At 37.8% G+C, this 60948-nt stretch overlaps 6 protein-coding genes and 3 long non-coding RNA genes across 16 annotated transcripts; 3 read left to right on the plus strand and 6 right to left on the minus strand.

Annotated features, from left to right (window-relative positions):
* Positions 1-7972: 7972 nt before the first annotated feature.
* LOC121769160 lies at positions 7973-9534 on the minus strand. 5 transcript variants are annotated; one of them, XM_042165871.1, is made up of 3 exons: positions 9226-9533; positions 9108-9149; positions 7973-8620 (listed from the first exon to the last, which is right to left on the minus strand). In XM_042165871.1, the coding sequence occupies exon 3, from the start codon at positions 8581-8583 to the stop codon at positions 8170-8172; it is 414 nt and encodes a 137-aa protein (XP_042021805.1). In that variant the 5' UTR covers positions 8584-8620; positions 9108-9149; positions 9226-9533; the 3' UTR covers positions 7973-8169. The 5 variants fall into 5 exon arrangements, with proteins under 5 accessions (XP_042021805.1, XP_042021808.1, XP_042021809.1 ...); XM_042165874.1 differs by having other exon boundaries at positions 9104-9149; XM_042165875.1 differs by lacking the exon at positions 9108-9149 and having other exon boundaries at positions 9226-9534.
* Positions 9535-20374: 10840 nt separating this feature from the next.
* LOC121768410 lies at positions 20375-20759 on the minus strand. The gene is made up of 3 exons (XR_006043367.1): positions 20725-20759; positions 20526-20641; positions 20375-20431 (listed from the first exon to the last, which is right to left on the minus strand). It is a non-coding gene; the product is annotated as an uncharacterized LOC121768410 (long non-coding RNA).
* A 604-nt stretch (positions 20760-21363) lies between these two features.
* LOC121766778 (serine/threonine-protein phosphatase 7 long form homolog) lies at positions 21364-22396 on the minus strand. Its single transcript, XM_042163027.1, has 4 exons — positions 22363-22396; positions 22200-22287; positions 21667-22113; positions 21364-21570 (listed from the first exon to the last, which is right to left on the minus strand). Exons 1-4 carry the CDS (start codon positions 22392-22394, stop codon positions 21364-21366), a joined length of 774 nt encoding a protein of 257 aa, XP_042018961.1. The 5' UTR covers positions 22395-22396.
* Positions 22397-29440: 7044 nt separating this feature from the next.
* Positions 29441-31515, minus strand: LOC121769194 (transcription termination factor MTEF18, mitochondrial-like). Its single transcript, XM_042165918.1, has 2 exons — positions 29880-31515; positions 29441-29791 (listed from the first exon to the last, which is right to left on the minus strand). The coding sequence occupies exons 1-2, from the start codon at positions 31380-31382 to the stop codon at positions 29777-29779; spliced, it is 1518 nt and encodes a 505-aa protein (XP_042021852.1). The 5' UTR covers positions 31383-31515; the 3' UTR covers positions 29441-29776.
* A 914-nt stretch (positions 31516-32429) lies between these two features.
* Positions 32430-34415, minus strand: LOC121767872 (myb family transcription factor PHL13-like). Of its 2 annotated transcripts, none has more exons than XM_042164204.1 (6): positions 33807-34415; positions 33563-33719; positions 33362-33438; positions 33185-33288; positions 33008-33077; positions 32430-32930 (listed from the first exon to the last, which is right to left on the minus strand). In XM_042164204.1, exons 1-6 carry the CDS (start codon positions 34191-34193, stop codon positions 32751-32753), a joined length of 975 nt encoding a protein of 324 aa, XP_042020138.1. In that variant the 5' UTR covers positions 34194-34415; the 3' UTR covers positions 32430-32750. The 2 variants fall into 2 exon arrangements, with proteins under 2 accessions (XP_042020138.1, XP_042020137.1); XM_042164203.1 differs by having other exon boundaries at positions 33563-33728.
* Positions 34416-37578: 3163 nt separating this feature from the next.
* On the minus strand, positions 37579-39554 carry LOC121768055. The gene is made up of 3 exons (XR_006043274.1): positions 39416-39554; positions 38344-38402; positions 37579-37821 (listed from the first exon to the last, which is right to left on the minus strand). It is a non-coding gene; the product is annotated as an uncharacterized LOC121768055 (long non-coding RNA).
* On the plus strand, positions 38758-39419 carry LOC121768054. Its single transcript, XR_006043273.1, has 2 exons — positions 38758-39027; positions 39123-39419. It is a non-coding gene; the product is annotated as an uncharacterized LOC121768054 (long non-coding RNA).
* Positions 39555-50893: 11339 nt separating the features above from the next.
* Positions 50894-51427, plus strand: LOC121766780. The gene has a single exon (XM_042163028.1). It carries the CDS (start codon positions 50894-50896, stop codon positions 51425-51427), a length of 534 nt encoding a protein of 177 aa, XP_042018962.1.
* A 3075-nt stretch (positions 51428-54502) lies between these two features.
* Positions 54503-58562, plus strand: LOC121767846 (protein EMSY-LIKE 1-like). Of its 3 annotated transcripts, none has more exons than XM_042164168.1 (9): positions 54503-54718; positions 55284-55423; positions 55535-55882; positions 55970-56158; positions 56720-56788; positions 57525-57725; positions 57803-57871; positions 57958-58015; positions 58185-58562. In XM_042164168.1, the coding sequence occupies exons 1-9, from the start codon at positions 54691-54693 to the stop codon at positions 58262-58264; spliced, it is 1182 nt and encodes a 393-aa protein (XP_042020102.1). In that variant the 5' UTR covers positions 54503-54690; the 3' UTR covers positions 58265-58562. The 3 variants fall into 3 exon arrangements, with proteins under 3 accessions (XP_042020102.1, XP_042020103.1, XP_042020104.1); XM_042164169.1 differs by having other exon boundaries at positions 58248-58562; XM_042164170.1 differs by lacking the exon at positions 54503-54718 and adding an exon at positions 54735-54921.
* Positions 58563-60948: the final 2386 nt, after the last annotated feature.

Genomic DNA, 60948 nt, shown 5'->3' on the forward strand with positions numbered 1-60948 from the left:
AATAATGTGAATTAGAATTAGTTAGTGAAATGTGAGGCTCACTACTAAAAATGATAAAAGTGAAATGTGACAAATTTTTAGGAACGAACGAAAATGAAAATAAGTGACAAATTTTCAGGGATGGAGGGAGTATTTGATTATACGTGTTTGGCTATATGTTTGTTAAGTAGATTTGAATTTAAGGGAGGGAGGGAGTATTTGATAGATTTGAATTTAAGGGAGGGAGGGAGTATTTGATTATATGTGCATACGTGTTTGGCTGTATGTTTGTTAGGCCATCCGCAATGGGGTGGACGATGGCACGCCCGATGGCGCGCATCGTCCGCCCCATTGCGGGTGCGTGACATAGGCCGCGGACGATCGTCGCGCCCTATACTAAGGGCGTGGAGTATAGCGCGGACGATGCCCATCGTCCGCCCCATTGCGGCCTACGCGGACGATGGCCGCGGACGATAGGCCATCGTCCTCGCCATCGTCCGGCCCACTGTGGGCTACGTGGACGATGGCACGCGGTTTCCTTTTTTTATAAATAGAGTTCATTTGTAATTTCATTTCACGATTTCACTTTCGAAACTTATTACACTTATATAATTACTACGAAATGGATTCAAGTCCCAATAGTCCTATGTTTAGCGGAGAGGCGCGTTGGCCGGGTACAGAACCCGGCGAATATCGTTCGTTCGACGGCGACACCCAGTACGATCCCGATTTTAGTACGGAATCGTACGGGTTGTCTGACATGGAGCCGTCTCCAAACCGACCAAGCATTCCCTCCCGCCGTGACGCCGCAACGGCCGATCCCGAACCCGCCGCGACTGCTTCCGCCCCAGCCAAAAAGAAGTGGAACCGGCAGCGGGCGCAGAAGTTGCCGCCTCCCGGAAATTGCGATGAGTACGCCCTCGGCCGTACGAACTACACCGACGACGAAACCCTCATTTTGGCCCGGTGTTGGGTAGATATATCGGAAGACCCGATTTTCGCGAACAACCAGAGGCAGGTCGCGTACTAGGAGCGCATCGCCGGCCTCTACAATGAGGCCAAGCCGCCGACCGCGTACAAGCGCAAACGTGAGCAACTCCGCAAGCACTGGGATCAAGTGAAGAAGCAAGTGAACTTGTACGCGGCGGAGTTCGAGAAGTTCACGCGGGCACAGGGGAGCGGCGAGAGCTTGAGCGACGTGCGTGCTAAAGCGCTGTTGTCGTACCGGTCGATGTACGCTGACTTCAAGCACGAGGCCATCTGGACGCTCTTGAGGGACAATCAGAAGTTCCAATGTGGAATTCTGCACACTGGTGCGCCGAAGAGGACGAAGACCACCGAAGCTGGTGATTACACTAGCAGCGGCAGCGGCAATCACCCGGTGGACCTCAACCGGATGTACGTGGATGAAGGGAGTTCCGGCACACCGGTGTCCTCCCGGCGTCAAGGCTGCGAAGGCCAAAGGGAAGGCGGCCGCGACCTCATCCTCGACCGCTGCTAACCCATCTCTGTTCCCGGAAACGCTCCCGACCCAGACGGCCACCGCGTTTGAGTCGTTGGCAACAGCGTCGATGGCGAGGACGTTATTGCAGACGCACAAGGCCCTCAAGAAGTGTACCGACCCCGACGAAGCCGAATATCTCCGGGTGTTAATCGATGAGCTGCGTCGGAAGTTGGGAATTGCACCGACTTAGTTGTTTTTTTTGTAAGTTGAATGGTGTAACTTTTTTTTATTAATGCGTCGCCATTTGTTATTTAGACGTTTTTTATTTACTCATTACTTGTTATTTGAAAACATTTAAATTAATTAAACAAAACAATAAAATGATGATGTGGCGCGCCTTAGGGCGCCCCACTCCAGGTGGGGGGGAAGGAGGATAAAACTGATGACGTGGCGTGCCTTAGGGCGCCCCACTGCTGATGTCCTTAAGTAGATTTGAATTTAAAATAAAGTAGACATAAAAGTGTTTTTATTTTTAGTAATTGGTCATTTTGGTTGGGACAAATCAAAAAGGGAAGTGGAGAATTTTTAATTAGACAGAGGGAGTATGTAAAAATGGTTACAATATTTATATTTGTTTGAATTTTAATGGTTGAAATATATTTCATATAGTATTTGACTATTTAAAATCTAATGATAAATTTATTACATGACGGTCGCAATATAATGCTAACTAGTAATTTTTAATACATAACTAAGAAATAATTCAATAAACTTATATCGTTGTTTTGATATTTTTAATACTCGTTCTTAGTTCTATATTGAAAATTAGTTATTTTTTTACCACATCCCTATTATAAGAACATCTAACCACAACAAAGTCCACATGTGCCACATCCCAACCACAGTTCGGCTCACGTGATGTGGGCTCTATAGTAAAAAAAAAAGTGAAAAATAAAAATAGAAATTAAGGAGAAAGAACAAACAAACTACGAAATTAAAAATTTCAACTTCTGAACAATTAAAAATTGTGCCAGAATGAAATGCGACTCCTAATGGTGGACGGATGGAGTATATTTTTATTGAATTAATATTGCTATTTTGATATTTTCATTTTGCCGATAATAAAGCGAAGTCAGTCACATGTGTCTCATCTAATAAATTTGAAATTACGATCCAACCTGTAATACTTTGAGAATCAATTATGGTTACATAACTTAACTTTTTTCATAATCACCGTTATTTTTTGTACTAACGTAATGATACACATAAATACAAAGCGAACATAAATACTCCCTTCATCAAAAGAAAATGCACTTTGTGTTCGCCAGTCGGCACAGATTTTAATGCAAAATTGATAAAGTAAGAGAGAGGTAGAAAGAAAAGTAATTAAAGTATTGTTAATGGAGAATGGATCCCACGTTATTAGGGATAAAAGAGTTTCCAAAGTTAGAAAGTGCATATTTTTGTGGGATGGACTAAAATGAAAAGAGTGCATATTCTTGTGGGACGGAGGGAGTATTTAATATTTTTCCACTTATTAAAATAAGATCACTAATGACTTCCATTCTTAATTCGTGCTTATTCGAATCCAAATGTATAATACTTCCTTCGTCCTATAAAAATAATGACACTTTACTTTTTCGTCAGTCTAATAAAAATAGTACTATCACATTTTCATTTATAGAAAGTTCTCCCAAACTCATTACTCATATGCATCAATATATTTACAACTTATAACACTAGGGCTCACAATTAAACACTAATAATAATGTGGGTCCCACAATCCAATAAATAATACTTTTAGGACCAATTACGGTTCCATAATTTAACTTTTAGCATAATCACCGTTATTTTTTGTACTAACGTAATGATATGCGTAAATACATAAACATTTAATACTTCTTTCCACTTATTAAAATAAGATCGCTAATGAATACCATTCTTATTTTGTGCTAGTTCGAATCCAAACATATAATACTCCCTCCGTCCTAAAAAAATAAGGACACTTCCTTTTTCGTCAGTCTTATAAAAATAGTACTATCACATTTTCATTTATAGAAAGTTCTCCCAAACTCATTACTCATATGTATCAATTTATTTGTAACTTATAACACTATGACCCACAATTAAACACTAATAATAATGTGGGTCCCATAATCCAACAAGTAATACTTTTCTAATCACCGTTATTTTTTGTACTAACGTAATGATATGCGTAAATACAAACACGAACATAAACATTTAATACTTCTTTCCACTTATTAAAATAAGATCGCTAATGACGTCCATTCTTATTTCGTGCTGATTCGAATTCAAACATATAATACTCCCTCCATCCTATAAAAATAAGGACACTTTTTATTTTCGCGAGTCCCATAAAAATACTCCACATTTCCATTTATAGAAAGTTCTCCCAAACTCATATATATATATATATATATATATATATATATATTAATTTATTTATAACTTATACCACTAGAGTCCACAATTAAACACTAATAATAATGTGCATGAGTCTCATTATCCACTAAGACTATTTTAACTATTATTTTCTTCATCTCTCTTACCTTACCAATTATTCATTAATTGCCATACTGTTGTATATGGCTTTATTTTTTTTGGGACAAAGAAAATAGTAAAAATGAAAATAAAAGGAACAGTTGGAAATGACAAAAGTGAACATTTGCTGAGATACATATTTTCTAGAAGTTTTATACATTGGCTAATAGTAAGATACATATTTCTATTAGTTTGAATTATGGTTTTATAAACTCTACTAGAACACTCTTTATTATTGCAAGGTGATAACTAATTCATTTTGCAATTATCAAATGAAATACTAAGAAATAAAATAATTTCACAGCAAAATATGTGTATTTATGTATATAAACTATTTATTCATATATGGGGGGACAATTGGGCCTTCTAAACATGGCAAGTTGAAAAGAAGATTTAAAATCTAAGTTGCACTCTATTGGAGTTGGTCATGTAGCAATCATTAATCAAGATCCTTCTTTATATTTCTTGGGTACAACTCCCTTTTGAAGTCTCAAATGTTGCCCATATTAGAAAAGAAATTTGTTATACTAATAATCAAGCTGATTGATAAAGTAAGCAATGAGAGAATTTATTTGGTATGCAGCATTTGGATACCTTAAAAGAAGAGAAAGTACTTTATTATTCTTAAAAACTTTTTTTCTTAGATAATCTGTAGTTTCAGATTCTAGATGCTGGAAAGATCAGAATGTGGCAAATATTACTAAATTAAAGGAGCTAAAAAGAGAAACAAATAATTACTGTACATAGTAAATAATTTGCAGACTGTAGGAAAAATATTAACTACTGTCAGATATAATTGATGTGGCCTTTAAGGTGAAAAAATTATACTGAAACCTCACTAGAATAACTGAGCTTCTCAAATATAATTATAGTAAATAATTTAATAATATAAAGCTAAGAAATAATACTAACAACATATCAGATATAATATTTCACGAAATTGTACTTTAAATAATATCCAATTTTTCGAACTTACAGGACTAAATTTGCATTTGACCATGTAAGTAGACCAAAATGTACCTAAAATAGCAAACATTGTAGAAATAATTGTTAAATATATACTCCCTAGGTCTCACAAGAATATGCACTCTTTTATTTTTAATTCGTCCCACAAGAATATGAATTTTCTAATTTTTAGAATCTTTTTTTTTATTATCTGTGAGGTGAGACTCATTCTCCACTAAGGGCGTGTTTGATTGGTACGATAGCCATAGATATAGCCTGCTATCTAGGTTCTATGTAGTTTTTGGTTGGTATGATATCTATATCTCTAAGCCCGAAAAAAGTGAAAAGCCCGTCTCGGCCCGGTGGACTATCCAGAAATTTGGTAATACACTATCTCACAAAAAAACCTCCGATAATAAGCTTTTTGTCCATGATAGTCTTAACTACCCTCCTTTCTCTCTCTGCAACATTCTTCTCTCACCCACTCTCACTTCCACTTTCTCTCTCTTCTGCAACTCAATTTACCATATCTCTCTTCTGTAATTCCCTCTTCCTCTCACCCTCTCTCTACCTTATCAAGAAGACCACAGTGCTTCCATCCAGTAGCGGAACCAGCTAAGGCCAAGCCCCTCCAGCAGGGGCTTAGCCGGTGCCGTCGACCATTTTCATAAAGAGGAGTCGAAGCGGTGGAGAATGGGCAGAACGAGAAAATGGGGCAAGAGAGAGGGAGGGAGGGAGAAAGAGAGAGTTAGGAGTGGGAAATGAGACAAATTGCATAATGGATTTTGGGTATACAGTATACTGTTGGAACTTGGGAATTGGGATTCATTTCATTAGATATTTAATACTCCTACTAAATATCGTGAGTCATTTAATTTTATGCAATTTTTGTAGTAATATTTTATTAAATATATTAAGATGTATATAAGTAAGCTTTAATTATGTGCCTTAAGAATAATCAAATCAATTTTGCTGTAATTAATAATAATATTTACCAATCAATCGTGAGTCATTTAATTTATTTAAATAATCAATTATATAATTAAAGTAATTAAAAAATAGATATTTAAGATGTATAAAAGAAATTGAATATAAAAGGGTAATTTTGTCCTTACAATTTTATATCTACAAAACTAATTTGTGTATCAAACAACATTTTAAAAAGACTATCTTGAGACTATCTTATTTTCGGCCCGAAAACACTATCTCTATCTAGTTTTCTTGCACTATACTCTCATACCAATCAATCGCACCCTAACAATACATAAATTATTTTTTCTTTCTACCTCTTTCTTACTTTATCAATTGTGTATTAAAATGGCCAACCAAAAATGCATACTCTTGTTGGACGGAGGGAGTATGTATTATGTTTATATTATTAAAAAATAATTTTGTACTTATGTTATTGTCTGAGATTGGAGAGATATTGGATTCTTGTATGATGCTACTCGTTTAAAGATTTTCTATCATTTTAGGAGAAAGCAAAGCGCTCAGTTTCAATTTAAAATAAAGAAATTGAGGAAAAGTAGTTATTATTGCATATTTTTTGCCACTATTGAAGGCTGTGTAGACAGATGTGTTATTTTTTCATGACTGTGAATTTGTATTAGTTTGTTGTTAATGACAGTATATGAAAAATATTTGACATATAATTGTCCATCTAAATGTAGCATAGCACAATCTTAGGAGGCATGAAGGATTTTCAAGTAATTAATAACCTAGGAAAATAGGGTCCCTCAATTATTAAATTTTCTTGTTATAAAGATGTGAGTCATGTGACCATATGACAGAGAGAGCTCCAAGTCCAAAGATGCCAAGTATTTATATCAATGTTCTAAAACATACAACATTGATGGGTTTGAACATGTATTTTTATTCAAATTCTATTAAGTTATACAACATATAATATTGATGGGTTTTAAGATATATTTTTAATCAAATTCTCAAGATCCATACTTCCAAAATGAATGTGTGGGTTGAGTATACAAAATTTAAAAAGTGAGTATGAAAAAGTGTAGAAAACTTATTAGGGATTGCCATTTTATTTTGCACCATAAACAATTTATGCTATATATCATTGAGCCTTTTCAACCATAATAATCGTACCAGTCAAAATCAATTCCCATCTTTGACAATTCTATTGTTGTTATTATTGTTCCTCGACTGGATGACTTGAGTTTAACGTAGAATTAATAAAATAGGAGAGAAAAAAATGATTAAAATATTGTTAATTTTAATGTGGATGAATAAGAGAGGGAAAAAACAGAAAAGAGAGTGGAGAAAAAAATAAAAAATGGTGAGTTACACTATAAAAAATAGAAAAAAGTATTGGTAAGTAACTCCATCGATTGTAAGATATTAACAATCACCCCTATCAAATAAAAATATTTATTAAAGCATTTAAAATATAAATATATTTTAAGTATTGTGATGTCCAAGATTGGGATTTCAGGCCATAATAAGAGCTTAAGTAGCCCAAATGTTTTGGATTGAGTTGAAATTTAAATTTAAATTCAAATGCACTCACAATATTTCATCTTATATCTCAACAATGCAAACCTCCCAAACCAATTAATCTTTCACAAATCCAACAATCAGAAAACTATCTTTACAACTTGATAAATTAGTCAATCTCCCTAGATGCAACCCTAGACTTATTTAGTTTACCAATAGATTTCAAATTCTAACAATTCATGACAACAAAAAAAAACATCTTTAGAAACTGGCCTAAAAATGAGTTATTCAAGTGCATATTAAAGCTTCACTATATCCATCACCAAGCATCAGCTCTGCTCATATGTCTAAACCAGCAAACAAACAAGCATAGAACGTGGCAAAATGAGCGGCAAATTTTGAATTTTACCTCAATCGTGATGCTCGCGTCCACTTGTTCATCAAATTTTGAATTTTACCTCAATCGTGATGCTCGCGTCCACTTGTTCATCGTTGTCTGAAAACACAAGTCACCTCCTGTGTCTCCATGACATACCTGACTGATATTTAAGCTGAAACCGCGGATATAATAGTATCATGAGAGCAAGATTAAATCAAAATGGGATCAAATATATCAAAATGGGATCAAATATAAACACAAAAATTGTTATATCTCTTTTGCATTAACAAAAACAATTGATTCCAAGGCATTAGCAAAACACATGAACTCAAAAACAAATATTGGGAAGGCCCTGTCATCCGAGAAAGAAGGCTCCATTCCACCTCTCGATATGCCAATACAAAATTTATTTGCATTCGACACCAACTTCAGCAGCCCGTCTAGGCTTGTTCTTCCTTCTGCTCCCGTGTTGTCTATAGCCAACGGGCTTGATTAGGACAGTATCATTACTTTTGGCTTCCTCCTCCTTTACTAATTCATCGCTTTCTTTAGTCTGTGAGGGCCTCTTCCTCTTCCTGCCATTCTCTATAGCAGCTTGGTTCTTGCTGCTTTTGCTCAACGCAAAAATTTTCGCCTCCTCACCATCTTCGTCTTCTTCCTCATTCTTCTCAACTTCGTCCACCTCCTCAAAGTCGTCTTTCATTGGTTTTTGCGGCCTCCCTCTTCTCCTCACGGGCAGCTTCTCATCCTCACCGCTGCCAGTGTCATCACGAGCAGCAAGTGCAGATTGTTTCTTCCCTTTTCCTCTCCCTCTACCCATTCTTGAAATCAGCAATTCGAGCAAAATTACGATAGTTCTGCAACAAATAAAATGGATACACATGACTTCAAAAGCACACCTTTTCATAGAAAACAAGATAAAGTTATCCAAGAAACAATCAAAAAAGTAAACAATTCTGCAGAGAAGTAAAGAAACAAAATAAATCTAGAGCTAGGTAAATTCAAATTAAATCTTTTCTATATCATCCACTGAGAAATTCAAGAAACCAGACCCATTAATCTTGCGTACAGATTTAGCATACATCACATATATCTACTTAGCACAAAATACAGCAAACAACAAAATGAGCTTCAAATCCCAGAAAAGTTTAAGCTTGCAAATAACCTTAGTGAATCCAATAAAAGCAAATCTAATTCATGTAAATACTACAACTTGGAAGCTCAAGAAACCACTTTTTTCTTGAAAACTAAACAGCAAAAATAGACACTGGATCATTGTATACAGAAGCAACAGACTATGATCAAAATCATTACTTTACATTAAAATTAAAGAGACTTACATACCAAATGAAGCTGTCTCAATAAGAAAGAATACCCATCTGCAACCTAAATAAAAGAAACAATTTTCAAGAAAAACAAACTGCACCAATTAGAAACCCAATAAAAAGATAAGATTTTGAACCTGCATGAATAGTTTCAACGGTAAAAGGGAAACAAAAAGATGAAGTCTTGGTATGCTGTGAGTGAGAATTAGATGAAAAACTGATCTGAAACAGGGAGAGAGAGAGAAAGCCCAGATCAAATAAACAGCAGAAACCGATTAGAGATTCACAAAATGGACTCAGATTTGGAAAAAAGATTGGATTTTTTTATCCAGATTTCAAAGGCTGAAGGTAGCAGCCAACAAGCTAAGGGAGGCCAAGAGACTCTGCTGAGAGAGAGAGAGAGAGAGAGAGAGTGAAGAAAATTTGTGTAGTTAAGTGGGAAGTGGGGAAAACATCAAAAGATATTTATTTAATTTGATGGGTTGTTTGGGAAGTTTGGGTAAATTATAATTGAAGGTCAAATAACTATTGCAGACGAAAAAATCGAAAATAAAACTAGTAATAGTAAATTCAAAAGAAATGCGAACGATCCCTCGAGAATTGCATGTTTGAATTGGATTGACTGTAATATTTTCTTCTCTACCCTATCTTATATCCAAAATAAAATGAAATAGAGAAAAAAAACTGTATAATGGAGTAGTATAAAAGATTGCGCAATTTTTTAAAAATGAGAAAAATAGAAAATTGAATGGCCATTATTTGTTTATGTCTCCTCTCCTGTACGACAAAATGTAGACATAGTCCACTTGTTACACGTATATACAGTTTTTAAAATTAGAGAGAGATCTATTAAAATATGGAGTAGTACAATATTCAGTTAAAAAAACCTAAATCATGTAAATATTTCACAAGTTGGGAATTCTCTCCCTCAAAAAAATTACACGTATAAATTAACAAACCAAAATCTGTCTATGTTTAATTTATAGCACTTAAAATTCTAAAGAATAGTACTTATTAAATGAACTCATTCGGTTAATTATTTTGGTTTAGAGTGTTGATTTGTTGAATAAACATTTGAAAATATTTGATTTTGCCATTAGTTTTCGTTTGATTTTGTGTTTTTAAGAATTTGTTAGAATAGTACATATTCACAGTTAAAATAGTTTAATACTGTCACAAGTAGTAGTAGTAGTACTAGAATTTAATACGTGTGACGTGTGGGTGCAACCGTGTCTGTAATTAGAGCGGACGTCCGGCTCGGACATCGGCGACGGGCGACCGGACGTCCGCCATTGTGGAAAATAAGGTCGGATACGCCCATGCAGGTAGGATGTCGCACGTCCTCGGATATCCGCGGGACGTCCGAGTCGACGGGCGCCATTGTGGGTGTAACATCCCGACTTTTTCTACCATTTTTATTTGTTCTCGAAAGGACGTCGTTTACGCATCTGAAAATTTTTGGCCTTTATTTCTTTTTATTTCTTCCAATCCTGCAGTCAAATCCTTAGTCAACATGAAATCCTTCTCCTAACCTTATTCTACACGGTTTATTCATCAATATCCATCTTCCCTAAAATCTCTCCAACCACCAAATCCATCAATATCTATCAGTTTTGCCTATATATATCCAATCAATCCCACAATCTTTCTACACATAAATTCAATAACAAGAAAACAAAGAGTTAGAGAAGAAAACCGAGAGAGTTAGAAAGGAGAGAAGCGGCGGCACTGATTGCTCCTGAGGTAGGAGGGAGAAGGCGAACGACGACGAGCCGGCGGGGAGGAGCAGCAAACTGTTCGGTAGTTCCGGGCGGCTTCGAATGGCAGCAACGGTGTTTCTGACGTCGGTGATTGCACCGCCGGCAGTCAACGAAAGAGAGAGAATAGGAGACGGTGGCGGATGCCACTACACGAGCGGCAGACAGCAGCGGCGCCGCGGCGAGGGGCTGGCGGATCAAAGAGAGAGAGCGAACAACGACGAACAGCGGCAGCTCCTGCTGCGTCGCGGCATTGGCGGCGGTGGGGCTGTGTTTTTGCCGGCGACAACCAGCGAAAGAGAGAGAGAAAGAAGAGAGGAAGAGGGATAAGATGAGCGACAGTGCTGCCTGAAAGGATATGTGCTAGATTAGATTAATATAGATTAAATAATTATAGTTGGGCTACAATTATAATTAGTCCATAAGCCCAACAATCATGAAACCCTAATGACTCTTTGTCTATATAATGGTTATTTATTCTCCATTGTGGAGGATGAGAAATATCGTAACATTAGAGAGAAAATACGTAAAGCTTTGTAGAGAATTCCTAGCTTTCTCTATAGAGCGATTGTACCGAGGAATTGTTCCTGCATCGGATCAGAATACACGTGGACCTCGATAGTAGTGGATTCAACTTGCAGGACACAACCGTAGAAGAAAACACAACAACAAGTAAGATTTAGTTTCGTTGTGTATTACGTGCTTAACTTGCAATATGATTATGAATCTAGATCTGTTATTCTTGTCTGCAATTTCCGCTGCGCTCATTAGATGAATACAAGAATGCCTAACAGTGGTATCAGAGCTCAGGGCTCGATTCATAATTAATTTTGTTGCTTAATTAATTTGTGGATGATTTTGGAAATCAAAATTCTGAAATTGGATTTCAAAATTCATTTACTCCTTCCACGACACCACCTTCTCCCCCAATAACAACAACTTTCACGCTCTCCGACTCTCAACAAATCGATTGTGGAGGAGTCGATGCGTCCTTCGCTTAACGTGCGCGATAATCGGTCTCGAAGGCGGCGATTTCGCGTTGGTTGGGGATCAGGAGAGAGCTATGGCGATGGATATGCAACCGTCCGCGATCGCCGACGGGGCTCCAAGATGGAGCGACAAGAGAGCTTGCTTGCCGTGGCAGCTCAATTCGCTTGAAACAATCGTGCCGGAGAATCTGCCGCTGCCGTCGGCGCGGCGGCGGTGGGAGGCCACTGGCTTCTCGGGGACGGCTCCGGCTGATCCGAAAAACAAATCGATACACGCAACAAATCGACCAATTTCTGCAAAACAAGCTCTCCTCCGTCTGCTGCTTCAATCTCTTCCCGAACTTCATCGCCGATCGCGATTGGTCGTGATTTTGAATCTGCAATGTCGAATTTTGAATCTAATCGTGTGTGTGTGAAGAAGGGAATTAGGTGGATTTATTGGGCTGGAACAGTAGCTTTTAATGCCTAATCTTTATGGCACCAGAAGGTAGCCCACGGATAGGAAGAGCAAAGAAGGTGCTGATCCATATATATTTAATATTGATTTGGAATTAATATTGAATATTTAATATATTAATTTAGAATTAATATGAATTGTTAGTCAACGTTTAATTTGTAATAAAATATTAATTGGATTAATATTTTATAATTTTATATTAATTTAGAATTAATATAAATAATTAAATTCACATTTAATTAGAGAGTAAAATTTGATTTTATTTGTTGAGCATTATTTGATATCTTATGTGATAAGCATGCTATTTGATTTATGCTTATTTATTTTAACTATAGTAGTTAGAGACCGTTTTATTGTCTGGGTAGGCGGCGCCCAGTATGTGTAGTCCGTGTTATACTATGTCTGGGTAGGCGGCGCCCAGTATTTGTAGTCCGTGTTATACTATGTCTGGGTAGGCGGCGCCCAGTAATTGTTTAAGATTTTAATATTAGATATTAAATTGACAATTAGTATCACAAAATTATTCCCCACAAAATATAAGTCTCGTTTTGAAACAAACGCGTCGTCCATCACAATTGTTTGATGCTCCTAGCCTTTTCGACCACGAGTTTTACGTCCTCGCGTTTACTCTAAATCTACAAGGTTTAGGCTCATTCATAGATGCATGGTTGGCATCGTGTGATGGGGTTAACTTGCTTAAATTATTTTGAGTAGCCCTCGCAACCAGAATAATTTATGGACGTATATTAATTAGATTAATAAACCAAGAATTGTAAAATTGTTGTTACAATTGGCTTGGAGGCCTACCTGGTGATATTATTGTAGTCATCAGCCCTCGCAGAGGCTGCAATAATATAGACTTGGATCTTGGACCACTAAAATTTATATTAGATATAAATTCGTATTTTATGTTTGGGGGACATAATATATGTTAAAATTAGTGGGAGCTAATCAATACAATAAACCCTTGTTTGATTAGTGATGCGACTGTGATCTTTGTATGCTTTTCTAATTTGCTTTTCGTTTTATTTTCTGTTCAGATAATATGTCAAACTTATCTTATGAGTGTATGATGGAAACAAACAAATTGACTAGGTCAAATTTCACGGAGTGGCAGAGAGACTGCCCAAAACTCAAGGCACAAGGTGCAATAAGTGGGAGCTCAGCTATGTTTGTCATTGAGATAAATATGTCTATGAATAACTCACAATCCTGGGTATTGGATACCACTTGTGGTTCACACATTTGTAATAATGTGCAAGGTTTAATTGACAGCAGGAAAGTGAGGCCGGGGGAAGTAGATCTACGTGTTGGAAATTGAGCAAAAGTTGCTGCCGAACGCGTGGGAACTTATAGATTAGATCTTCCCTCAGGACATAGACTAGATTTACATAATTGTTATTTCGTTCTAGTTATTTCAAAGAATATTATTTCCATTCCGATGTTGGACATCGAAGGTTTTTCCTTCCATTTTGCAAACAGCAGGTGCTCGTTTTCTAATAATGGATTGTTTTATGGAAATGCCTCTTTAGAGAATGGATTATATATGCTTGAATGCAAACGGGATAATCTCAATGTGCAAAATAAAAGACTTAAGCTATGTAATACGGATAATGCTACTTATCTTTGGCATTGTAGACTTTGTCATATCAATGAGAAAAGGATAGCGAGATTGAGAAAGTTAGACTATCTAAATTCATTTGATTTTGAATCATATGGTGCTTGTGAATTCTGTCTCAAAGGAAAGATGACTAATAAGCCACTTTCTGGGAAAGGGGTGTCTGCTAATGATGTGCTAGAGTTGATCCACACAGATGTGTGCGGACCGTTTCCAACTCAAGCAAAAGGTGGTTATTCGTACTTCATTACTTTCACTGATGATTTGACAAGGTATGGATATGTGTATCTTATGAAACACAAATCTGAGGCCTTTGAGAAATTTATAGAGTTTAAGTGTGAAGTTGAGAAACAACTTGGGAAAAGTATAAAAACTCTTCGATCAGATCGAGGAGGGGAATACTTGAGCCGAGAATTTCTTGATTACTTGAAATCGCATGGAATTCAGTCGGACTGGACACCTCCCGGTACACCACAAATGAATGGAGTATCTGAAAGGAGAAACCGAACATTATTAGATATGGTTCGATCCATGATGAGTTTAGCTAGTCTTCCTTTATTTCTCTGGGGTCATGCTTTATTGACTGCTATTTACATTCTGAATAGAGTTCCATCTAAATCAGTTGAGAAAACACCATATGAGTTATGGTATGGCAAAAAGCCTTGTCTTAACTATATGCGGACCTGGGGTTGTCCAGCTTTTGTTAAGAAACAAATGACTGATAAGTTGGAATCTAAAAGTGAGAAGTGTTACTTTGTGGGATATCCTAAACAAACTAGGGGATACGATTTCTACTGTCCTGAAAATCACAAGGTGATAACATCAAGGAATGTGACGTTCCTTGAAGACAGTTATGTCTGCAAGGAACAAGGTCAAAATACAGTAGATCTTGAAGAAATTCAAGAACCACAAGTTAACAATGAGGATGATGTATTGTCAAATGGTTTGAACAATAACTCAGTGGGAGTTTTTGATGATCTATTGGGAGGGGAAAATACTATTAGAGGAGACCTTAGAGGGACTCTCGAAGAACCTCCTCAAGACAATGAGATGCATCAAATACAAGATGATACAATAGTTGCATCACCTCTACCTCAAGAAGATCATAGTGATATTCCTGGGCCTACTCACAATCAGAATGAACAGCCCGAGCCAGAAGAAAACCAACTCAATAGGCCTAGAAGGATTCGTAGTGCACCTGAGAGACTGAATCTAATGGTTGAGAACCAAGATGATGAAGTTGATTTAGACGACGATGAGCCTAAGACCTATACCGAGGCGGTGTCAGGCACCGATCGAGAGAAGTGGCTTGAAGCCTTGATATCTGAAATGGACTCGATGTACTTCAACTTAGTCTGGGAACTAGTTGACTTGTCAGATGGGGTTTACCCCATAGGTTACAAATGGATCTTCAAAAAGAAGAGAGATGCAGATGGCAAAGTACAAACCTACAAGGCTAGGTTAGTGGCAAAGGGTTATAGTCAGCGCGAAGGCATTGACTATGAAGAAACCTTTTCGCCAATTGCTAAGATCAAGTCCATTAGGATATTATTTGCAATTGCTGCATACTACAATTTTGACATTTGGCAAATGGATGTCAAAACCGCATTTCTCAATGGAGAATTAGAAGGTGATGTCTATATGACGCAGCCTGAAGGTTTTGTATCGAAAGAAAGGCCGAATGCAGTGTGCAAGCTAAAGAAGTCTATCTATGGACTTAAGCAAGCTTCAAGGAGTTGGAATATTTGTTTTGACAGAACAATCAAATCGTTTGGTTTTGTCAGAAGCAAAGAGGACCCATGTGTTTATAGTAAACGCGAGAATGGAAACGTTGTCTTCCTCATCATATATGTTGATGACATCTTGATTATGGGAAGCGATCGTTTCATGATGCAATCCGTGAAAGAATGGTTGTCTAGTTCCTTTATGATGAAGGATCTGGGTGATGCTTCCTACATCCTTGGAATCAAGATCTATCGAGATAGACCGAATAGGATGTTGGGATTATCACAATCCACTTACATAGACAAGTTGCTAAGGCACTTCTCAATGGAGAATTCTAAGAAATGTTTTCTTCCTATGGGACATGGCATTGTATTGTCAAAGAAGGATTGTCTTTCTAATGACAAAGAAAGAGACAACATGAAAAGGATCACGTATGCTTCGGCGATAGGATCTATTATGTATGCCATGATTTCTACTAGGCCAGATGTGGCCTATGCGCTTAGCATGACAGGCAGATTTCAGCAAAATCCCGGTGAGGAACATTGGAAAACAGTTAAGACTATTCTTAAGTACCTTAGAAGGACTAAAGAATATTTCTTAATCTATTGTGGACAACCAGAGTTATCAGTTACTGGGTACACTGATGCTAGTTTCCAAACAGACCATGACGACTATAAGTCTCAGTCTGGATATGTTTTTGTCCTCAATGGTGGAGCAGTGAGTTGGAATAGTTCCAAACAAGGTACAACTGCCGATTCCACCACCGAAGCCGAGTATATTGCTGCATATGAAGCTGTCAAAGAAGCTGTTGCTTTGTTAGAGTTCGTTAAAGAACTGGGTGTCATTCCGAGTGCCAATAGTGCAATACCTTTGTATTGTGACAACACTGGTGTTGTTGCGCAAGCAAAAGAACCCAGAGCTACGAACAGGAACAAGCATGCTCCCAGAAGATATCATCTGATCAGAGAAATAATTGAAAGAGGCGACATAAAATTAGAAAGAGTACCCACTGATGATAACTTGGCTGATCCTTTCACCAAACCGTTATGTATAGCAAAACACAAAAAGCACTTTGAGAGCTTAGGTGTTATGCATGTTGGTAGATGGCTTTGAATCAGTGGGAGTTACAGTTTTATATGTCTTAGAAACATTTTGTGTTGAGACAATATTACTTGATCACATTATATGAAAATTTTATTTCCTATGGGTTTTGTGCACTTATTGGAATAATTATTTTAAATGTTTGATTTTATTCTAAATATTTGTTCCCTTGAATTGTGACTGTCGTTAATGGTGTGAGACATTAATGATATAGTATAATTCTAAAATAGCCCTAACCAATGATCATCAAGAATGGGATATTGATGATATGTTATAGGTTAGCATGGGGTTTGCATCACATTCTTCGAGAATGTAGTTGTTCTCACAACTATGAGATATTAGATACTCGTGATGGACACATGGTATACTTTGGAGAGTATTGGTATACCCTACTATTAAACTGTTTTGTTGAGTGTCTACAGTTTATTAGTACATGAAGTATGTAATAGTCCTTGGATCTGAGGTCATTACACATTTTGTTTGTTGAGTGGTGTGCTTTGACCTTGTACAACGATTTGCCTCCCCTCGGAGGATTAAGACACGGACTTGTGTTGGGTACATCATAAGATAAATGGAAATGGTAGTTGAACCAAGAATGAGATTCATTCCTCGATTAGAATTTCGAGAGAACACTCAAATTCTCTATATTACTTGACCATTAAGTCATTGGCCAATGCAAAGATATATTCAATTAAAGTAATTGAATATGATCGAATGGGTCATTTAATAAAGATGAGATAAAGTGATTGAGCTATTTGGATGACACATGACAAATCTTAGGCTCAATCGGGTGGTTCGTGAATGAAAGGATGTTACTATAAACTTTATGTAAAGGCTTGTTTACCGAATTCACGTAAACGTCCTTCATATATCGAGCTACGCAGCCAACGCAGTCTAGGAGTTTTGTGCCGACTTCGATTAGATCGTCGTCGATAATGAAGGCCTAAAGGGTCACACTATAAGTGTATTTTGATCCGCTCAAGGGTACAAAGTTGGAACTGCGTATTATATCTAATGCTAGTCCAAGTGGGAGATTGAAAGGATATGTGCTAGATTAGATTAATATGGATTAAATAATTATAGTTGGGCTACAATTATAATTAGTCCATAAGCCCAATAATCATGAAACCCTAATGACTCTTTGTCTATATAATGGTTATTTATTCTCCATTGTGGAGGATGAGAAATATCGTAACATTAGAGAGAAAATACGTAAAGCTTTGTAGAGAATTCCTAGCTTTCTCTATAGAGCGATTGTACCGAGGAATTGTTCCTGCATCGGATCAGAATACACGTGGACCTCGATAGTAGTGGATTCAACTTGCAGGACACAACCGTAGAAGAAAACACAACAACAAGTAAGATTTAGTTTCGTTGTGTATTACATGCTCAACTTGCAATATGATTATGAATCTAGATCTGTTATTCTTGTCTGCAATTTTTGCTGCGCTCATTAGATGAATACAAGAATGCCTAACACTGCCGCCGACGGAGGCGGCACTGCAAAATCCGGCTACCGGCAAGAGACAGAGAGGTGACAGCAGCGCCTTCCCGACAGAGATGGCCGAATCAGCAGCGGCGGGACCCTGACCGGTGGCAGCTGCTGCTCGAACGGGTCGATTGGTGCAGCCGACGGCGAGCAATACCGAAGAGCGAGGCAGCGACGGTAGCAGCGGCTGAACAGCGAAAACTCCTCCCCTCGACGATTAAATTGCCGAGGAACAGCAGTGGTAGGATGAAGAAAGTGAGGTCTCACTTCTGTTATGGGATTCAACTTTTATTAGGTTTTGAGCCGAGGAAGTATTGGGGATTTGGGGTGCTGGTTTAATTAGTTGGAGTAAATTTTTGTATGTGGCTGAAGTATGATTCTTTTGAATTGTTGGTGTACGGGAGTTTCAATATTATTCGGATTTGGGCATGAGATGGGTTTTTTTTATGCTTGGTGGGCCAAGATAAATAATTGGAGTTTTGGGTTGATGGAGAGAGCAAGCTCAGGCTGCTCCAATTAAATTTTAGGGATGCGGACGGCGAGAAATTTTAGAATTTTCCAAATAAGATTGAAGGAGAGATTCTTTTGCATGCTTTTCAAGAGCAGAAGGGAATTCAAGTTCAGTAAATTTAACTAACGAGGTGGGCTTTCGAACTAAAGTTTTATTGTGGGCTTTCTTTTTAAATAAGGACTATGTCCTACGCAGTTTATTTCAAGTACGAGTTGAGGTCTTTCTTCTTTTGTGCTAAGAGAGTAATGGAATTCCAATTTAATGAAGGAGAATAGATTCATTCTAATTGAGGGAGTGACGCATAATGATTGTGCGTCGTTCTTAATGAAACGCATAACCATTATGCGTCGTTAAGTAATGACGCATAAGGATTATGCGTCGCTTAACGACGCATAAGGGTTGTGCGTCGCTCATGAACGACGCACATTGGTTATGCGTCGTTAAGGCGGCTTTTATCTGCCTCCAGTCACACGCAGATCACAGAACGCACCTTCATACACTTTCAATTCCTCTATCTCGGCGATTTCCGGCGTTTTCTGGCAATTTCCGGCGATTTCTCCATAAGATCCGGTAATTTGTTCATCAATTTAGCTACATTCATCATTATTCATGTTTATTGTGCTTTCATTTGTTAGTTTTACCCAATTTATACAAATTAGGGCTTGTAGGAAAATGTCCATAATTGTCGTTGGTTTATATGTTTTTGATGCAGAAATCATGCAAGTATTTGTGAGTTTGTATTGGGGTGGTAGAGTAGTTCAACTACCACATATGGGTATTGGTTATGACCCACCTCGTGCGAGGAGCTCCATTATATTAAATTCATGTGTTTCCTATTATGAGTTGGTAGCAATGATTTGTGATGCGATGGGAATAGATATGAACCAACACACAATTGAATTATTATGGAGACAATGTATAGTCTATGGTTCCGGTATGAGTTATACATGTTCTGTGATTCGCAATGATGATAGTGTAATGTTTATGTTCAACAATGCTCAAAATTCAAGTGGGTGTATTGAATTATTTGTTGAGTATTCACCTGTGAGGAGTGAAGAAATCCCACCAGTTGTTGATTATGGTATTGGAGCATCTGCGAGGTTTGAACAAATGAGTTTTGAGTGTGGTATTGGATCATCTGCGAGGGTGGACCAAATGAATGAGCAGAGAGATGTTGTAGATGTTGTAGATGTTGTAGATGTTGCTGATGTTGGTGTTGGATTGAATGATGAGGTAGATGATGCAGATGATCTTGATGAGCCAAGGCCACTATCCGAGACAGAGCCAGACCCCGATCTCAGTGATGGTGATGGTGCTGATGATGTCGGTGCTAGTTCTGATGATGAGATAGTACCATGTAAACCTGTTATGCAAGGTGAACAACCACTTCCGGAATACAATCCTAATGGGTTTAGATTCTTTCGTGAATTACCAAGTCGTCCTTCTGGAGTATCGGATGATGTGGGAGGTAATGAACACAGCCTTTTGTATTGGAATGAGAATGAGCCGCATCGGATTGTGTTGGGAACAAAATTTGATTCCAAGCTACACGTGAAAACTGCTATAACTATGTGGAGTTTATGGAATGAAAAACAGTTTAAGGTTGTCGAGAGCAAATTAAGAAGGTGGCATGCTGTATGCAAATTTCCAGCAGGAACGACAGTCACAGGGGCAGGCATCATCAGCACCACCGATGCTGAAAAGGCGAGGGAATGTAAGTGGGAGGTTTCAGTTACACAAAGGTCGCATGACGATATGTGGGAAGTTAGGAAGTGGAAGAATCGACATACCTGTATAGGCCATCGTGCTAATAGAGATCATGCTAACTTTTCAGCCCCAATGATAGCTCTGTTGATTCGACATCATGTGCGACAATGTGCCGATTTCAAGGTCTTCTCAATAATAGCTGATATTCAAGACAGATTTGGTGTGTTAATTAGTTATAAGAAGGCGTGGTATGCAAAGAGAATGGCTATAGAGTTTGTATACGGTGGATGGGAGGAGTCGTTTAGGCAGTTGCCAAGCTACATGTTTGAACTCCAGTCACAGAATATGGGCACAATTGTTGAGTGGAAGCATAACGATCTGTTGAGTCAGAGGCGTACAATGGTGTTCAACTATGTTTTCTGGGCATTTGGGCCTGCAATACATGCGTTCCAGAAGGCCGCACCGGTGTTAACAGTGGACGGGACTCACCTTCGAGGAAGATTTAAAGGTAAGTTGCTTGTTGCTTGTGGTTTTGATGCTAACAAGACATGCTTGCCTATTGCATATGCTGTGGTGGATGAAGAAACCAATGACAGTTGGTCGTGGTTTTTGGATCATGTCAGAACTCATGTAGTGAAATACGAGAGGGAGGTGTGCATTATATCAGATAGGCATAAAGGACTCTTGAATGCAATGGATTCTGAAATCATGACTAGGGCCCCGCAGATACACCACAAATTTTGTTTGCTTCATGTGAGGGCAAATGTGTTGAAGAAGCACAAGGGCCCCAATGTGAAGGCCATTATATGGAAGTTGGGGGTCAGTTCTCAGGAACGTAAATTTGCCAGAAGACGTCGAGCACTATATGATGTCAACAGTGGTGCGGTTCGAATGCTGAATAGGATTACAAAAGAATGTTGGTCACTGTGCTACGATGGTGGACTTAGGTGGGGGGTGGCCACCACAAACATGTCGGAGTGCTACAATAACGTCTTGAGGGGTGTGAGAGAGTTGCCGATTAGAGCGTTGGTTGATTTGAACCGAAGCAGCCATGTCTCGAATCTGAATGAACCGAGGGTCTGTGTCATGCTCAGAGGTCAAATGCCATATCCCCTGAAGGGTCTCAACCTAGATAACAAAAATACAAATGACATCATACCACTTGGAGCAATACAAACTTTAAACTAAACTAAAGACGTTTTTATATACAAAAACATCACATACCGCCAATAAATTAGAAGAGGCTGCCTCGTTCATCCCGTCAGTTGACTGTGTCCCAGGTTGAACTAGGTACGACACGGTGATCCTATTGTACCACGCCATATAACCCGGATTAATGCGACCACCTAGTGTCGCCGTTGCGTGGTCAAAAGTTGCTTGGAACCTGTCGTGGCGCAAGTCCCATTCATCAATGAAGAACTTATGTACCTTAGCCCAATCAGCGCCCTTCCTCCCACGGCGATGACTTTTACTCAAATGGCCGGAGCTATGTAGCATCCTATCACAGTACTGAGGAATACGCTGGTAGCGGTTAAATTGTCGACAAACGCGTCCAGCCTCGTGTGCCTCGACAAATGACCAGCACACCAAATAAGTATCGCACAAGTAGGATGCAGTCGAATCAATGCAGTACTCAGGGAGGATACAGTCTGCATAGGGTGTCCACAGAAACTACAAACAAATAAAATAAAAAACACAATTAATTTCATACTATAGTAAGTAAATTCATTAATTAAGACAACACAAATAAATTTCACCTGGCCAGGACGGATCAGTGATAACTGATCACGATAATGAGCTACTGAATGTCGGGGCGCATTTCCAATTTCAGTAACTCCGTGCCACCTATACATAATATTAATGTCAAAAGTTATCAACAAAACACATAATTATGTGAGTTAATTTAAACAAAAACATTACTTGGCTCCGCACGGGGTATACGGCGTGTGCATAGGCGATATCAAGAAGGCTGGCCTCAATGTAGGCATTCTTTCCCAGGCCCACAGCTGCAAGAGAACCATAGGTCCACCGACATCTCTTCTCTGTCTGCCTACAGAAGCCTCGCACAAATAATGATACAGGTATGCTAACGCAGCACTACCCCAACTGATATTAGCCACATCTTCCGGATCGTCTAAGGCATTTAACCACATAAAGGGGACCTTGCACCCTGTGGTGTCCGGTAAAATAAGCCCCCCTAACAGGATCAGAGCATGTATGCGTGCTCTTTGAATGTATGCATACACAGGCAGCCCATCACCCAACGGCATCGTCGCTTGGTGGATCAGAGACGTCATCAACAAACCACCGTGCTTCGTTTCGGTTTCTGAGTCAGGTATCCATCCCAACAAATCTCTACACTTGCTGGACCAATCTTCAAATCCAACAGGGTAGTCACGGCCAGTGAAAGCACGACCGTCTGCTCTCAAACCCCACAGGCTTTGCACATCCTGTAAGGTAACAGTAACTTCCCCAACTGGAAGGTGGAAACAGTGTGTCTCAGGCCTCCAGCGCTCGATCAAGGCAGTTATTAGCTCATTGTCCATCCTCATCGGTCTTCCACATTCAACCACGCCTCTGAACCCCCATACACCTAGCCAATACATCACATTTTCATGTATAGGCAATGCCCACACCTTACTCTCCGTCCTACGACTTCTCAACACATTTGTTGTGCCATTCGCCAACAACGAGCTTGAAATGTGTTCGCTCTGATGAAACAGTAGTGATGGATCCTCAGGTCCATAGCATAACTGTTGTTCGGAACTTGCAGATGCCATCTACTTCAAAACATTCACCCATGCTTCAAATTTTTTTCATAACAACTCAACAATCAACAAGCTAACTAAATTGCAACTTAGGGGCACAATATATGCATAAAATCGCCCACCAAAAGGGGCACAATTACAAAAACTTAATCAATTGCTACTACCCATTCAATTATATGCATATGAAATACCCAAATTACGGAAAATCGACCAACAAATCCAACAATTTCATCATAAACGCTAATTTTGCTAAATTAAATCCATATGAAATACACAAATTACGGAAAGTCGTCCAAAAATTCCATCAATTTCATCATAACCCATAATTTCATCATAATCGCTACTTATATGCAACAAAACAACACAAAAATACCAAAAATCCATCAATTTAATCAAAAACCCTACTTTTACTAAATAACGGAAAACCTGCCCAAATTAAACATTAAAGGATGTATTTAGCCAAATTGAAGAACAATTACCGGAAAATGGTTGCAAAATGGTGGTAATTCGCCGGATTTTGCTCGGATTCGTCGGAAATCGCCTGCCTCGCCTGCTTCGCCTCTTTCGTCGCGTTTCTGCCTGATTCTGCCTTCTGCCCGTTTTAAAACTCAACTAACGACGCATAAGTATTATGCGTCGCTAACTAAAGACGCATAAGAGTTATGCGTCGCTATTAAACGACGCATAAGTATTATGCGTCTCTAATAAACGACGCATAAGTGTTATGCGTCTCTAATAAACGACGCACAATGGTTATGCGTCATTAACTAACGACGCACAATGATTATGCGTCGTTTAATAGCGACGCATAAGGATTATGCGTCTTTTTGTTAGTGACGCATAAGAGTTATGCGTCACTCCCTGAAGCGGAATACGACTAATGCTCTTCATTAAAATGGAATTCCATTAAAATCCTTTACCAAAAAAAGAATTGATCCAGTACGAGTTATGTGATTAAATTCCAAATATATTGTGTCATGTCGTATTTTGTTTTTGACGATGTGCCTATCTGATCGCCTAGCGGGGAGCGAGTCCCTACTAGAAGTTATGAGTTTAATCGAATTCGGGTTTGTCTAGGGAGCGAGTCCCTATTCAAGCTAGTGTACACAGAGGGGATCGTGCGCTAGCTTTCGAGTTGGCCGGTCCGGTGATCGAGAATGTGGCCACGTTCTCGTTTCACATATGAGGTTCAGATATGGTACGGGGAGAGAGAAAAATGGGTTGCAACCATACTTTTGAGCGAGAAAATGTTTTGGGTGACTTGGTCTTTTATAAAACCCCGAGTTCACTTTTAAATGCTGACACAATATTTTATAAAATGTTTTCGGCATGAGTCCACTGAGTGCATCAAGTACTCAGCCCTGCATTTCTTTTAAAAATTTGCAGGTTGAGCGTGATGGGTGCGGTGGGAGTTGAGCATAAAAGTGAAGAATGTCTATCAAATGTCAAGAATATGTTGTGTCTTCATACATAGCATTATTCTCCTCTCGAAATGCTTCCGCTAAATATTGTTTCTTATGAGTTGTTGATTGTTGAGATACTCGGATTTTATTCAAGCTATTCCGATTTGTTTCGAGCTATGGTCTTTTTGTTGTTTTTCCCCTTTCTTCCCCGCTTCTTTAACCCTCCCCTAGTCGCGATCAACCGTGTTTTCTATCCTTAGAAAATGCGGGCGTGACAGTGGGGGGGTCGGACGTCCGTTTTTTTTATTTTTGATTTTTTTTGAACTCTATATATACGTCTCGTTGAACTTCATTTTCCCGTATTCCGTGTCAAAATTATAATTCCGTTAAATAATTGTGATTTATTTTATTGCGGGAAGTCCTAGTGGGAAGGGCGATGGGAAGGGCGGATTATGCAGGGGAAGTCCTAGTGACGTGACAGTGGGATGGGAAGTCCTAGTGACGTGGCAGGATGTATTTTTGGGAAGTCCTAGTGGATGTCCGAGTGGAACGGGCAACCACTGGAGATGCTCTTAGAGAAATATTTGAAATTTGGAAAATATTCTTGGTTTCACATCAATAGCAAATATTGACCAGATTTGACCGTTGATTCCGAATCCCCTCTCCATACAAAATCTTACAGATTTTTTAAAAAAAATACTATGAATAAACAGTGGAGTATAAATAAATCCAAACCTACTACTTCCTCTGTTTCATGTTAAGAAATGCATTTTTTCGGCACAAAGTTTAACAAGAATAATGTGCTAAATGGATTGTAAATAAAGTAAGAGAAATGAATAGAGAATAAGGTAAGAATGATGATTATTTTTTGCTAAAAATGGAAATGACTCAATTATATTGAAAATTTACAAAAATGACTGGAATAGAAAGAGTATTAAATCATGAAAACTTATATTCCCTCCATCCACTATCAACAAAATATGTAGAGTGACTAACCTAAGGGTGTGGCTGACTGACATGAGACTCGTTCATCCTTAACCAATTGGTAAGGGGACGGATCCCTGTTTTGTGTATGTAGTAGCTTTAAATCCTTGGGTGGTTGTCTCACCTTCAAGGTTCCTACAAATCAACACGAAGAATAGTTACTGAATCAACTGGTAGATATCCGTAGTCTAATAACCAAAAGAATATGTAGAGTAAGTGACACAATTTTTAATATAAAATTGATAAATTTTACCCCCTCTGTCCCCAAAGAATATGCACTTTGGGTTCTGCACTGGTTTTAATGTGAAATTAGTAAAGTAAGAGATAGGTAGAGAGAAAAAGTAATTAAATCATTGTTAGTAGAGAATGTGTCCCACATCATTAGAGAGAAAAAAACTTTCCAAAATTAGAAATTGCATATTTTTGTTGGACGAACTAAAAAAGAAACAAAGCATATTCTTGTGGGGCGGTGGGATTACTACTAAAAGAGAAACTCGCCTAAATAAAATGTGATTTGATTTTTTTTACAATAAAAATGAAAGTGAATTATCGACTGTGGATGAAGGAAACACTATAAATTTTTTTATTATACATTTATAGGTATTTTTATATATAAATGTACTATTGACTATAAATCTTCACTCGTCTCACAATCCAACAGTCTCACGCAAGAATCTCATGTTCCCTCCATCCAATGAAGATGACTCATTTCATATGTAGCACGAAATTTTATGCAATTTTATTTTTTATGATAGATGAAAAGAATAAAGTAAGATGGAGTATAAAGTAGAGATAAAGAGATTTCTATTTTTAATAATAAGTCATCTTAGATGGCACAACTGAAAAGGAAGTGAGTCATCTTTGGTGGGACGGAAGGTGTATTATTTAAAAATAAAGAATCAACAAAATCTTAGCATGTAATTTGGTAAGATGACACAAGATTAAGAGCAGACACACAATAAACATAGTGGTGCGGAATCGGGGTCACCGATGATCGGAACAGTGACCGGAATTGCACCTACTTGTATGGAACCTCGAGAAGGAGAGTAGAATGAAGAAGAAGTAGTGTTTTGCATTAATTTCGATGATGAATTACAAATTGAAGAAGCTACAGATTATAAAGCTATGAGCTAGCTAACTACTTCGATTGGCAGTTGTAACTAACTCGTTCCTAACTAATCTTCATGCCACGTGTCAATCTTCTCTCAGCTTCCCTTGAGTGTACACGTGTCATTTCAGCTCGTCTTCGGCAGCTCGTCTTCGGCTTTTACGTGTCATTTCAGCTCGTCTTCGGCAGCTCGTCTTCGGCTTTTACGTGTCACTAATCTCATTTCCATGCATCAAATCTCCCCCCCTTCAATTAACCTTGTCCTCAAGGTTGAAAATGCGGAAAGCGTTCTTGGATATCATGAAGAAATTCCCATGTAGCATCCTCCGGGAAAGAGTTGGCCCAATGGATTAGGACCTGCGTTGCTGGTTTGTTACCCCGTTTAACCAGGCGTCGCTCAAGGATTTGTATTGGTTCGAGAAAGGTGGAGTTACCCACGGCTGGGAGCGTGCCGTGGAGCTGTGATAGAGGACCCATTTTCTTCTTTAGTTGGGATACATGAAACACGGGATGAATCTTGGAGTCAGCTGGTAGGGAAAGCTTGTATGCCACTTCACCAAACTTATCGACAACCTTGAAGGGACCAAAGTATCTCGGGCTGAGCTTATGAAATTGTCGATCGCGTAGTGTATTTTGGCGGTATGGTTGTAGCTTCAGATAGACCCAGTCACCCAAGGCAAATATGCGATCGGACCTATGCTTATCATGTTGTTGCTTCATACGTTTCTGAGCACGTCCCAAATGATGTTTAAGTACCTCTAACATTGCTTCCCGCGCCATCAAACTTTCATTCACATCATGGACTGAGGAGTCGCCTTTGAAGTAAGGGATGTGGATAGGTGGAGGGTACCCATAGAGAGCTTCAAAAGGAGTGGTTTGGATAGCTGAGTGGAAGGAAGTGTTGTACCAAAATTCTGCCAAGTTGAGCCATTTACTCCAGTCGATTGGTTGATCCCCGCACATGCAACGGAGATAAGTTTCAAGGCAGCGATTAACTACCTCTGTTTGCCCATCCGATTGTGGATGATAAGCTGTAGACATGTGCAATTCCACACCTTGAAGCTTAAAGAATTCAGACCAAAATTTACTCATAAACACCTTGTCTCTATCACTGATAAGGATGCTTGGTAACCCATGCAGCTTGAAGACATGATCGAGGAAAGATTGAGCCACTGTGAGAGCCGAATAAGGATGTGTAAGGGACATGAAGTGAGCATATTTGGTGAGGCGATCCACAACAACCAAAACGGTGGACTTCCCATGAGAGAGTGGAAGGCCTTCAATAAAGTCCAAACTGATTTGAGACCAGGCTTCTTCTGGAATAGGCAATGGTTGTAAGAGGCCCGGATATGCGCTGTTGTCATACTTATAGCGTTGACAGATATCACATTCCCGGATGAAGTTCCGAATTTGTTTTTCCATGTTCACCCAATAGAATAAAGAAGAGAGTCTTTTGTAAGTGGCTAATACGCCTGAGTGACAAACGAGAAATCAGTTCGTTTTGTTGCAATTGAAGAGCTAGGAGCTCTTCTCGGAATTCTTTCATAGTGAGGTCGCGTGCTTCCTCAGATTCAGTAAGTTTTGCAGAGAATTCAGCCATAGTAGCCTTGACTGATTCCTCCAGACGTCGCATCTCACCGGAGCGGGTGTCCACCATGACGGAAGTCGGATCGTTTAGGCTGATACCACTTGGTGCGGAATCGGGGTCACCGATGATCGGAACAGTGACCGGAATTGCACCTACTTGTATGGAACCTCGAGAAGGAGAGTAGAATGAAGAAGAAGTAGTGTTTTGCATTAATTTCGATGATGAATTACAAATTGAAGAAGCTACAGATTATAAAGCTATGAGCTAGCTAACTACTTCGATTGGCAGTTGTAACTAACTCGTTCCTAACTAATCTTCATGCCACGTGTCAATCTTCTCTCAGCTTCCCTTGAGTGTACACGTGTCATTTCAGCTCGTCTTCGGCAGCTCGTCTTCGGCTTTTACGTGTCATTTCAGCTCGTCTTCGGCAGCTCGTCTTCGGCTTTTACGTGTCACTAATCTCATTTCCATGCATCACATAGTAATTCAAAATAATGTAAATTATTGCAGTATAAAAGTAGAATTTAATAATTATATTTGTTATTATTTGAGGAGTGCCCATATTTGTCTATCAAATGGAAATAATTTCTGACCATCACAGCTGACAGATATATTGTGGTTGAATTTTAGAACACTAAATAAAGCTATTTTTAGGTTAGAATTCCCTTTTTCGATATTTAAACTTATTGTGTGTGAATTTACAGAAAGACCTAATTGCTTTGCAACAGATTACTGGGCCCATTCTTAAAATTGAGTTTTAAGCCCAAACTTATTGATGGGCCAATTTTAGTGTTGGGCCGATATGTTTTGAAATGTTGGAAGCCCTTTGCAAACTTTCCCATCTCTTTTGGTGGTGGTCATTTAAACGATGTTTTCTCTTTTATTTAGATGTTGCGTTTTGGTTAAAACTAAATCCAAAACAATGCTGAAAGAATATTTTGTAATCCTATATTATCTCGATAGGCATCTAAATAGTTTGATCAAGAAAATATCGTTATGATTTAACCCCGTCCAAAAAGAGAAAAACCAGTTTTACCATTTTTTGCCACCGCCCAAAATTAGACAATGTCTTAATATGAAAAGTTTTTAACCAATTATACACCAATGAAAATACGAACCCACAATCCACTAACAATACTTCCATTGCTTTTTCCCTTTCTATTTCTTACTTTTTTCCATCTCTCTATTACTTTATCAATTACACATTAAAACTCATGTCATATACAAGTTTATCTAGTTTTTTGGAACAGAAGGAATAGTATTTACCTATTCTTCTAAGTATATATTTTGCCTTCACCAAAACAAGGACCGGCGCACCACTTGTGCGATAGCGGCCTCCAGTTTCATGCCATCTCCGATGATGAATCCATCTTTCTCTTCAGTATCTCCCAAACTAAAGTCCCTCCGGGATGAGGATTCACATAGCACCTCACAAACCTCTCCTCCGGGTATTTCAAGAAACTCCTCAAGCTCGACTCCGCCTTCACGGACCCTTCATCTTTCAACCATTTATGCATCAAAAGCCTAAGCTTCAACCTCTTAGTAGTATAAGTAAAGAGTATGGGATGAGTAAGCACAACACTCACCGGATAGCCCAATTCTCGTACAATGACATCGATCTTCCTCTCTATTACATCCTTAGACATGTTGAGAACTCTAGGATTTGATCTCAGCATTGCTAACGCATTCTCTTGACTCAGTCCACTATTCACTATACAATCAAACCTCTCTTGTAGCTCTTCTCCCTTCCCCATCAACAACCTAAGAATCCTCTCCATTTCACACGATTTCTCAACAAAGCCGAGTGTTTCAAGAAACCTAGCCTTCACCCCTCTCCCTCTGGCAGCCCGGCTTGGCTGCTGCAGCCGTTCAACTCTCACTCCACGTATCCATTTCCTTAAGACATAAGGGTCCTCCTCCACCATCTTGCAAATCCGGCTAACTCCACAGTTCAATAGATGGACTAAGCTACCGACCTTTTTGAGCTGACACGTGCCTAGAAGTAACGGATACAGACTAAACATCCTAACTATATCACGAAAAGGCATGTTTATCCCAACTAGAAACTGATAGCTCCGAAGCAAGTTTCTGGTGAAGCCCGCGACTGATACTTTTGGGAAGTGATGGAAAACTGCTTGTGCACCACTCGGTGTTGTTCCAAACTTCAACAAGAGACCAAATAAGCACAAGGTGCAACGGCCAGAGCACTCGAGCAGAAGACCAGGGTGGTTCTTGATCACTTGCCCTATTTGCTCATCTCTCAACCCCAACTCACCTAATAAACACATCACCTCAAGCATACATTTCCAATCACAATAATCACACCCCCTTACATGCTTCTCAAGCCAGCCCAAATTAAGCCCTAATTTCTTAATTTCTTCCAAGAAATCATGAAATTCTTGATTATCACCACCAATTAAGAGATGGGGGCTGCAAGAAATAATCTCAACAACAAGAGAGTGTCTCAACCCCCAATTCTCAAAAGATTTTATTTTTGACTGCAAAACCCCATCATTGTAACTGAAAACTTCCTTGGCCTCCATGTAAACCTTCCCTATCCTACTCTTCTCAATTCCATAGTTACACAACACATAATAGTTATGCAACAACAATTCATCATCACTCAGAGAAACTGACACACAAGGAAGAAACGATGCATAATCACTAGGGCACAAACCAATGCTTTCAAAGAAGGCCTCAAATTCATTAACGGGATGGTACCTGAGATATCGTGTGACCAAACGGCGAAAATCGCAGTCGTTTTCACCATCGCCATAGATGAGCACCGCTTTCAATAACCTATTGAGAAAATTGGGGGAATTTCTGCTCAAATTCTCGGCGTCCAAAAAGGGGAGATTCCTAGTTTCGTAGAAGTAGTCTAGCAAAGCAGCCTGAGCTTCTCTCCTCACTTGAAGATGTCGCTTTTCGTGAAAATCGACTTGGAATGTGGAAAACCGAGGGAATTGCGAAATGGGGCGATGTCCATTTGCATAAAGACTGGATTTTGATGATGTGGGGCTGCTTCCAATGCACAGACGAGAAACGAGGGTGAAAATATGAAGCTTTTCGACTCTCTGCAGACTGATCATTGAGGAGTGAAAGAAGAGAGAGAGACGAGAGCATGATAGCTTTGGAGAGATTTCAGGAAAAAGGATGGTACTTTCTCCCCAAGTAATGTTGAAGAATGGGTAAGCACATTGCAAGAAACCAAGAATATCATTTTCAATATTTCCCATAAATTTGTACTCGCCCAATAATCTGATAAAGCAAGCCAAGATACTTCCTTCGTCCATGAATAGATACTTCCTTCAATATTTCCCATAAATTTTCAATAGATATTTCCAATGAACAGATTTTAAGAAATTATTAGAATTTATCAAATAAGTGGGTAGAAAAAATTAGTGGAATGTGTTGTCTATTTTTATATATTGATTTTATAATAAAGTGTGAGTGAAATGAATTAATGAAATGTAGAGTCTACTTGCTAAATATAGTAAAAGTGAAATTGTATATTTATTGGTGGACGGATGAAAAATGAGACATTTAATGGCAGATATATGGAGTTATATTTGACTGAGACCGCGATTATATATTTTAAATAGAGATATTTGCCCATAATATCCTAGAACTTTTAAAAAGTTAGATTTTTCCCACTTATTTATGAATTGTCAAATGATATCACGAACTTTACCTGAGTTTGTTATTTTCCACCAGCGAAAAAATCCCGGCTATATTAATAATTGAAGAACAATTTTGGAGGATGTATTTCAAGAAAAACTATACTCAAAGATTGAAGAACTTGAAGCTCTCGAAGTTGTTGTCGAGAAATTATGAAAAAAAAAAAATCCGTATCATGATACAATTTGCTGAAATTTTTTTTGTCGGTGAAAAATTATAAACCCAGGTAAAGTTCGTAATATTATTTGCTAAGTTGAAAATTTGTGGAGAAAAACTCAATTTTTAAAAAAGTTCCATGACACTAGGGGCCAATATCTTCTTTTAATGTGCGACACAAAAATAATGTATACTCAAGTCCACAATTTCTTTAATTATAAGCACCAAATTAGAATTAGCCTAATACAAAATGAGAATTATGATTACACTTCTTTATACTGAGAGAGATTTTGATGTTAAAGATATAAAAGGCTCAGTCATTGACCAATTTTATGGAAGAGCACAACTTATACAAATGGTACTTGACCATAACAAGCCTCCATAATCAAGACTTTTTTCTAGTAAATCATCTCAAGTCGACCAGCTCCTCAAAAGATCAATTCACTATTCAAACTTGTTACTATTTGCAATTGATTTAGCACCGGTAGTTTCTTGAAGCTTTCAACTTAATGAAAGTTTCTTGAAAAGAGATTTATTCAACTATGTAACAAGTGAACTACGTTTAAATAAAACAAAAACAAAACATTTGATGCCATAGCAAGAAGATGCAAATGTTGCTAAGGCTAGTTTATCTTGATTGGGAAACCATTATCAATTTCAGACCCTTCTGAAACCTCTGGATCTTCTACTAGTGTTGTAGATGATTTTTCCACGAGGCTTTGCGCAGTCTTCTGCTGTTGATCGAGCATCATCTTCAGCTTCTTGCCTTGCTCTTCTATGCTATGCTGCAAGTTTCTTTGAAACTGCATTTGCAACAAAATCACATCATATCATCAGCTCAATGCATTATGTGTATGCCGAGAGAGAGACAGCGAGCTACCTCTAGTTGCTCGTGTAGGCGCATCTGGACGTCAAGCTGCAGCTGCAGCGCCTCTTTGATTTGCATCCCACTGTGAGCAAAGTTTTTAGTATATAATGCAGAGGCGGCCATAGAAAAAAAAAATTGATTAAAGGATAATTTTTAAATTATGAGTTTGAGATTTTAAACTAATCTTACGTCTCAATGTCGATTTGAGCTACATTGTTTGCAATAGTAGTCGTTTTGTCTGGTCTTCCTGTACCTTCCGATGATTCTGGCACGTATTTCACATTCCGATATTTCTATAATTGGAAAGAAAAATAAGAGAAAAGGAAGCTTATAATGTTAGGAAAAAGGAGAATTATATAAGTGCACCTGCAGATGGCTTTTGACATGAAAAATGGTGAGCCCCTCTGTATCCATCAGCTGCAGTATAGCCTTCGGCCTCGCCTCTACAGAGATGTCACAAAATCAGCGTGTGTTACGATTCTTATCTAATCAAAATCCACAATCGAGTTAAGAATATGTAATGATCTCAGATCAGACAAGAGATAGGGAGGGTTGAAAATGACTAACTGTCAGCACCACCAAGTCGATTTACACAATCAACGAATCGTTCATGTAGATCTTGGCTCCACCTAATCCTCATCTTGCTCGATGCGACAGTGTTAGGAGTTGCAGCTGGTTGCTGTCCAAACGGACTCATGTTGGCAAAGTGAGACACGGCAACATTCTGTAAGGCCTAGAGAGGTCGGGCCGGGGGTGAATAAATGATCATCATCAAGTGGCAAAAAATTATGTTGAATCTTGAAAAACTTACATGAACACCATGAATTGGATTGAAAGGGGGAGACTGCCTTATCGTGTTCGTGTCATTAACCTCGCCTAGTAGCTTCTCTTCAATGAACAAGAGGTGTTCATTTTGGGAAAGGTCATTAGCCCTAAAAACTGTTGGCATTTGAGTTTGTGGAATGATGCTCCTCCCAAATTGATCGTAGTTGGCGGTGTTTTCTTGAAGATCGTACCGTGATAAACCCATGTGGGCCTCAGTCGCGTAGAAAGCAGCAGCAGTTGAACCTATCCTGCTGATCATGGCATCTGCAGGCCACAGGCTGGCCTGCTGCTGAGTGCCCAAGTTCTGAGAGAACTCAGGCACCTCAGAAGCAAAAGTAGTGGCGAATCCAGAACTTTGATTCAATCTTTCCATCAGAGCATGAAAACTGTTTGATCTTTTTAGACAAGACTGGTGAAGAGAGTATGCCTCGCCCGTTTTCGTCGATTCCCTCGAAGCGACAGTGCCCGGCCGATCAAGAAGAAGCAATGCTTCTTTTCTTCACCAGATAGTATTTCTCAATATATATGCATGTATTTCTTTCCTTTTGTGTTTTGGAATCTTTTGTTGTTTCCTCTTTTTCTTGTTTGAAATGTAGTGTTTGTTAGTTGATGTGAATGTTTCAACTGCTGAATTTTGAGGGTTTTAAAATTCATAACAATTGGATAGGATTGGAACAATAAGTTTTTGACAATAACTAAGACAAGGAAAAATGTAAAACAAGCATATATCATCTAGTTCACAAATAAATTAATACCAAAATTGTCCCTTTCTATCAAGACATGTTAGCATTCCTCATCCACACCCCACAAACAAAAATTATATCTAGATTCTGAAAATTTAATAAATGGAGATAGTTGAATCAGTTCAAGAATCTGCAACAAATATTGCTAATTATATATTACACTATTTATTTCTACGGGAAATGAATTGATATGTAATTACATCATAACAAATATTTAATATTTAATGTTATTTTATTTATTTTATATGGAGTATTTAGATTGTGTCTATTACACTAAAAAATGTTATTATAAATTTTAATTTTATAAAATTCATAAAAATCAAAGTTCGATTTATCATTTAATTATTTGTAATTATAAAGAAAAAAAGTAAAATGAGTTTTATGGATTTTTTAAAATTAAAAATTTGAATAACATTTTCTATTGATAAAATCAAACTAAATATATAAAACAAAATAAACATAGTTAAATAATGAGGGTACTCATATAAGGTATGTACACTCCCTCCGTCCACTAAAAATAAAAACTTTTGCAATGACACAAGTTTTAATATAAAATTGATAAAGTAAGAAAGAAATGAGAAGGAAATTGTATTAGTGGAAAATTAGTCCAACCTCATTAGAGAGAAAGAAATTTTTTAAAAATGAAAGTTTCTATTTTTAGGTGATGGACTAAAAGATACAAATTTCTATTTTTAGGGACGGATGGAGTATTATTTTTCCTATTTCTACATATTAAATATTTAGAAGTTTGATATTTATCTTTTTAATTTCTAGCTTAATATATATTGTGTCAATGTCTGCATAATTAACGCGTCGCAGATATATAGACGGTGTCAATATTGTATGTGGAGATTCGAGCAACAAAATTTAATTAGCTGTCTTAATCAATGATTAGGATAATTACAAAATGTAAGAACAATTAAAATGTCCACAAATAAACCGTGTACACGATAGCACATAACGTATATTTCAATGTAATGATCGACTGTTAACAGCCTATATAATTATGACAATTACGTTTTATTTGATTTTGATTATAGTTTAAAAATTGCCATAAAATATATAGTTTTAGTTTTTTTTTTGTTTTTTTTTTATTTTTTTATAGTTATAGTTTAGGTGGGTTGCGGCGAATGGACTTTTAGATAGTGTGAATTAACAATTATGAAAAATAGAAAAAAATATTGTAGTATTTCCGTATAAATCAACCACTTCATCTCAACTATAAATACTTAAAAATATGGATCTGATATTTTATTGTCAACCAAAGTTCATAACGTGCTAGATGAAACATGTTAGCCAAAAAAATATAAAAATATTGTTGGAATTAAATAAATGTCTTTTAGGCTTTCCCAAAGGACATACTAATAGTATACACAATGGGTATTGGCAATGAGTTTTTTTTTTCTTTCTTTCTTTTTTCTTCTTGAGATCATATTGGCATTGAGAAAGAAATACAAGAATAAAAAAATACAACTATTTTCACCGATTATGACTTCAAGAAATTAATGGATAATAATTAATACTAGTACTATCATCACCAAGTCTGCATCGTATGTTGTCCTTACTGTTCGATCATGAATACACATCTATCTATATATAAATATATAAAATAAAATAAGTTTATAGGCTTATAGCTAGATTGTCCCTAAACTACAAGGAAAAGATTATTTGATCACTGATTTCCTATGAATATACTCCATGTTAGATATATTTAAAGTTGTGAATATGATTTACATTTTCATACAATAAAGGATGGAAGAAAGTGCAAAAAACATTCTTACTTTTTTTTATTTCTAACAAAATGATCCAAATGGTATGGCCGAATTAGATACTCTTATTCTAATTATAGAAGTTAATATTACTTTTATTCTACTAATTGGATTTCTTATTTGTTAATTCAATGAGAAAGATTCAATGCAATAATATCAATTACTAATATCGACCCACTTGGAAAAAGAACTTATAAATAAGACAACTTGCTCATCTTTAAAGACTTTTATCCAAGATATAATGATATGTTGATATGTGATGCGAAATTAGTTAAAATTAAAAAAAAAAGTCTTTCCTTAGATTTAACGTGTAAATCCTAATAAAATGACAGCCATTAAAGATTTTATGTACAATGTGGTTTTTCTCTACCTTCGATTTGTATATTCCTATTTGTCATGGTGTATTTAATTTTGGTGGATATTAAATTTGTTAGAAAAATGCTATAACAATTAAATTAATATAATTTTTGTTCATATTAATTAAAATTTGTGAAAAAACTAAAATACAACAAATTGGTGTTGTCAAAGCACAATAACCGTATGTGTAGATCTTAAAATTATTTATTGTTTTCTCTTATCATGGTAGCAATTAAGTAAGCATCAGGTGGTGGAACTTTGGTACACGCCAAATTTTGAATGATTTGCCCAAAATACCACCAAATACAGAAGTCCAAGGACTCCAAATTCGACTAATTGAAATGGGTAAATGAACACCAAAATTTATAAACATATTTGTGTCTCAAAATAACCAAAATCGCAAAGTAAATTCTCATGAATAACGACTAATACAAAAAATAAATTAATTTATGATGTGTGTAAAATAAGAATTTGATGAATAATACTCTCACCGTACTTTTGTAGTAGAGAGTTTTTTTTAGCACGAGATATATGAAAATTGTGTTAAGTGAGTTAAAGAAAGAGAGACTAAAATAGAGAGATCAGGAGAGAATAATAAACTAAAAGAGAGATGTGTTTCTTTTTAATATTTTAAAGAGAAATGACTCAACTGTGATGGGACAACTAAAAAAGAAATACTTACGATCCAGCTACCAAGAAACGGAGGGAGTAATAAATAAAGATAGTAAAAAAAATGAGAGTTTTTCTTTGCCGCAAAGTGTGAAAATGTCACGCCCGCAGTTAGCTAAGGATAGCATAACCCGGGAAACCGTGACTAAGGATGGATTATAAGAAGCGGGGATAGAATTTAGGGGAAATTAAAGCCAAAGCAGAACGAGACCCACAAAAATAAAGTCAAGCAGGGAAAATACTTATAACAAAATACACTCGATTATACAGAATCGAGTGACTGTTCATACAACTCCTGTTTATCAGAGTCAAAAGTAAAATAGGCATTTCCTTTTAACTGGCATAGCGGAAACAAAAGAACGCGGTCCATGTGTGGAGACATGAACCTCCGAGAGTTTTATTCATAGTTAGTTACTAGCTTGCTATCCACAGCACTTGTCCCTCCCCCTTTCCACGACTCAACCTGCACATTTAGAAATATATGCAGGGCTGAGTACAAAAGTACCAAGTGAGCACATTGCCGAAAATTACACATATACAATTGAAAATATTGTCAAGCCATCGTCACAGTAACACTCGGGGTTTTATTGAAAAGACCCGAGCTTACTAAAATATCCACATTGGGCCCTTTTTCCTGTACTTAGCCATATCTGCTCACATTGTGCCGTCGAGATGGTGTTCTCGCCCGGTCACCTTCTCTGCCCATCATGTCAGAGGATTCCATGTGCCGGGAAGGTGGCCACCTTCCTCGGTCACCTTCTCTGCCCGTTCACGGTCAGAGGTTCCCAGTAGGGACACCACCCTACCAGGACTCAAAATCGAATCGATTCACATATATCATCATTCATAAGTCACTTGGATTTAGCCAAACAGATAGGCATCATAAACAAAACATTTATGGCAAGACAACATCTTTAAAACTCACGAACATGTGTTCGTGATTTTCATAAAATACGATTTGTATTTTTAGTATAAGAAAGTTCACCTTGATCGCTTACTTTCCTTACTTGAATCTCTTACTCCGACCTTACTTGCGGAGATAACCTTTTGAAACAACACAAGAGAAAAGTACTAATTTAGTTTTGAACTAATCTAATTAAATTAAAGAGAAAATCTCATGGTTTAACCCTACTACTACTACTACTACTACTACTACTATTATTATTATTATTATTATTATTATTATTATTATTCTAATTAATTTGGGCTCTTTTCAAATTATTTTAGCCTACTATAATTTCCATAACAAAGTCCACTCTCCCTTTACCAAAATAAAGAGCCAAATTCTAGTTAATTTAAAGGCCCAACATCTAAAAAAAAGAATAAGCCCAATTCATTAATTTAGTCCATATACTCCTCTTCCACCACACGTATCTCTACTCCTAATCACTATTCACCTTCTCCCCCAATTTCCCAAAATGCACAACCTCTCTCTCTCCCCTCTCTCTTTCTTCGCCGATCCACCGCCTTGCTAGCGGCGGCCGCTCCGGCGACGCTCCTCTCTTCCTCTCTCCCTTCTCTCCCTTTCTCCCTCTTCTCTCTTCTCTCAGCCTCGCCGTCGTCGTGCCGCCACCGCCTCTGCGGATCTGCCGTCGCCGAGATCCTCCCATTCCCAGCCGCCGACGCCGAGAACCTTCCCTTCCCAGCCGCCGACGCCGATTCCCGTCAGGTAAGGGTATCAACATCTCTTGTTCATCCACTTTGTCTCTTTCTTTTACTTATGCATAAAGATTTTGATACTTTCTTAATTTAAAAAAATTCCAGATCTTTAAGGAATGAAAGCAGTGGCTTTCGGAGCGTTGGTCGTCGATTGTCGGCGACGGAGTGCGGAGCCGGCAGATTCTTAAGTGTTTGTCATTTATTCTAGTTATTGAGGCAATAGGATTCTACTTGGTTTATATCTACTGATTTTGATGATCTATGTGTATGTATTGCTATGTGGATGATCAAATAGGAAAATACAGTACTTTTGTAATTTGTTGGGGATGGCAGATTCTAATTTCAACATATATGCATGCTTATACATGTATGAAAGAAAGGAAAAGTTTGTTGTTTACCTTATTGATTTGGAAAGTAAAGTGTTGACTGTGGTGTTTGAGTGGTGTGATTTCCCTCGTCCTGCTTTATCTAATCTCCCTTGTACTTATTTGTACTCTCTCTCTTTTTTTTTATATGTGGGTTGGTGTGTGCAGAAAAGATTTTGTGATGATGATGGGAATAGGTAAATGAATACTTTGTCCTAAAGAAAACAACAAGTGGTCTATAAAATATTATCTAAATCTTCACATGTCAGAAGAATGATTGTTCTTTTAGAAGATTTTGGTGGCAACATTAAATGCTGTGTCGATCAACTGAATCTGCACTACCTTTTTGTTAAAAAAAAAATTGTTATTATTTATTTATTTATTATATATATATATATATATATATTTGATTATTTACTGGTTTATTTAATTTGGTGTATGTATGATCGACTCAAGTTCGTGGCCGTCCACGTTGAAGTGTTCGTTCTCTTAAGACATCGTTGAAATTTTCGTTTTCGTTGGATGTGTCGGACATAACAAAATTAAGTTTTGAGATCTTATTTATTCATTTATTTAAATTTATTATATTCTTATAGGTGATGCATGTATATTTATGTTTTCTATTCAATTCCCTATTGTCAAAACAAACAACAAAAATCTATCATAGCTCGGATTTAATTGCATAAACGTTACTTATATAGAAAATCGAGCTAATAATATTGATTCTAATAGTATTGGCTTAGCGGGTCGTTACATACTACCCCTCTTAAAAGAAATTTCGTCCCGAAATTTAGGAAATATTTAGACAAAAAGCTCGGGATATTTCTCCTTCATTTTCTCTTCTAACTCCCATGTTGCTTCTTCTTGTCCATGGTTTTTCCACAAAACCTTTACTGTTGTAATCGACTTATTCTGAAGCTGCTGCACCTTTCGATCTAATATTTCTACCGGCTTTTCTTCATAACTCACGTCAGGCTCTACAGCGATTTCTTCGTGGCGAATCACATGTTTTGGGTCGAATACGTACCTCCGAAGTTGGGAGACATGGAATACATTATGTACGTTCCCAAAGTTGGGTGGTAAAGCCAAGCGATATGCTACTGGGCCCACTTCTTCCAGAATTTCATAGGGTCCAATAAATCGTGGTTTCAGTTTTCCTCTGAGTCCAAATCTGGTTATTCCCTTGGAAGGAGATACTTTCAAAAAGACTTTCTCCCCGATGTTAAATTTCAATTCCGTTCGACGCTCATCGGCGTAGGATTTTTGCCTGTCTTGCGCTTCCTTGATCCGACGCCGGATTTGTCTCACAATTTCAATCATCTCTGCCACGGACTCTGGGCCTAAAACTTTTCTCTCGCCTACTTCATCCCAATAGAGTGGAGATCGACATTTTCTCCCATATAGCGCCTCATAAGGCGCCATGTTGATGGTGGCTTGATAACTATTATTATAGGCAAACTCTATCAAGTGCAAGATAGATTCCCAGTTTTCTCCTCTATCGAGTACGACGGCCCTCAACATATCTTCCAAGGTTTGAATTGTCCTCTCGGATTGCCCGTCGGTCTGGGGGTGGAATGCGGTGCTGAAATTTAATCTCGTGCCCAATTCCCTTTGCATGCTTTGCCAGAATCTGGACGTAAACTTCGAGTCTCGATCTGACGTGATGGATACAGGCACTCCATGCAGGCGCACGATTTCCCGTACGTATAACTGTGCTAGCTTCTCGGATCCATACGTGATAGGGATTGGGATAAAATGAGCACTTTTCGTGAGTCGATCAACGATTACCCAAATGGCAGTATTTCCACGCTTGGATCTGGGCAGGCCTGTCACGAAATCCATGGCGATGTGTTCCCATTTCCACTCGGGAATTTCCAAGGGCTGTAATTTTCCGTAAGGTCGTTGGTGCAATGCCTTGACTCGTTGGCAAGTTAAACATCTCTCGACAAACGTTGCGATGCTTCTTTTCATGCCGTCCCACCAAAATTTTCTTTTTAGATCCTGGTACATTTTTGTGCTTCACGGATGGGCGGTATACGGAGTGTCGTGTGCCTCGATCAATATTTCGTCTCTTAGGTCCGGATTGGCTGGTACACACAGTCTTCCTTCAAAAGTGAGGGCATTGTCCGCCTCTTCCCTATAATTGCTTTGCTCACCGGTTCGCACTTTCATTCGTATTTCCTCCAAAGCTTCGTCGTGTCTTTGGGCGTCAACTATTCGTTTTCTCAGGTCGGGCTGCAGCACTAAAGTTGCGATTTTTGCTTCCACTGTTTCCGGTGCTTGTACTATTTCTATTCTCATCTTGGTGAATTCCCGTATTAGTGCTTCCTCCCGGGTGGCCAAACAAGCTAGTTGTTGAGACTTTCGACTCAGTGCGTCAGCTACCACATTTGCTTTGCCAGGATGGTAGTTTATGCTACAATCGTAATCCTTCACCAGCTCGAGCCATCTTCTCTGCCGGATGTTTAGATCCCTTTGTTCGAAAAAGTACTTCAGACTCTTATGGTCAGTGAAAATCTCACATTTAATCCCATATAGGTGGTGTCTCCAAATTTTCAGTGCATGCACTACAGCTGCTAATTCCAGATCGTGGGTGGGGTAATTCAGTTCGTGGGGTCGGAGTTGTCTCGACGCATAAGCTATCACCTTCCCGTTCTGCATTAGAACGCACCCGAGTCCATTTTTCGAAGCATCTGTGTAGACCACGTAATTTGTTCCTGGTTCTGGCACGGTTAACACGGGGGCGGTGGTTAATTTCTCTTTTAGCAGTTGGAAGCTAGCTTCGCATTCAGGGGTCCACACAAACTTGATGCCCTTTTTGAGTTGTTGCGTCATTGGCCTGGCAATCTTTGAGAACCCTTCGATGAATCTTCTGTAGTAGCCAGCCAGTCCTAGAAAACTCCGAATTTCGTTCGGGTTGGTTGGTGATTTCCAGTTTTGTACGGCCTCTACCTTCGCTGGATCTACCCGAATTCCTTCTGCCGTTACTATGTGTCCAAGAAAATTAACCTCATTGAGCCAAAACTCGCACTTGCTGAATTTAGCATAGAGTCTCTCGGTCCTCAACGTTTCGAGGATAGTTCTTAGATGCTCAGCGTGTTCCGATCTATTCCTCGAGTAGATGAGGACGTCGTCTATGAAGACCAGGACGAATTTGTCGAGATATGGGTGGAAAATGCGATTCATCAAATCCATGAACACCGCAGGGGCATTGGTCAATCCAAAAGGCATTACTACAAACTCGTAGTGACCGTACCTGGTGCGAAAAGCTGTCTTGGGTACGTCTTCAGACCGGATCTTCAGTTGATGGTATCCGGACCTTAAGTCAATCTTAGAAAATATACTGGTCCCCTTAAGCTGGTCAAATAAATCATCTATCCTTGGCAATGGGTATTTATTCTTGAGTGTCACCTTGTTCAGTTCTCGGTAATCTATGCACATCCTCAAGGTTCCATCCTTCTTTTTGACGAAAAGCACAGGAGCTCCCCATGGCGACACACTGGGTCTGATGAAACCCAGGTTTAACAGTTCTTGTAGTTGTAATTTGAGCTCTCCCAGTTCCTTTGGGGCCATTCGGTACGGCGCTTTTGAGATTGGCGCGGCTCCTGGTTCTAAATCGATGGTGAATTCCAGTTGTCTGTCTGGGGGTAACCCGGGCAGCGTGTCAGGAAACACGTCTGGAAATTCACATACAATCTCCACATCCTCAATCTTCTTTTCTTCATTCTGTTCTTCACTTAAGTAGACGAGGTAGGCGGGACATCCCTTTCTAACAAGTGCAGCTGCCTGTAGGGCCGAAATTATGGATTTGCGCTTGTTTATCGTGATTCCATGGAATTCAACTCGCCCTTCTCCTGGAGTTTGAAAGGAAATCTGTCTTTCGTTGCACTTGATGATGGCATGGTTCTTAGTTAACCATTCCATCCCTAGTATAATATCAACATCTTCCATTTTCATGACCCCCAAGTTATTAGCAATAACCTTACGTTCTCCGAGCATGATTTCTAGATTCGAGCATTTTTGTGTGATTTCTAGAATTCCTCCTACAGGCGAGGACACCGTTACTCTAGGTCTGGCTGGTTCTGGTGTGAGTTCTAAAGTGCTTACACACGAAGTTGATATGAAGGAGTGCGAAGCACCAGTATCAAACAATAGGACAATAGGTACGTTCAGTAGGGTGCCCATACCTGCCAGATTCCCATGGTTGTTGCTCTGCTGGTTTCGTCCCAATGCATATGCCCTGGCTTGTGTTGAGAGGCTCGGTCGTTGTGGATGCGGGGCCTGGTGGTTCTGGGTGTCTGCCGGTACAGCTCGCAGGTGTTGGCGTTGTGCTGGCTGGTTAGTTGGTGCACTCCTTCCCGGGGGTCCACTTCGACAGTACTTGGCGATGTGGCCATTTCTTCCACAAGTGTAACAAGTCATCCCTCTGGCCACGCAAATTCCGATGTGGGGCTTGTTACATTTGGGGCAAAGGGGTTTTCTTGGATGAAAGTTTTCTGGAGGGTTAAAGGTAGGTTGTCTTGCAAAATTTTGTGGGTGGGATGGTCCGTGCCATGGCTTCTTTTGTCCCCACTGGTTCTGATTCCCTTCCCACTTCCTTTTGTCCCTTGGGGCTTGGGACGAGGTCTGCAGTGACATATTTGTAGGGTTGGGTGCAGGTCTTTCTTTAGGCAATGCAGCTTCGATGTCTAAGGCCAGTTTTAGAGCTTCGGAATATGGTAGTCCGCCACGGCTAGCCAATGCTACTCTTATTTCGTGCCTCAAGCCAGTGCAAAATTTCTCGGACATCTTTTCATCCGTATCCACTTGATCAGCTCCGTACCTGGACAGGTCAAAGAAAGTGCGATCATATTCTGTCACAGACATTCGTCCCTGTTTCAAGTTGTAGAACTCTGTTTCTTTCTGCTTTTTATAGCTCTTGGGGATGTATTTGTCGTAGATTCCTGTCTTGAACTGATCCCAAGTTAGGTCCTCTAGCTGCTGTGGGGTCATTATCTTTTTGCGGGCCTCCCACCAATAATCTGCTGACCCAGTCAGTTGGAGTGAGGCACAAATCAAACGCTCATCGTCTGTGCATTGCAGTAAGTCAAACAGGCGCTCGAGCGCACGTATCCACGATTCCGCTTCAGTGGGGTCGCCTTTTCCGTCAAATGTTGGCGGCTTCTTTTTCAAAAATGTGTTAACGACAGTTCTATCCACTGTCGGGGCAGGTGGAGGTGAAGGTGATCGAGGTGGATATGGTGGCGGAGGGTTTACGCGCTGTCTCTCAGGCTCGGGGTGCGGCCCTCTACCACGTCCTCTTCCTCTTCCTCGGGGTCGCCCGGCTATCATTGGCGGCATTTTCTATTGATAAAACATTTTCTTATAAGTTACTATTATTGGAAAGATTTTAAAGATTAGGAGAGTAGAGAACTTCAATTTATTCAAACAATCATTATCAGATTCAGCTAAAGACAGAAAGTAAAACATATATATATATATACATATAAAAGTTTATGTACAGGGAAAAAAATTGCCTCCACTGAGGACTTTCGTACAACCATTCTTGGTGTCGCAAAAATATCACATCTGTTACTAAACAGATGTTAGTCAAAATATGTCAAGCCACAGAACACTCGCATGAACGTTTCCGTGATGTCAAAATACAATAGCTAGTCAAAACATGAACCAGAATGGTCTCATAACGGATCCGTTTCTGGAATACACACATATATACAAAGTTGACATCCCTATCTAGTCAACGATCAGGCTGGTGTCTCAGTGGCACTCGCACCGGTCCCCGGGTCCTTCTCACCTTCCTCTGGCTCCTCCTCGTCCGAACTCTCATCAAGGAGAATAGCTGACTCCATAGTGCTACCCGGAGGATGTGGTCCACGGGTCACAGCTCCCCAATGGCGTATAGCCCATGCGACGGGTCCACGCTCTAGTGATATAGGCTCGTGGCGACTCGGAATAGTACGACTCGTCGCTCCTGGCAGTGCGTCGGGAGATGCCTCAGAGGGAATGGGCAGTGGCTGTAGGCGACTGGTGCCTACTATGATCTTCTGCTCAACTGACTCATCCTCGTCTGAAAGAGTGGCGGGGGCCTTGCCCCTCATACGCCTCTCGGCTGCTGCAGCTCGTAACTCTCTCGCCTCGGTGTTTGCCGACCCTACTCTCTCTAGGCTCGGTGTGGGGTCAAAGCTGGCTAGGTAGAGATCCTCCTCATCTCCCAAAGGGGGACGAGATGGTCCAGCCTCAAACTCTCCGCGAGTCCGACGCCTCGGTGGAGAGGGCAGAGGTGGGAGAATCAGGTCGGGCTGCTGAATGACCGGCTCGGGCTGAGGGTCTGCTGGCTGCAGGATGACCCCTGGGTCTCCTACCGGGGCTAGATCGCCCGGCCGCATATATGGCCCCCTCGGTGCCTGGCCGTGTAGGATAAAACACGAGTGAATCTCCCCGATGAACTCGGGAAAATCACCAAGAGAGTCGAAGAAAGGGGCTACAGAAAATATATAATCACGGGATCGGTCGATGGCAAAGCCTACCCAATCCGAGGGTAGAAGCCTGATAAGTCGCTGGATCCCGTCATAGTGAGTCACTCCAAAGGGGTGCGCTCTCTCCCAGAGCCACCTAAACTGTGCTAGAGCTATCCCAAGATCCTCTCCTACGAGTATCACGAATGTGACGTACTCAAGGAGAATGTCCTCGACTGTAGGATAAACCATCTGCAAAAGAACCTACATCGGTCAACCTCCCCCCCTCGTATCGTGATACGTAAATATGCATATAAAACATAAAGAAGTAAACATGATATGATGCGGATGCTCGGTCATTCCTACGAGTCGTATCCAACTATGTTATATTTGGGTACTATAAATAGTCCTAAAAGTCACTTCTACGTCACATCATACATGTTTACTATCGTTCGGAATTGTTCGTTATAACGTTTTTGGTATTGTTGCCTAGCTCAGGAAAGCGTTGGCAAATTTACGATTGCTGATCTGACGAAGCTATGTATAAAATACTCAATACACAGTTCAGAAAATAGAAAAACGCATTTGCTTTCAAAAAAAATAATCATTTACCGTTGTTTTGGTTGAGCGTGTTGGGGGTAGGTGCTGGAAGTTTCTTTTGTTAGACGGAAAAGCCTAGCGGAACAATGCTAGACCAAAGATTATTGAAAAAGACTCTCGGGTTCAGAGCATGAAAGACGGCTCTGATACCACTCTGTCACGCCCGCAGTTAGCTAAGGATAGCATAACCCGGGAAACCGTGACTAAGGATGGATTATAAGAAGCGGGGATAGAATTTAGGGGAAATTAAAGCCAAAGCAGAACGAGACCCACAAAAATAAAGTCAAGCAGGGAAAATACTTATAACAAAATACACTCGATTATACAGAATCGAGTGACTGTTCATACAACTCCTGTTTATCAGAGTCAAAAGTAAAATAGGCATTTCCTTTTAACTGGCATAGCGGAAACAAAAGAACGCGGTCCATGTGTGGAGACATGAACCTCCGAGAGTTTTATTCATAGTTAGTTACTAGCTTGCTATCCACAGCACTTGTCCCTCCCCCTTTCCACGACTCAACCTGCACATTTAGAAATATATGCAGGGCTGAGTACAAAAGTACCCAGTGAGCACATTGCCGAAAATTACACATATACAATTGAAAATATTGTCAAGCCATCGTCACAGTAACACTCGGGGTTTTATTGAAAAGACCCGAGCTTACTAAAATATCCACATTGGGCCCTTTTTCCTGTACTTAGCCATATCTGCTCACATTGTGCCGTCGAGATGGTGTTCTCGCCCGGTCACCTTCTCTGCCCATCATGTCAGAGGATTCCATGTGCCGGGAAGGTGGCCACCTTCCCGGCACAAGAATACCTCTGACATGATGAGCAGAGAAGGTGACCGTGTGAGAACACCATCTCGACGGCACAATGTGATCAGATATGGCTAAGTACAGGAAAAAGGGCCCAATGTGAATATTTTAGTAAGCTCGGGTCTTTTCAATAAAACCCCCGAGTGTTACTGTGATGATGGCTTGACAATATTTTCAATTGTATATGTGTAATTTTCGGCAATGTGCTCACTGGGTACTTTTGTACTCAGCCCTGCATATATTTCTAAATGTGCAGGTTGAGTCGTGGAAAGGGGGAGGGACAAGTGCTGTGGATAGCAAGCTAGTAACTAACTATGAATAAAACTCTCGGAGGTTCATGTCTCCACACATGGACCGCGTTCTTTTGTTTCCGCTATGCCAGTTAAAAGGAAATGCCTATTTTACTTTTGACTCTGATAAACAGGAGTTGTATGAACAGTCACTCGATTCTGTATAATCGAGTGTATTTTGTTATAAGTATTTTCCCTGCTTGACTTTATTTTTGTGGGTCTCGTTCTGCTTTGGCTTTAATTTCCCCTAAATTCTATCCCCGCTTCTTATAATCCATCCTTAGTCACGGTTTCCCGGGTTATGCTATCCTTAGCTAACTGCGGGCGTGACAGAAAATAAAGTGTATAAGTAAAAATTCAAAAAACCACGTAACATAAAAAAAAGAAAATGTAAAATGTAGAACAAAATATATAAAGACAATAACAAGTCTAAGGTCATTCCAACTATTTAAATCAGACTCAAACCCAAAATAACATTTCATATTCACGTACCTTTTAAACTACTTTTTAATCTTACCTACATGTATTTAAATTACATATTAATACCACAACACTTTTAAAATAAATAATTAATAAACACAATTTATATAAAATAAAATTAATTTTAATTGATTTATTATTTCGTTTCATTTATAATTAATGAATACTTTTGAACTAGATAAATTTTAATTGACTTTTAAATAAAATTCCAGCCCAGCCCATTAAAATTTCAATACTATTATTTGAAAAGGACACAAGAAATTAGGGACAGAAAGTATAGTTAACCCAAAAATGAATTACCAAAACCAAAAGGCATAAACTCCCTTTTCGTAAATACTTCGAATGTGGTAACAACTATAATGAAACCAAGCACATGGTCTCCAATTAAGACGATGCAATCCATGTGAATCGTTCTTTACAAAATCTTTCGAACACGAAAATTACAGCTTTTAGTGTCAAAATACCTAATACATCGACGTCATATCTTCATCGAATTACTCAATAAATTTCCTCACAATCAATGATTGATCATACTATGAGTAATTTAGGGTTTCCTAAATTCCCATGATTGCCTCACTTCCCTAAAATGTAACATTAAACCCTAGCCCAACAAAAGAGTTGGCAGCTCATTCCATAAGAAAAGTTGAATATTTTGTTTTCTCACATTCTTGATTTTCAATTTGCGTAAATTCTTGGAAATCATTAATTTGTTCATTATTAGCTGCATGATCATACATGTGGGTGATTTATTATATGAAACTGTTTAGACATACCAGATTATTGTACATCGGGAAAATTAATTGTTAGTAGATATATATTTCAAATGCGAAATAGAAATTTGTTTTTTCTATTTTGTGTAAATTTCAAATTACCAAAAGCAGTTTAGAGGAAACTTGATCCAAATGATCTTTTGTTTTTTTATATAGAAGTAAAATGCTCAAACTAACGAGAGTAGTGAGCAAAAGTTCAACATATCGACTAACAAAGTTCTGCAACAAAACAAACACACACAAGAGCCAAAGCCAAAACACCCCACAAGCTCCCAATATCTTCTTAGACCGGGGGCACCCCGACAAACCAAAAGCACAAAGGAAGAGGAGGAAAAAAATAAAGCAACCAAGTATACCTTACTACTCTGTCCCACAAAAATAGGTCATTTGGAGATGTCACAAGTTTTATACGTAATTAGTAAAGTAAGAGAAAATTAGAAAAAAATAGCTAAAATAGTTTAGTGGATGGTGGAGTCCATAAGTGATAAAGTAAAAGAGAAGGAGAAAAGTGTCCATAAATGTATATAACCATTTCTATAAGACAGACGAAAAAAATGAGTCTATTTCTATGGAATGGAAGGAGTATTAATTTACGGAAATAATCAAACTCAAATACTCAATATATAATCAATCATCAGTTTTAAATTGCAAATGAAATGTTACTATAATTTATCCCAAACCATATTTGAATCTAGTGAACCATGATTAGTATTTATAAAATCACACTAAGCACAAAAACAAAAATTAATAATGGAACACAAAAAGTGAGATAGAAAATAATAATTGTCATAAAGAACTACATAGGGCAAACTTTTCTTGAAATAAAAAGCATCAATAATCTTTTGACAGCTGTTTAGATGAAATTCATAATCAAGATTGGGGTACATGCATAAGTAATTCATAGAACCATCACATTGAAATTCAAGAGCTAGAGCCACGGACCTAGTACAACTATATATAGTAGACTTGCCAAATAATTGGGTCGAATTTTAATTCCTATATCGAAAATTTAAACATTTTGTTAGTTAACTATTTTATATGGATGAATATTAGTTTGGTATAGTTTTTTATGTGTATATACAAATAATATTTAGTCCACGAAATATTCATGTTGCTGTATTCCTGCATAATTACACAAAATAAAGACATGATGCATTCAAATCTTCTGCCCCTCACCTACTGTTTACCACTTCTTTTCATTTCTTTTTAAAATTCCAAATTGTGAGCAAATTAATTTTACGTAATGAGGGTTCGGTTCCTTGTTATGAAATCTTGCTAAAAATGTGATAAAACTAAAAAAAACTTATCAGAACATAAAATTGAAAATAAGGATCCAAACTATCATTAGGTAGACAAAAACTATAAGATTGGAGACGACTTTTCAAAGTAGACAGAAACTACAAGATTAAAGACGATTTTAAAAGTATAAATGATATATTTAGTAACACGAATTAACGTTCTTAATTGCAAGTGCAGTTTTATGTAATGCGTACGCTAGTGAAATATTATCGCTTTTCTCATCGCCACGTTGCAAATCAACCTTTTTTTTCTCAAGCTTTGGCAAATTTAAATACTTTGAAGATTTTGTTTGTATGATTAATATAAAAATTAGATGCAATTATATGATTCGTTACTCGAATATACGTAACAAATTACGAAAATAGAATACTCTCTCCGTTTCCAAAAATTTGTTATTTATTTTCATTTTCATTCATTCCCAAAAATTTGTCTCCTTTCACCTTTACTATTTTTAGTAGTGGACCTCACATTCTACTTACTCGTTATCACTCACATTTTTTTATAAAATTAATTTATAAAAGTAAGACCCACATTCTACTAACTTTTTCAATTCATTTTATTAAATTTTTTAAAACTCATATTAAGTCAAATATGAAAAATTATTATATTTCGACAGGTGATACAAACCGCTCCAACAACCACTAAATAAAGAAGCAATACACAAAGAATAAGTCACACTTCACAATGTGCAAAAATTGTTGCCAACTTTATTCAAATGACCTACTAACTAGTAACAATTGGGATCAAGACTCCCTTTATAAAATCCACCTCATCAAAACACAATAAAAACACTAACAAAATGGCTGCCTTCTCCACCTTAAAAAATGCAAACCCCCTTCACATTTTCTCCATGAAACCATCATCACCACCAATATCAAAGCTCAAAACCCTCTTCCAAACCTTCATCTTCTCCCACATGTACCGCGCCGCACGTGCCCTTTCAAAGGCAAAATCGCTTCTCCTCGAGCACGTGCGGGACATGCAGTTCCTACACCTAACGGAGTTCAGGAGGAGTAGGAATTGCAAGAAAACGCTATTTTTCGGCTCGTTTAGGCTCCATTATAATTGGTGCACGTCACACGTGATGACCAACATGACCAAGACGACGTTGGCCATCCCTGATGGGACAACGTCGTCTCTGTACTATCGAGAGCCAGAAGGGCTCTCGAGGTACTTAGGGTGGCTTGAGGAGGAGAAGGGGAATCAAGACTCAAGCTCTAATGAGATTGATAAACTTGCTGATTTGTTCATTGCGGATTGTCATGAGAAATTCAGGCTGGAAAAACAGAAATCTTATAGAATATTTCAGGAGATGATGGCTAGAAGTGTATGAAAATAACTATGTTTATCTAAATTTTAATTGATGTCACATAAGATTTAACTTTTACTTGTTTTACTCCTTTCTCTTTCGATTCTTTTGTTTGTTGTAGGGCTTAGTTGGCCTTTTTTTTCCTTCTCTTCTCGTAGGTTTCTGCAAATTGGAAGAACCTTGAATTAATTATAAAGTTTGCGTTTTAAGAAATAAAAAATTATGAATATTAATAAGATGAAATATATTGAAAGAGTACAATATGGTTTGAGTGAATGCATGTGTAATTTGTAAACATCATTCATGAAAAATTTAATTGATATATCTCTAATCTATTTTAAACGATCCTGGATTGGGATCAATCAATTAAAAATTACTCACTTGACAATATCTCGTTAGAAGAAAAAAAAATCATGCATCCACCTTAATTCGTGAAAGAATGTTCATATTATTGATTAATTATAATCCAACTAAAAGAAAATTTTGATATTATGTTCGCACTCTCTACGATATTTTATATGACGTCGTCATATATGATATTAGTAGAATAGAAGATAATAATAGAATAAAGGATGAATATAATAAAGGAAGATAATATTAGTAGAATAGAAGATAATAATAGAAGATAATAAAGAGTATAGATTCTATTTATAAAAACTAGTTCGAAAATGTTGCCAGAAACTGTCCGATTTTGATAGTCAGTGGCAAAATGAAGATATTTCCTAAACCACTAGGAATTTTTGGGTAAATCTTGTTGGATGATACAATAGACTTCTTTGAGTATTTGAAAGTGTTAAGTTAAGCCTCTAATTATATCCGGATGATTTCCCATAAAGAGAAACCAGTCTACTACAGTGGGTGTATTAGAGAGTTAAAGGAAGTAAAGGGTGTTACATATTCACCCAAGGGTGATTGCAAAAAAATACCAAATGCTTCAATTTCTGATTATCTCCAATAAGTTTAGATAGACTTATATTTTTTTAAACCTCACTTTTATCGTGTTTTACTACTGTTTAATCTTTTATTAGAGCATTTCATACGAGTAAAAAACATATAGTAGTTGTATATGAAAATGAAAAAAAAAGTTAGTATAGATTTTGCATTATTTGAAAATCCACACTAATTCAATATAATTGTGCACTGATATATAATTAATACTCCCATGATTGACCATGCTACAATGTTTGGTAGCAAACAAACAAAAATGAAGATGAAGTTGTGATAGTGAAGTCATGCGTGCAAAACTTTCTCAATTTTAATCCTTTTCAATTATTGTTTATTTCAAAATCTATTCAGGGAGATATTCAAGCAGTACTTAAAATCCATATATATATATATATATGTGTGTGTGTGTGTGTGTTAGGCTGAGATTCATGTCTCAACTAAAAAATAATAATATTTCACCAATACAGATGGATCGACATGTGATCTTATGAATTTATGTGGTTTTGTTTGTTTTCTCTTTATCATTATACAATACGACCTTAGTTCGATCAATATACATTTATACACCATTACACATTATTTAATATTCCAAAAAAAAAGAATTCATAGGGTTGAACACAATGAAGAAGCATGTTAATCAAATTGCCATATCCGAAATTTCTATCAGTGAGGCCGAAGGTCACACCTAGGGACGTAAGGAAAATAGAGGGGATGATGTCGAAGATGGCGCCACATGTGACCTATGTCCCGATATAGAAGATAATAATCATGATCGTGACATATGTAACCCCACTACTAAAATGAAAATCCTCTCACTAAATATGCCAACAATCATACAAAACAACTAAAGACACACTCGTACATAAACACACCACACGATAACATCAAAGATTATGTATTTAAGCATTTAAGATATCATAATCGGAGAAACTGTTGTAGGGTTTGAGGCCAAGGTGGGGCCCAAATGTAATAGAGTTTTATGGCCCAATTGTACATATTAACGGTGGGTCGGTCTACCCCGCCCGACCCCCTACATTCGTTTCTTATAATACCACATAATAGTCTTATCAATGTTCATGTGTGAACATATAAAGTGTGTCACACAGACTAAGTTCAATGGTTTTTCATCAAATAATGCTTGCCCTTTCCCTTCAAATCACGTGGAGTAGTTAGCCATGATCTTAATAAAGAAATACTCTACATATATAGCCATACACTAAAAACAAATTCAAACACGATCACATTAGTAAACCAAGTACTAGTAAAGAACAAGAGAACTAAATCACATGTTGAGTAAAATAAACAAGTTTAGGCAAATACATGACTTTGCTTGGATTAACAAAATATGAGATGAGAAGATTGATTAATTCTGCGTTGGATTAGGAAGGCTCGGCGGCCTGGCCTTCAAGCTTTGCTCCATAGCTTTATTGGACTTGTGCTTTGGAGAAAGTGATGAAGACATTGCCTTTGTATTTTTCAGTACTATTGTAGTAGGAGATGCAATCATATCTTCATCTGTAGGTTGATGAAATGTAAGGCAGAAAACTAACCAAAATAGGAGCAAAGCCAGAAACAGAGAGAGGGATGATGATTTCAGTTTCATCTTCGTGTGTAATATATGGACTCTACAAATAGATGTATATATAGAGAGAGAGGAAGAGTGGTATGCTTGCTGATATTTAGTGGCAGATTTGTAATAAAATGGAAATGGTTAGTTGTGCCACTTATATATGTTATGTCCAACATAAAATTAATACACTGAACAACATCTCATCTCGTACAATTGCATGCCTCCAAACAAGTGTGGCATTTTTTACGAGTATTATTTAAAAGTGAGTATTCATATTTCGATCTAATTGCCTAATTCGGACCAATATGAAAACATGAATTTAAAAGAACATAAATCCGAAAATCCAAACTTTTACGACGAATCTGCATGGAATTGAAAATTTCAGAAAAGATCTAAAATTAAATATTATTATTGAGAAATTTATGAAAAAAATAGTTTTACATAATGGGGGCTTCAACTCAAAATTATTATATTGGGCCACAAAATAAAGTTTTGTAGCCCAAATACTATTTAATAGTGGGCATGAATTAGGCCCAATAATATTTTCTTAACTCATCAACAATGGCAATGAACAGTTCCACTTCCACCAATTCAATTCAGCATTCAATTTCCGATTGCATTCCCTCTCGTGAGAGAGGTTTACGTTCGACAAAATCTGTCGCATTTTCTCTCTCTGCGTAGAATCTCTCTGTGGAGACGTTCATCAATCTCATAAGGCAATCTCTCGCCCCAATCTGGGGAATCGTTCCAATTTGATTGACTTGGATTTTCTATGGAATATGGACTCATAGACAGCAGCGGTGACTCTAATTCGTCCCTTTTCCCTTTTCAATTGCTTCCTGCGTTGTCCCTCACATCAAATTTTCTGTTATATTGGTCGAATTGCGTTTCTTCGAGGATTGGACGTTGTGTTTTTTTTTACTATCTTAGGTGTTTTTTGTTGAACTTGCAGGGATTGCAAAGGAATGTATGTGAATAATTTAGGGATTTTGTGGTTTTAGAGGTGGGCTCGTGAAATTGGGGTTGGAAATTTTAGGTTTAGGTCTTTTTAAATGTTGCTAAATTTTGTTTCTTAACCTCGATATGAAGTTAAGTTATGCGGATTGTGATTCTTTTCCGTATTTCAGTTTCCATGAATTGAGATTTCTCCATTTTAATCTGTTTCAAAATTCAAAATTCAATTTAACTGCTTGAATAGCCTGTCGATATAATTATTTCATATTTGAGACTGTTGCTATTTGTTTGCTAGAACTTTTGTCCAAGTACTTTTAAGATCATGAGTTTGGGTTGATTATTTGCACGATTCCTAGATTACCTATAATTAAATAAAGTTAGTTAAAACTAATGTAGGGGGTTGTGTGGCAGGGAACGGAAGATCATTTCTACCATCAGCCCCATTTCAAAGGATTCAAATGGATATGGAATATGAAATACATAATCTGGAACAGATTGCATACGATGCTGTTTTACGAGCTTTCAAAGCACAATCTGATGCACTAACATGGGTATATTCTGCTACATGTTTATCTATTACTATAAGTTATGTCTTTCCTATGTTAGAAAAAACTGTCTCATCTGATTGGATTTGGCTGTTTCTTGATATGTTTGTTGCTCAGGAGAAAGAGGGTCTTATAACAGAATTGAGGAAGGAACTCCGGGTGTCAGATGATGAGCATCGAGAACTACTTAGTCAGGTCAATGGTGATGACCTCATTCTCAGGATCAGAGAGTGGAGGGAGGCAGGTGGTAGCCGAAATATAGCCCCCAATGTCGCCCAGCATATAAACAACCAGTTACCAAGTCCTACAATTTCAGCTTCTCGTAAAAGGCAAAAAACTTCCAATCCATTTCATGCACATTCTCAGTCTTTACTTTCTCAGCCAGTGGCTGGTAGCACCCTGCCTTTAAATTCAGTTGTGAAACAGGGACCTTCTTCAGGGATTGGTAGGAGAAGGACAAATGCTGTATGTTAGCCTTTAAAATAAGGATTAGTTAGGTTACATTTAATTAAAATGCTCAATTAATTTACATATATTTTTGTTGTTCCATAGGGTCAACTGGCTCTCACTTCAAAAAAACCCATGCAATATCAGTATGGTGATCATGTTGCTTCTGGGGCTCCTATGGATGATCCTTCTGAAAGCATCCACAAGTCCTTAATCGGTCGGCGGGTGATGATAAGATGGCCTGCAGACAGTAACTTTTATGAGGCTGTCATATCTGAATACAATCCGGTAGATGTATGTTCAGTTCCTCTTTGTACCTCTTCTTTGCCTATTGGAGTGGAGAATCTCTTTTTGTCTTGTTTTGGTGTACATAGGGATTTTCTATAGCTGGAAACACACCAGAGCAAATTTCAAGTGTATCATCCTTGTCACGCATGAGAAGTACAAAAGGGAGGGTGGGGAGTTTGGCCAAATCCTTAAATATATTTTTACAAAAGAGGGTTGAGAATCGATAAGGAAACAACATAGAACATCTAGCCCTCAAAAATTTCTAATGTCAATGGTGCAAATTGATTTTTATACCCCCTCCTTTTCATCTCCTTAATTTTTGGTTTTTTCTACCTCTTATATGCAATAACCTACATTTGTTGGAATATAGTACTCCCTCCGTCACACAAAAGATGTCACACTTGTGGGACGGCACGGGATTTTTGGAGGTTTTATTAACGGTGCTTCACATTTTATGATATCGGGCCATTCCTTTAACCTCCAAAGCCATAAATCTTATGATTAGATAAATATCAACTATCCTGACAAAGTAATTCTAACTTCTGCTGGTCATCCTGATGTTTTCAGGGCCGTCATTCTCTGGTGTATGATAGCAATCTTCCCAGTGAGACTGTGGAATGGGTTAACATAAAAGAGGTAGCTCTCTCTTGCTTCTGGTAGCCCAAATATGATGATAGTTATGTCAAGACATTATTTTGATAATTCGTCCGCCAAAAATAGTCCCATGGGTGAACTACACGGGTTTTAATGAGAAAATTGGTAAAGTAAGAGAGGAGAAAAGGTGGGTAAAGTAGAAGAGAGAATGTGAAAAAAAGAGTAAAGTAGGAGAGAGAAGAAGAAGAAGTGAACAAAATAGGGGAGAGAAAAAAGAAAAGGTGGATAAATGGTAGGTATAAGTTGTAAATAAGTAGGCATATAATGGTAATAATTTGAGAGAAACTTTCCATTTTCGGATGGGACTATTTTTTTGTTGACGGATCGAAATGGAAAGATGGGACTATTTTTCTTGGACGGAGGGGCTAGGGAGTATCTTTTATTTGCTTCTGCTTCTGAAATCTTTCCATGTATGCCTAATAGCTTGTTATATGAATCAGAGTGGGCAAAAAAAAGATTCTCATGTTGCTTGAGATATGTTTTTGTTATGTTTATAAATGCTTCCTGATATTCAACTCAGCTGGAATCCCTGTCTTTGTTCCTGGATTCCTGGAAACACGAACTTTTAAGGTCAGATAAGATTATATGGTTGAGGGCCTAGCTTAGCACGTAAGAGCACCTTTGATTCTAGTTCCCTGCCTGATTGTTTGTGGCTAATTGTGCTCGTTTTTTACTGATTTGGACCTACCTGAACCTGACTAAACTAACATTAATGCAGGTTCCCCCTGAGGATATTTGGTGGGTGGGCGAGGATCCTGTAGTATCTCGACTAGGCGAGGCAGGTGGACCTATCTCTGGAAGAGGGAGAACATCCTCAATGAACCCCAATGCCAATGAAATGCAGCCTTCACGAAATGGGGTTTTGAAAGATGATTCTGAGGAAATTGAGATATTGCATACTGATACATTAATTAAGAAGGTATTCCATATAATGACCCTTTGGGAATCATGTCGGCCTTTGCAAGTTTACGGAACTGTTAGCTGTTGTTATGGCAGGTGGAGATGGTGCTTGAAGCAAGTCATCCTGATGCAATAGAGATTGACAAGGCTAAGAAAATGCTCAAGGTTTACATTAACTTGATTAAAGAATTATCAAGTTACCGTGTCAATTCTTTCGCAGTAACACTTATGTTATAAAATTGGTGATGCAGGAGCATGAACAAACGTTGGTTCAAGTAATACAAAAACTTGTTGATGCCTGTGATAGTGGTAAGAAGATCATTTTTAAGCATAGTTTTTTGGTGTTTTGTTTACTATGCATTTCTGCTTTTTGGCGGCTACGATTTAGCCTCTGAGGGGGACATGAAAATAACATCCTTGTTTACATTCTTACTAGCTAGCCCATCTAAATTCTTCATTGCGTTTCAATTTTGATCAGATGAAGAGCAACAACAACAGACTAACAATTATCGTGACCCTGGCAATGATCTCGAGATTGCAGGAAGGGCTGGAAGTTAGGAATTGGCTAGAGGTTCAAAGTGGTGCAGAATTCCTACAAAGGATGCTAATGGAGTAATGGTTGTCCATAGTTTAACCCTAAACTGCCTTGTGTTTTGTAGCCTTTTTAGATACATGTGATTAATTTAACTTGGTGCTGTGATTAGTTTGCCTGATGGGTAAATAAATTTTAGGGTATACTATTAGCAATTGTTTTAGTGTTCATGTGAACAATCCATTTCTGTATTTTTCATTGATTTGGATGTTGTAAGTTAGATTCTTTATTCATGCAGTACATCAAGTAATTGTGATTGACAAATATGTCTGTTGCAATTTATGATTAGTTCATTTATGTTTTACTACAGGTTCATTTTGTATACTATAATAGAAGTTTGTATTCTTACAAAATTTGTTAATCCTTCTTCATGTCTTTTTTTGTTTGATTATTTAGGAGAGTATAACGATATTATAAAGGCGCGTGGCTTATATATTGATTGCCGTGATGCCAAAAAAAAAAATATCACCGGCCAAGTCCAATGGGATAGCTAAAAGAGAAATGTGGTCAAGTCTAGCATGATTGGGGAATAGTATTTTTTTTTTTGCTTAATTATTTTACTTTTTAGGCCATGTTTGATTGCAAGGATTCTTTCTAGGAAAGTAATCTAATTTTTTTAATTTTAAATTTCTATATTTGTTTTGATTTTTAATCAAACTAGGAAAGTAATCAGAATCTCGAGAACAAGGAAAGTTAGTACAACTTTCCAGGATTATGAATCATAACTTTTCTTAGATATTTTTTTTCCTAGTTTAGGATTCTTAAATCTTTAATGCAATATATTATTATTATTATTACTATTAATTATAATATTTTAAAAATAATTTAAAATTATAAATCATACTTTATTTCAGTATAATAAATAACTATAATTAAAATTATCATAATTATAACTATGTTATTATAATATTTATATATAATTGTTATTATCATAATAATAATTAATAATTTATTAAATAATTAAAAGATAATTATATAGTATAAATTATATAATAATAAATATTAATTACTATTTTATAAATTACTAATTAATCAATAAAATCGTAGAGATATTTTAAAAATTATAAAATTTATTTAATTATAATATCCGTAAATACTATAATAATAATAATAATAATAATAATAATAATAGTATCTATTATTGTAATATTTCATGTAACTATAATTATAATTGTGTTATTATATATTGTAATGGATGATCCATAGTTAAACTATCCACCGTAATAATAAATATAATTATATAATTATTATTATTTGTAATTAATAATTTATTCAAAAATTTATTATTATTCTTCTTTATAAATAAAATAATTACAAGTATATTTTTAGTCTGGTGTTTAAATCAGATATAAATTTAAAATCTTGATATTTTCCAAACGCAGGAAAGTAAAGTTATTGGGAATCATATTCCGGAGATTCATTTTCCCAGGAATCATTTTCCTTGTCAACTTTACTTTCCTGCCAACCGAACATGGCCTTAGAGATAACTTTAGTTGGGAATGTATTTTCTAAATTTTGTATTCAAATGTTAAAAAAGGAATTTTTCTGCCATATATTTTGATGTAATAGTTTTTGCACAATAATTTATACAAAAATATTAAATACTATACTAACTTACTAATGAAATAAGAACAAAAAAGGAAAAAAGATTATTAAGGTAAAGGCTTGTGCTCCACCAGTGTGTGAGTGAGTGAGCATTATCTATAGTCACCTTTCTACTTCAATCCACGTTCGCATTAGTTTTATTTTATTTTATTTATTTCGTTTTAATTTTAATAGTAACTTTTAAACATTTATTGGTATCACTAATTTTACAAAGCTCAATCCACCTTACGTGAACTTGTTATTTTGGTAGCAGCAGAAGTTACGACTTGTTTTCCTCTAGTTACAAAAATTGAATATAACGTAGAAAGAGTTTTATGTGACCACCCATTTTGTGGATTATGAAACAAAGTACTGATGATGATACTTTTTTTATAAGCTCCTTGTAGGACCTAGAATTGGTAACCTATGGATTCAACATAGATATAAAACGCATTTGTGGATTGGTCTTGGAAAGATTTCACTTAATCCATCACTAACTTTGCCCTACTTTTCCATTTCACTAAATACAAACGCACTACTTAAACATCCAAGAATCCTTACGCTGCTACGTACTAATATTGTTGATGGGGTACGAACTAAACAACTAAACCCTAGTTGCAAGCCCAATAACAGTGACGGCCCGTCAGCCCAAAACCCAAGAAAGAGTATCAGTTCGGCACAACCAAAGAGTTCGGTCACAGCCTATAGCTCGGTAAAAGCCGACCAATCGAGCTCAACTCTCAGATCGGCACAACCAAAGAGTTCGGTCACAGCCCATAGCTCGGTAAAAGCCGACCAATCGAGCTCAACTCTCAGATCGGCAAAAGCTGATCGACAAAGTTCAGCAGTTCGGTCTCAGCAGTTCGGTCTCAGTATTCGACCGAACAAGGAGATAGTGGACCCATGCAGGATCTCCACGACCTCCACTACACCCACGATCTATTTAGTGGTATTAAGCAGTTATCAACCCCACTACCAGGGCTGCAAACCACGATCTTAGTTCGAATGTATAAATAGAACATAGATCAGATAGACGAGGGTTAAGCTCTCTAGATCCTGAATCTTA

Source organism: Salvia splendens, chromosome 15 (genome assembly GCF_004379255.2).
Source record: "Salvia splendens isolate huo1 chromosome 15, SspV2, whole genome shotgun sequence".
Taxonomy (NCBI): domain Eukaryota; kingdom Viridiplantae; phylum Streptophyta; class Magnoliopsida; order Lamiales; family Lamiaceae; genus Salvia; species Salvia splendens.

What these genes read in the sequence shown, in the direction of transcription:
- LOC121769160 (XM_042165875.1), bottom strand. Translation starts at nt 8,583, where the DNA reads ATGGGTAGAGGGAGAGGAAAAGGGAAGAAACAATCTGCACTTGCTGCT.
- LOC121766778 (XM_042163027.1), bottom strand. Translation starts at nt 22,394, where the DNA reads ATGCACACGCCGTATACCCCGTGCGGAGCCAA. An exon ending in TATACCCCGTGCGGAGCCAA is followed by an intron (nt 22,288 to 22,362) that starts GTAATGTTTTTG and finishes TATTATGTATAG; the next exon opens with GTGGCACGGAGTTACTGAAA. An exon ending in CACTGATCCGTCCTGGCCAG is followed by an intron (nt 22,114 to 22,199) that starts GTGAAATTTATT and finishes ATTTGTTTGTAG; the next exon opens with TTTCTGTGGACACCCTATGC.
- LOC121769194 (XM_042165918.1), bottom strand. Translation starts at nt 31,382, where the DNA reads ATGATCAGTCTGCAGAGAGTCGAAAAGCTTCATATTTTCACCCTCGTT.
- LOC121767872 (XM_042164203.1), bottom strand. Translation starts at nt 34,193, where the DNA reads ATGGAAAGATTGAATCAAAGTTCTGGATTCGCCACTACTTTTGCTTCT. An exon ending in ATCCAATTCATGGTGTTCAT is followed by an intron (nt 33,729 to 33,806) that starts GTAAGTTTTTCA and finishes CGACCTCTCTAG; the next exon opens with GCCTTACAGAATGTTGCCGT. An exon ending in GCTCAAATCGACATTGAGAC is followed by an intron (nt 33,078 to 33,184) that starts GTAAGATTAGTT and finishes CTTTGCTCACAG; the next exon opens with TGGGATGCAAATCAAAGAGG.
- LOC121766780 (XM_042163028.1), top strand. Translation starts at nt 50,894, where the DNA reads ATGGCTGCCTTCTCCACCTTAAAAAATGCAAACCCCCTTCACATTTTC.
- LOC121767846 (XM_042164168.1), top strand. Translation starts at nt 54,691, where the DNA reads ATGGAATATGGACTCATAGACAGCAGCG. An exon ending in CTGAATACAATCCGGTAGAT is followed by an intron (nt 56,159 to 56,719) that starts GTATGTTCAGTT and finishes TGATGTTTTCAG; the next exon opens with GGCCGTCATTCTCTGGTGTA. An exon ending in CTGATACATTAATTAAGAAG is followed by an intron (nt 57,726 to 57,802) that starts GTATTCCATATA and finishes TTGTTATGGCAG; the next exon opens with GTGGAGATGGTGCTTGAAGC.